This window comes from Phyllostomus discolor, chromosome 8 (genome assembly GCF_004126475.2).
Source record: "Phyllostomus discolor isolate MPI-MPIP mPhyDis1 chromosome 8, mPhyDis1.pri.v3, whole genome shotgun sequence".
Classification (NCBI taxonomy): domain Eukaryota; kingdom Metazoa; phylum Chordata; class Mammalia; order Chiroptera; family Phyllostomidae; genus Phyllostomus; species Phyllostomus discolor.
In genome coordinates, this window is record NC_040910.2 from 2,639 (window position 1) to 74,727 (window position 72,089).

A 72,089-nucleotide genomic window follows, 5' to 3' on the forward strand; every position below is an offset into this window, starting at 1 on the left:
TTCATAACACAAACCTAGAGAATTTTGAGTTTGTATATTACATGTAAGGACAGTGAAACAAAGAAAGGGCTTCAGAGAGAAGAGGCACAGTCATAGCAACAAGAGTGAGCATAGGTGGCACGCATCTGGGGAAACAGAAAAGTTAGATGCAAAGAAAGTCCTTGGAGACAGAATCGGGGTGACCCGGGATGAGCTGCCGCTGCCCACTGCACCCTGGCTGCAAGTCTCACAGGGATGAGGAGATAAGGAGGAACACAGTGAAGACATACAGCAAAGAAGAGCAGGGAAGGCACATGTGTGCTCAACAAACAGTGCATGCTGGGTGCTTTGTCTTTAGGGTTTTACCTGTTTTCTGACGTTGAGGACTTTAGAGGAGGTCTCAGAAGAGTCAGCTCCACAGAATACTCAGCTTTCCAGGGGTTCCCTTCGATGTGTTGTTGCAACAAAGCGAGCACACAGAGTGGTCATGCTCTTCTCCTTCAGAAGAGTCACCAGAGAAGGGCTGGGACTGAGGTGGGTCTTCCCTGCATGGACTGAAACTTGTAAACCGTTTGCTCTCCAATGCCCTTGCTTAGGGAAGTTAGATGCTCAGACTTATTACCGGGCTGTACATCGCTGGCCTTATTTAGCTCTCAAACCCACTTTTCCCATTCCATTTGCCAAGGAATTTTCCTCACTTTTTTACTAATCTGCCTAAACTCCATACACTTGGGGACTCATATTGGCATTGAATTTGACACAATGACCATCTGTGGGCAGACACCAGACACCAGAGCCAAACTCAGGACCTTGGACACAGACCTTTGACTCCAAAACCTGGACCCTGCAGTGGACCCAAACCAAAACCAGAACTCCGGGAGCAAAGCCCTGTGCCCACCTGACCCATACCATGTGGTCCAAGGGCCAAACACCAGATGCCGGGGATTGACATTGGACCCTTATAACGCCAGATTCCATACACCACAACCTAAATCTTCACCTGCACGTGGACCTTGCAGGCAAACCCAGGACACAATGCCACATCCTAAGAGGCGCAAGACTGCAGACATGCAACCGAATACATTTTGACTCTGAGGCACAGACTCTGGACACAGGACGCAGATCTGTAACCAGGATGCCATGGCCAGAATTTGGAGTTGGGGCCAGATGCCGGGCCCCCGTTGCCAGAAGCCAGAGGCAGCAGCTGAACCAGATCTTCACACTGTAAACAACCTGTGATTCAGTATGATAAAACCTTTGTCTCTCCAAATGCAAACTTCAAAATTTTACCAAACCCGGCAACAATAGGCCAAAATACTGAGTGAACAAAAAGGATGCTGACCTTGCATGGCAGATGTCCATGATCTCTCAGCTGCAACAGCTTCAGGAGTTAGCGCTGTCTCACCATTCATTCCACACTGCTGGCTTTTCAAAACTGTGGGGAATTATTCTGGCCAAGATGGAGGCATAGGTAGACACACTGTGCCTCCTCACACAACCAAAATTAAAGACAACAAAAATTTAGAAACAAAAAACAATCTGATCTCACAGAAAATTGAACTGTACGGAAGTCTGACAACCATTCATCCAGACCGGTAAGAGGGGCAGAGTCCAAGGCCTGTGGAGAGGGGTTGCGGCAGGAGAAAGCGGTGCTTGGAGGTCCTGGGTGCACAGGCACAGCCTAGCAGCCCCCGGCTCGGGGTGGCCACGGGCAGACCCAGTGAGGCTCGCAAGGCCACTGGCTGACTTTGGACACACATCCCCGCACAGATAAGCCAGATGAAAACAGGGAGCAAGACAGACCACGCAACCCAGGGCCCCAGGGCCTGGAAATAAAGCCTGAAAGCACCGATTGGAAACACTTGTTGGGGTTGAGGTGCTGGGAGAGACTGCCAGCCTCACAGGAGAGTTTGTTGCAGAGACCTACAGGGTCCTAGAACGTACACAAGCTCACCCACCTGGGAACCAGCACCAGAAGGGCTCAGTTTGCTTGTGGGAAGTGGCAGAAGGGACTGAAGTCGGACAGAGAGCAGAGCAAATGCAATTGTTCCCTCTCGGACCTTGCCCCCACATATAGCATCACAACCCAGCAACTGGGTTTCCCTGCCCAGATAAACACCTAAGGCATTGCCCCTCATACATAACAGGCGCAACAAGACCAAAAACAAACAAACATACAAAAAAGTGGCTCAAACGGAAGAACAGATCAAAGCTCCAGAGCCAATACATCTAAGCAACCAAGTGATAGCCAACCTATCAGATGCACAGTTCAAAGCACTGGTGATCAGGATGCTCACAGAATTGGTTCATTTTGGTCACAAATTAGATGAAAAAATGAAGGCTATGCTAAGTGGGGCATAGGAAAATGCACAGGGAACCAATAGTGATGGGAAGGAAACTGGGTCTCAAATCAATGGAGTGGACCAGAAGGAAGAAAGAAACAACCAAACAAAAAATAACGAATAAACAAGAATCCAAAAATATGAGGAGAGGCTTAGGAACCTCCAGGACATCTTGAAATGTTCCAACATCTGAATTATAGGGGTGCCAAAAGGAGAAAAAGAAGAGCAATAAAGTCCAGGAAGCTCAGAGAGTCCCAAAGAAGTTGGACCCAAGGAGGATCACACCAGGGCACATCATCATTACATTACCCGAGATTAAAATGAAGGAGAGAATCCTAGAAGCAGCAGGAGATAAGGGGACAGGCACCTCCGAAGGAGTTCCCAGCAGACTGCCCCTTCCCAGCAGACTGTCAGCTGATTTCTCAAAAGAGACCTTAGGGCAAGAAGGGGCTGGCAAGAAGTATTCCAGGTCATGAAAAGCAACGACATACATCCAAGATTGCTCTATTCAGCAAAACTTTCATTTAGAATGGAAGGGCAGATAAAGTGTTTCTCAGATAAGGTCAAGTTAAAGGGGTTCATCACCAAGCCCCTATTATATGAAATGTTAAAGGGACTTATCTAAGAAAAAGAAGATAAAAAAATATGAACAGTAAAAAGATAGCAAACTCACAATCATTAACAACCATGCCTAAAACCAAAACTACAGCTAAGCAAACAACTAGAACAGGAACAGAACCACAGAAATGAAGATCACATGGAGGGTTAGCAACAGGGGAATGGAGGAGGGGAGAGGGGAAAAAGGTATGGAGAATAAGTAGCATACATGGTAGGCAGAAAATAGACAGGAGGAGGGCAAGATAGTATGGGAAATGTAGAGACTAAAGAATTTATGACACATGGACATGAACTAAAGGGGAGGAATGTGGGTGGGAGGGGGCATGCAGGATGGAGGGGAGTGAAGGGGGAGAAATGGGACAACTGTAATAGCATAATCAATAAAATGTATTTTTAAAAAAACCTGTGGGGAATTAAAAAGGGATTAGTTTCCACCAACCCTGTTGGCTCTAATACCTGTGGGGTAATAATTAAAATAACATAATCAGATCAATACAAGATATTCAGCATTTAATCCATGCATGAGTACAAATGAATACCAGACAATGAGGTGATATCAGGTATATAGGACCTTGGGGAATAATGGGGAAACAGGGTCTTATGGCAGTAAAGTGGGTGATTGACAGGTAATTAGTGAAAAGTGCAGCATTCATGGAATGTTACTTTTTGTTAGACAATCCCACAAACTATAGGACACAAGCTAAATTAATAAACTCTTCCGAATTTCATCCATGTAATCATTCAGTTGAGAATAGGTTACTTTGCTTAAATTGTTAAATCTTGTGGCAACAGCAGCAGACACAGCCTGAGGGAGCGACCAGCTCATTGCCCACAGGGGGTCAAAGGACTGAGTGTCCCTGTCCAGCTCACTGTGGACCATCCTCTTCTGCCTGCAGCTGGTGGAGTACAGTGGAGCCCACGAGTGCAAGTCAGGTGACCGTGAAGCCACAACCAGGAGGCAACCCATGGCCACACAGGTGGAACAATGATGCAGTCAGGACCTCAACGCTGCCAATACATCAGGTGGCCAGGATATGGTCTCGTTTGAAACATCAATGCAGTTAGGACATCAACAAGCAAGTGAACTGATGCAGGAGGACAAAGTAACAGGCAGGACACCGACATAGACAGGACATTGACAAGGCCAAGACATCTACACAGAAAGGACAGCAGCGCAGCTCACATATTGACTTGGTCAAGGCATTGACTCAGAAAGTACGACAGGACACCAAGGGAACTGGGACATCGACAAAGATAGGAAAGTGGCGCAACCAGGAAATCTATGCAGGTGGGGCAGCGGCACAGCGGGGACATCAATGCAGATGTGGGACATTGAAATGCAGGCCACACAGCAGCACGACCTCTTCATTGACACAGACAGGACAGTGATGTGGAAGGGACACAAACACAGGCAGGACAGCAGCACGGCCAGGACATCAGGCAGAGGGGACCTAGACACAGTCACGATTTTGGCGAGGCTGGGACATTAGGGTGGCGAGGATGTAGACACGGGAGGGACATTGATGCTGATAGGATGTCCACACACACGGGACATTGGACCACACAGACATGGACACAGCTGAAACATGAACACAGGTCTGGCCAACAAGAAGCACCTCGTTACCTGACATAAAGACTCCGCTGTTGTACGTGGGGGAGAGAAGGGAAAATGAACTGCAAAGTCCGTTTATATGAAAGTAATAACATCCATGACTAACTACCATTCCATTCAACAGTCATAGATCATTCACCACAGCTCACAACCTTTCCTGCTGGCCTGCACTAGGGTGTTCTTCCCAAGATGCATTTGAGATGAGTAGAGCGCCACACCTAGGACATTTTGCTAAGTGACCATAATGAGCCATAAAGCAAGATCAAACAAATTACAAAGAACAAAAATTATATAGACTATAACTGTTACTCTCATTGTTGTTAATGTAAAAATCAGGAACAAAGGGTCACTAATATATCCTTACATTTAAAGGTTAGGAAATATGCCTTGTCTGGCATAGCTCAATGGATTGAGCACGGGCTGCGAACCAAAGCATCGCAGGTTCGATTCCCAGTCAGGGCACATGCTTGGGTTGCAGGCCACAGCCCCCAGCAACTGCACATTGATGTTTCTCTCTCTCTCTCTCTCCCCACCCTCTAAAAATGAATAAATAAAATCTTTTAAAAATGTCTTAAAAATAAATAAACATTAGAAAATACACTTCTAAACGACATTGCAATCAACAGTCGTTGATATTCCACTGGAATCAATCACTTTTCCTGCCAACCTGCACGAAGGTGTCATTCGCAAGAATGCCCACGATATGGCAGCAGTATGCACACTCAGAACACTTTGGAAATGACCATATTGTAACTTCCATCAATTTTCAACCAACTTCAAAAGACTGAAATTATAAAAAACACATGTGTCGCCTCATGGCTGCTAATGTACATGTCAGAAAGAGAAGGTAACTAGAAAGTCCTATCATTTAAATAAAATGAAAGACACTTTGTAAATAATATTCCACGAACCCTTGGTAGATAATTCACCATCGCCAATGACTTTTCCTGCTGGCCTGCACGAAGCTGTTATTACCAACTTACACACGAGATGGCAGCAGAGAGCCACACTTGGGACACTTTTCAAAAGGACCATCCTGTGCTAAGGCTAAGTTTTAAGAAATTCCAAAGGACTGAAATTATATAGAGTATGTTTCTTTCTGTCATTGCTGTTAATATAGGAATCAGGAACAAAAGGTAACTACTAAGTCTGATATTTAAAACTTACTAAATGCATGTCTACATAATATTGCAATCAACATTCATTGATATTCTCCTGCAGTTACTTTTCCTGCTGACCAGCTACTAACTTGTCATTCCCAAAAGGCCCACGCGATGGCAGCAGAGATGCACACTGTACTATTTGCTTGGCCAAAAGGTTCATTCGGTTTTTAGGTGAAGACACAATGAGATGTTTTTCATTTTCACCAATAATTTCATTGAACAACGTATTCACCATCTTGTCCCACTATTCTGCCAACTTTTGGGCATCTTCATTATTCCATCTTCCCAAAAGTGTTTATCTTTTAGCCAAGCCAATATAAAGCCAGTTTCAACAAGCATCACAGCATTGAAATCATATACACTATGTTTCCTAAGTGCTCCTACTGCACTTCAGCCAGAACTCACTACAAGTGAGTGCCTGGAAAGTCCTTATACTTGGTAGTTATGTAATATACTTATAAATAACCTCAAAAATAAAACAATTTGAATTACAAAATAAACTGAATGGGATGAAGATACTACGTACTAAAAGTTATGAAAAACATCTTCACCCTTCAAAGAAACATTATCAAAAATAAAAGCTGAAAATATACAAGTTTTGTGCCTACACTTATAAGCTAAAATAGTAAATGAAATCCAGAGAAAGTAGACAGAAATGTGCATGTCGACATATCTGCAATTGTGTACACATGAAATGATAGCAGTTCTTTTTAACTTTTGGGATAGAATTTTGAATAAATGTTTTCTCATTGTTTAAGTAATCAGCAAAAAAGTAAATTAAAAATGCTTTCAAGCACACTTGGAACTTTTTAAAAAATGACTATATTTTCAAAAATGACCATATTTAGCTATAAAGCAGGTTTCAACAAATGTCTTACAAACTATGTTTATTCCTCTCTTTGCCATTAATCTGGAAACCAGTCACAAGGTAACTAGAAAGTCCCTATACTTAGATATTTTAAAAATATACTTTTAAATACCTTCCCAAAATAAATCACAGAGTGGGAAATAATTTACATAGAAAAATAATAAAAATACTGCATACCAGAGCCAGATCTTCCTGGTTTCAAAAATGATCAAAGCTTCAAACTATTTCTCAACCAAAGGTGATTTTTACCCCAAGAGGACTTCAGGCAATGTTCTGAGCCTGTTAGATTGTCCTGAGGAGAAGGGAAGCAAGACTGCTGGCAGTGAATAGAGATATTAAATGCTAATGAGCACTTACAATGCAGAGGACAATCCCCCAGGAGAATGAATTCTCTGACCCAAAAGTCCATAGTGCTGAGAATGAGAAACCCTACTCTGTATCATGAAGACTCCATTAGAACACAAACAGCATGTCCCTTTGCATCCTAGATCTGAAAGGCTGCCTTTCTTGGAACAGGAAGCCTGAAGCTGAAACATAAAGAATAAAAAATGCCAGCCACCTTGCAAATATTGGGGTGAAGTGTCCTAGGCAATAGTCAGGAGGCAAAGGAAGATCTGTCCACTTAGGACACCACATCACCGTGTGATTACACACAGTAGTCCTCTGAGGATCCCTGCTTCTTTCCATTGCTCATACATTACTTTAATAACTTATTCAAAGTGTCACTTAGAACAGAGTCTTGCTCTGTTAGATTCCAGATTTTACCATCTCAAGTTTTTTTTCTTTGAAAATGTGGACATTTTCTACATTCTGTGTTCCTCAGATTACCTTCCCCGGGGGGAACATTTCCTGTAACAACATACTTCTGATTTCTAGAACACCATGCTCCCAGGCCCTAAACTCATTTAAAATGCTAAGAAGGATGTTACTCTTTTATTTAGTCATTAACATATTCATGACTAACACAGAGAACTTTTCTAGCTCCTCACATTACCTCACTTCTTGTTTCCTTCAAGCTTTAGCTATTTCTAGGTCACATACAGTTACTTCCATGTAATGATCATTATTGCATGAGAGCAAGTTTACCTTCGTAACTCATGCAAATCAATGGAAAAGTGTCACAAACAGAATTTAGTACAATGATGGGGAAATAACATGCAGAAATAAATATGTAGAGATACTAAGTTAAACATATAATTTTTAACAAGACTTGCTAGCAACAAAACAGGTTTTAAAAAAACCATGGAAATAATATATAGGATCTGTGTGAAGAAAATTGATCATTGCTACCCAATAGCAGAAACTTTAACAAATAAAAAGTATAATCATGTTCTTGGATTTCAGAAAAAACGCACAATGATACCCATTTACTGAAGTTGTCTGTAAATGTAATATAACCTAGATTAATATAGAAAAGTGGTACCACAGGAAGTGGTCAGTTAAACTGGGACCTGAGATGTGTACCCCAGTCTGGGCCCTTTTTCTGCCCCTCACCTCCCTCACCTCATTGCCCCCACGCAGCTCACCTCCTGCCCCTGGACCGTGTTGCTTGCATCACGTTAGGCTGTGAGCGTCACCTCGTGACCATGGAGACTGGCGGAGGCAGAGCCTATACTCCAGTCCGTGTAGTTGTCTGTCTCTCCACCAGAACTCCCCGCCCCTCGCGCCCGCCAGCCTAACTACTCCTCCCACCCAGCCCCACCCACATCTGTGGCCCCCTCTCACCTCCAGCCCAGTCCTGCCTCTGACCTTAGACAGACCCCACCCCTCATCTGCAGGTTTGATTTTTAATGGTCTATTTAAACAAAAGTAGCCAGGAATCAAGTATACTAGTGGACATGCAGTTTAATGCATACATTAAATACATTAATGTAATGAATACATTATTAATACATATACTTTGTGTACATAACACATTATGTATTTGTAGTAATACATTGTGTGCATTATATATTAATGTACATAACACACTAATGTAATGAAATATATTAAGTAACGAATACATTAATAACATATACTTCATAAAATGAAAGACAACTCTGAAAAAGAACTTCTTTGGACAATACAAATAAAATACACAAACTGGGAGAAAATATGAATTACCTAAAACATTGGGGAACAAATGTTTTGACAGAAGATCAAAAGAGAAAGAATAGGAAAAGATACATAGGATGGTGCAAAAGTAGCTTTAATCAGAAACATAAATCACATGAAAATTATAGAATAATATGCAGTAGACTTCAAGGTAACAAGCATGACTAGAGATGCTGAGTGCTTCAAAAAGCTTAATTGGCGCAGAAGTTCCAAATTCACCATGTACTTAATATCATAAACTTATATGGAACAGAGACACAAAGAAAACTTTATAATCATAATAGATTTAACAAACCTCTCTCGTCCAAGATAGAGCCTACCTCTTTCAGAAACAAGAGACCAGCTCACAAAATTCAGTAAGGGTGTAAGAAGCACCATGAGCAGCAAATTGGATTCAACATTCACAAAGAACCATCCGACTGTACACAACTTTTCCTGCTGACCTGCACTAAAGTGTTATTCCAAAAATGAACACAAGATGGCAGCAAACAACCATGCTATGAGCTTTTTTTTTTCCATTGACCTTATTGTAGTAAGGATCAAGTTTCAAAAAAAGTATATCAAAGGTAGACTGAAATTATATAAAGTATATTTCATGCTATCATTGCACCTAATCTAGCAATCAGTAATAAAAGATAACTAGAAAGTCCTTATATTTAAAAATTATACAGTTCTAAATAACCCGCAAATTAAATTATAATTGCAGTTAAAAAATAATTTGAAATGAATGATAATAAAAATAGTACATAAAAAACACTCTGGGAAAAATGTATTGATAATCCACACATTAGGGACAGAGCCTGGAAATTCACAAATTTTGCATCATCTTACAGACCCGGAATAATAAATTAAATCCAGAGAAAGTGGAAGAATGGAAATATGCAAGTAGTGATGTCTGGAAGGGTATACACTTTGTTTCATTAAATGATTTTTTATTGTTATTCTATTACACTTTCCCAACTCTTCCCTTTTGCCCTCCTCCACCCATCCCAACCCACACCCCCCCCCACCTTCTTTAGAAGCATATATACTTAATATTGTTGCGGAAAATCACACACACTTGGGAAGAAAACAAAGGACAAACTTTATTACCCGGGGGGCTCAAGGGGTTAAATTCCCCAAAGTCTCTGAGCAACGAGGCAAGCTGAAGTTTCCTTTAAATACTTGTTACAAGGCAAAAAGGGGGGGGGGGGGTTCATCCGCTAAAGCAAGCAAGCATACAGAAGCAGAAACGAAATGAAGGTCATTATTTTGGCCTTGAGATAACCGTTACCTTGGTAACAGCTGCCCAGCTACTTATCTAAAAATAACTTTTACTCAGCTTTGTCCCAATAAATCTTGCAGGTGTTACGGACAGCACTGTTTATCAAAGAAGCTACAGAGCAAAGAAACCTTTATGGGGCTTTCTTTTCCTGCCAAAATATAACAGCAGATATTACCTGCTTGGGTAGGATTTTCAATTATTTTTATTTTTATACATAATTTAAGTAAGCAGCAACAACAACAAAAAGGCCGTCTCAGTTTGGGCTTAAAAAGTACTACAGGAAAACACGGCATATTTTAATAATAATAAAAATCTAGTCTGTTGTGGGGACAACACCAGAGGCCTTTTCTTTGCTTCTTTGCTCACCGGGCCTGATCTCCCGGTGATCCCAATTTGGATGCAAATTAGACACTTTGGGTGGTCACGATGCTATTCAAATAAGGAAGGCAGTGTGGGTCACTGGATTTAATGAGGGTGTGCATAAATTTTGCTGAGTCATGTTTAAATGCATACATAAATAACCAACTATTTCTCATCCATTCTTTTATCTACAAAGATATTTATAGATACGTTTATTTTAAGTAAAGGAGAAAACAAATGACACAACATTCCAAATGACATGAAGGAAAAGCAAGTTTTCCCCTCCACGTTGCCCGGGCCCTGGTCCCGGTGACTAGCCCCTGTGTCTCCTCTCAGCACATCTTCTGCCTGGGTTTTTATTATTTTTTTTACATAATTTGTTTTGCAGGATACTTTTCTCTCATAATAACATTATGTACAAATCATTCTGTTAAAATCCATGAGAACCACCCTACTAGGTTTTATTTCTTCAGTGAAATATATATTCTCATCCATTTTTAATGTTCTATAATATTTTACAGTGTGAGCAAACCATAATTTAAACAAATTCTCTTCTACTAAAAACTTAAAAAATATATGTTATTATGTGTTGGATAAAATATATTAAACATACTTCATTTCATATACAGGGAAGCATAACTGGGGGGGAATTTTTCATGCTTTTCATTTATTAATTTGAAACAGAGAGAGTTAGTTGGTCCTCTTATGTATTCATTCATTGGTTGCTTCTTGTATGTGCCCTGACTGGAGAATGAACTGACCACCTTGGCATATACGCAGAACACTCTAACCAACTGAACTACCAGGCCAGGGCTACTAGGAGAAAATTTTTAAAAGTGGAATTTCTGGATCACAGGGTATGAGGGTGTTATTTCTAGATGGCTATTCTCAAAATGATCACTGAGAAGTCTGCACCAAAGGACCCTCCCCGGAGTCTTTCAGAGCAAGGACACTGCACCTGCTTGCTCATCAGCCTCAGACATGTCAGAAGTCCTCTGGATCCCCATACGGGCCATCAAATTATTTTGACTATAAAAATTATAGCAGTCAGTTATTTTACTAGCAGATAAAGGGTTTATTTGGAAACAGTAAAAGATTACAATGTAGGACAAGCAAGGTGTAGCAAAAAATCATAGACAAGCTCCACAAGTAAAGGAGAGGAACATTATTTCACAGGGAGAAAGGAGGACCTTGGGAGTGGTCATTTCAAATGAAAGTGCATTGCAGAAAATCCTCAGTTCAGGGTGAGGATAGTTTCTCTCTGGCTGAGGTGCCGGGGAGTTGGTTTCTCCTGGGAGCACACAGTATCATCTTCATGTTGGAGCCTGTGACAGACAATGTTTCCTGTAATTGACCCTGGGTGGTGCTATGTGACAGCACCCCTACTGACCCCCACTCCACTTCAGTGAGGTTTCCCGTTATGCAATTTCACAGTAATGACTAGTTACTTGGCTCATTTCCAGTCCATGGAAATCAAGTTACATTTACATCCTCAAAACAAGGTAAGGAGCAGAGGCACTTTGCGGACTTAAGAAAGCCAGTAGCAGCTACAATGACCCTGCTCTGTGGACCCCTGTCCTCAAACTTGATATCTTATTTTTATGCAAAATACTTGTAGTTTTTCTAAGCATTTAAAAAATTTATTTAGTTTGGTTTGATTTTATCTTGTCTTCCTATTTCTGAAATCTTTTTAGACATGACTTACTTCAACATACTTATTATTCATAACGCTGCTTCTTGAAGATGTGAAATTCTCCTAGTGTGTTTTCCAGTGCATTTAGTATTCTATTTGTTGTGTTTAAATGTTGGAACCCTATGGGACTTCTTTTGTGTCTGTGAGTTGTGTGGTCAGAATTTACTGACGACAGTTTCCAGGGAATGCAGTGCAGTCTTGATCGCATCATCACTGCTTATGCAGCTCTGGTTGCAAGTGGGTTTGACAAGGGAGGGAATGGAGGGCTCTAGGCGAAGGCTGGGGATCCTGACTACAGTCCGGTGGAACAAAGACACTTTATCAGGGGGCAGGAGGGCCACGTCCACCCTACAGACCGACCTGGGCTCGGAGCTCCCAGATCCTGCGGGTCGAGTCCCTCACCAGACGCTGGAAAACTACCCACAGTAACGTGGTGCTCACTGCAGGCTGCCGACAGGCGCTCGGAGACCCGAGCAGCCAATCCCCGCGGGGCGGGGCGGGGCGGGTCTTCCCCTGGCCGGTCCGGCACCCCGGGGGCTCTGCCCCTCTGCCCCGCCCTTTCAGCTTCTTCTGACCGCCCATTGGCCGGCAGGGCCCAGGGACCCCAGCACTGATTGGCGGATTGTGCCCACGTGGCTGTCCAGGATGGAACCTCCTCCCAAGGGCGGGAAGCCCAGGAGCTCCGAGAGGGTGCTGCACTGGGGTGGGCAGTGCGGCAGGGGCCCCGGGAAACGGACCGGTAAGCGGGGAGCCCTGCCATGTGCAACCCTCAGCCCGAGACCTTCCAAACCCAGCCACAGAGACCCCAGATGCCCTCATCCCGAGGAGCCCAAACCCCTTCAGCACCGAGGGGGCGCGTCCGCTAACCCGGAGGACCCCACGTCTCCTGACCCCCAATGCTCAGACCCCCAAACAGCCTGGAACCCCAGTTCCCCTCAGCTCGGGGCGCCCTTCCTGCAGCCCGCCCGCCCGGAAAGACCAAATCTCCCCAAACTCAGAGACCCCGAATGCCGTCGTCCTGGAAACCGACTCACTGGAGGGGACCCGGAAGCCCCTCGTGAGACGCCCCAACCCCCCTCAGCCGCGGCGGTCTGACCCCCTCCCTCCGGGACGCGGTGTGTCCTCCGCTCGGAAGACGCAGATCGAGTCCTGAGGGACCCCGGGCCTCTCAGCCCGAGAGACGGCGGTCTGCCTGCCGGACACTGCGCCTGCGCCTCGCGCGGGCTTCTCCGGACCCCAGGGGCGCCTCCGAGCCCTTCCCTGTAAGAAGCGCGTTGTCGCCGAGGCCACCGGACCCCTCAAACGCCCCGGGTGGTGGCCTGCGAAACCTCAGCTGAGGGTTAGGGTTAGGGTAAGCGCCGTGGGAAAGCCGGGAACTAGGGCGCCTCCCTCCCCACCCCCGCGGGCGGGTCTGGGGGCGGCCCCGCCCACCCAGCCCCTCCTCCCGCAGGGCCCCGCAAGCCCCCTCTCCGGGCGCCCTGCAAACCCGGAGAAGGGCGTTCGGTGCCCTCAGCGCCTTCTCCTTCCGCAGGCGCTTCGGACTCGGGGCTCGGACACCATGAACCCCGACGGGGATCCACAGGAGCGCCCTGAGGGAGGAGCGGGGTGGACGCCTCAGGTGAGCTGAGGGGTCGGCGGGAGCGTGGGGACAGACCTCCGCAGACACCGGGCCCTCGGGGTGACCCTCACTGTGCGCGTCCGGAGCGCTGGTGGGAGAGGAGGGACTCCGTGGGGCAGGGCCGGTCAGGGAAGTGGGAGAGGCCCAGCGTGCGAGCAGGGCCCCGGGACACACCCCCGAGGAGCAGCGGCTCCGGGACCGGATCTCCACTGAGACAGGGGCTCCGAGGCGCAGCACAAGGACCGTCGAGGCCCTGCTTGCTCCCTGCACCGGGGGGGGGGGGGGGGGGGCGCAGGGAAGGCCCCCGCGTGTTCTCACTCGCATCACCAAGTTACTGGTGTGTCCACTCTCCTCTCTAGGCGGAAGCAACTTTGGAAGGTGCTGCCCTCCACTTCTCCAGGGAGCAGTGGGCAGAGGTGGAAGACGGGGAGAAAGGCCGGTACCGGGACGTGAAGAGGAACTCGGACGCGCTCGCCAGCCCAGGTAGCGCATGCGCAGGCCCTGGGCTGGCCCCGGCTCAGGGGGCTCCATCCGCCCGCAGCTCCCTCCTGCCCGGACAGGGGTCGCGGGGAGTTTGCTCCTTCAGTCAGAGCGGGGCCGGCGCAGACGAGGGTGCGGGGCTCACGGCAACTCACTGCAGACGCTCCCGTCCCATCAGAGCCAGTCTGACGGGCTTCTTGGGGCTTGTTCCTCCTCCATGCTCTCTGCTTCAGGACAGAGGTCTTGTCTCTTCCCAGGTCTCGGGGCCCCACCACCGGCTTTCCTGTGTCACCGTTGCAAGTGGGCCACCGAGCTCCAGGAGGGGGACCGTGAGGACTCTGATGAAGAACGGGCTCCGAGGCAGCAAGGTGAGCGGCAGGAGGAGCCAGCGCTGCTCATCTTCCTGTGGGGGCCTGTGGTTGACACTTTTTCCTGTCATTGACCCAGGGTGGTGCTACGTGAGAGCACTCCCTCTCACCCGCCAACTCCATTTTGGTGAGGTTCCCCTTTATGCAATTTCACAGTAATAATTACAGTCAGTTGGCTTATTTCTGACCCATGGAAATGAAGTTATCTTTCTGTGCCCAAAATGAGCTGAGGGCCCAAAACCCTATTTCCGTTTTTTCCTGTGAAAGCCAGTGGCAGCTACACTGACCCTGGACCCCGTCCTCAGATTAGGTGCCTTATATTTGTGCAAAATACTTGTAGGTTTTCTCAAGGTGTTTTGTTTGTTTTCATTTCTGTTTGCTTATATCTTGTCTTCTTATTTCTGAAGCCTTTGTAGACCTGCTAAAGCTACTTCAACAAACCTATTACTCGTATCACCACTTCTCCCCATGGCTTTTCTGGTATACTTATTACTCCATGTGTTCAGTCTTTGAGCCCTCTGGGACTTCTTTGGTGTCTAGGAATTGCGTGGTCAGGATTTACTGACAACAGTTTCCCGGAATGCAGTGCAGTCTTGACCACGTCCTCACTCATTACACAGCTCTAGCTGAAAGTGGGTTCGATAAGGGGGGGCACAGATGGGCCTAGACGAAAGTTGGAGACCCCGACCACAGTCTGGTGGAACAAGGACACTTTGTCAGGTGGCAGGAGGGCCACATCACCCTGAAGACCTGCCCGGGCTCGAGGTTCGCATGTCCTGCGGGGAGGGTCCCTCATCAGCGGCTGGAAAACTAGCCACGGAAACCACCAAGCCGCGGTCCTCGCTGCAGGCTGTGTGACAGTCACTCGCAGGAACCAGGGCAGCCAATCCCCGCAGGATGGGGCGGGCCTGGGAAACTGAGACTGACAGGCTCCGCCCCCCCATCCTGCCCTTTCAGATTCTTCTGACCGCCAATTGGCGAGCAGACCCAGCGATCTCAGCACTGATTGGCTGCTTGTGCCCGATGCACTGCATTGGCTGGAGCCTCGCCCTCCGTGCGTCGCACCTCCTGAGGGCGGGAAGACAGAAGCTGAGCAGCCAAGGCCAGCGTGGGCAGCGAGGCAGGGGATCCGCGCGACTGACAGGAAAACGGGGACCTTGCCACGTGGAACCCTGGCCCACGGCCTCCAAAGTCCAGCCTATGAGAGCCCAGGTGCCCTCATCCTCAGAAGCTGGGGGCGGGGGGCCCAAGTCCGCTAACCCGCGGGACCCCAGACCTCCTCGCCCGGACAAACTCTAGCTCCCCCGACGCTTAGACCCCCGAACAGCCCGACGGCCCCAGCTCCCCTCAGCCCGGGCACCCGGCCGGCAGCGCGCCCACAGGGACCGAATCCCCCCAAACTCAGAGACGCCGAGTGCCGTCGTCCGGGGACGCGGGGTCGGGAGAGCCCACGGCGAGCGGCCCCCGGTCTCCTCAGCCTCGGAGGCCCGGAGGCCCGGCGGCCTCCCCCGCCGCCAGCACCGCGCGCGCTCCGCCTGGAAGCCCCGGGTCTGGTCCTGAGGGACCCGAAGCCCCGGCGCCCGACTGACGGCGTCTCCTGGGGACCGCGCCTCGGCCGCGCGGACTCCCCAGGGCCCGGGGCGGCCCCGCGCCCCTTCCCCAGAAAGCCGCCTTCCCGGTCGGGCGCCTCGGGCCGCGCGCCTCCTCCTGAGGCGGCCCCGGAGGGAAGGGCCGACCGTGCGCCGCCGCGGGCAGCTCTGCGTGGCCCGTCCACTGCCCTCGTCCCACTCAGCCCCCACGTCCCCGCTCCGGGCGCCCTGCCAGCCGGCGGGGGGGGGGGGGGGGGGGAGGCGTGCGGCCCTCCCAGCGCCCTCTCCCTCCACAGGCGCCACCGACCCGGGGAGGGACGCCATGAGCCTCGACCGCGAGCCGCAGGAGCGCCCCGAGGGGAACGCGGGGCGACCAGGGCGGGCGGCGCAGGTGAGCAGCGGGGCGGCGGCCAGCGCGGACCCGGCTGCCGCGGGGCGGCGTCGGGGGCCGGCGAGAGGCAGAGGGCGCCCCCGGGCGGACGCCGTCTCCCGCCCTTGCAGGCCGACGACGCCTTCAAGGACATCGCGGTCTACTTCTCCCGGGCAGACTGGGCGGCGATGGGCGCCTGGGAGAAGGGCCGGTACCGGAACGTGAAGAGCAACTACGAAGTGCTGCTCGGCCTCGGTAACTGCGCCCCGCCGCGCGTCCCGTCGGGGCCCCGCGGCCCGCCCTCCCCCCCCCCCCCCCCCGCGCTGCGCCCTCGGGACGAAGGCTCCGTTTCTCCGCAGGTCTCCGGGCCCCGCGGCCGGCTTTCAGACGCCGCCGCAGGCGGGCGGCCGCGCCCTGGGCGGCGGCCAGCGACGACTAGGACGAGGAGTGGACGCCCAGGCAGCGAGGTGAGGGCCGCGGCGGGCCGCGGAGGGCTCCGCGGGGAGTCCTCGGACGAGCACGTGGTCGCGTGTGTTCGCGCGCGCACCGGCGAGCGGCCACGGACGCGGGCGAGACCCGACCGACTCGCCCCGAGGAGGGAGGAGGGGCGCGCAGGCCAGCCGCGCGGGAGCGTGGGGGGGGGGCGCCGTTCGTTCCCCGGTGCCCGCGGGCGCTGGGCTCTCCGGCGGGGGCGGCGTCCACCCTGGCGCGGTCCGCGGGGCTGGTCCGCTCTCGCGCGTCTGCGATCGCACCGCCGCCGAGGTCCGGGCGCGGTCGTGGCGGGAAGTCCTCCCGGGACTGCGTGCGCGCGGCCGATCGAGCCGGACGACGCCTACGGCCGTGGGGGTAGACGCCAGCTGGCCAAGGTGCCTCGGGAATGAAGGAGACAGGACGGAGGACGGTCGTGTGACCTCGTACATCCTGCATCGCCCCTGCACGGTCGCAGGACCTTTGTTACATTTTTGTCATGAAAGGCCAATTTACTTTTTTAAGTAAGGAAGGCTTTTTAAATTTTTATTTCTTTTTAGGGAGGGAGGAAGAGAGGGAGAGAAGCATCACTGTGTGGTTGCCTCTCACGCGCCCCCTACTGGGGACCCGGCCCACAACCCAGACACGTGCGCTGACTGGGAATCGAACCAGAGACCCTTTGGTTCACAGCCCGCACCAGCCAGGGCTAATTTATTTTTAAATATATATAATAAATACTTTATGAATGTAGGATTAAGCACATATGATGCTTTGTCTAATTTTTTTTAGAGCATTACTTGATGCCCTGAATAGAAGCTTAAGCCTTAATGATGGCTCAGAAAACATTTCCATCATCCTTGGATTGCCCTTGGCCTACCCTCTGATTCGGAATTCTGGGTACCTAATGAGAATCTCCATATTTTGGAAACATTTACCAACTAAAACACTGATTTCTCCTCATCTTTTAGTCAAACCTTCTTGGGTGGCCTTCAGAGGGGAGCAGAGTAAACACCACAAGGTGAGTATTTCCCAACCCTGTTGACAAGAAGAACTTCCCCATGGATACAGATGCAGGTAAGAGTAGGAGAACGCAGAGTTTCGGAGACATGGAAGTGTTTGATCCTGTGTATTAGAGGCAGTGCAATCTAATCCATAGCTACTTCTCTGAACCGCTTACTCAGTAAAACTGTCATAGTTTTATAGACTTTACACTGTCTCTTCTATGTATCATTACACCATTCACCTGACTCATGATTCCAACCGAAATTCTTTCCCGCTACGCTGAAGTGAGAGATGCAGCCAGACCCCATAGAGGTGTCCAGCCTTTGGGCGTCTCTGGGCCACACTGGAAGAAGGGTTGTCTCGGGCCACACATTAAATACATTGCAACATGTAATCACAAAATAATCACAAATGTTTTAAGTAAATGTACAATGTTGTGCTGGGCCACATTCATAGCCATCCTGGGCTGCATGCAGCCTGTGGACCACAGTCTGGACACCCCTGCAAGGGAAGCGCCTGATGTGCAGGCAGTTTGTACAGTGGAAACTGCCACATAAAGAAGGGTATAGGCTCCCCAGCACCAGAGCCTCCCACTCTAAGAAAGTATCTCCTGCCCCTGAGGAGCTTCAGGTTTGATGATTGAGAAACAAGTGATAAAATGGCTTAAGGACTGCATATAGATTATACACTATTCAACAGAAACTCATCCATCTGCAGCTGATTTCAAATGCCCATCCCTGTAGGAGGAAGTAACAGCTTCTTTCTCTGAGTGCTAATGAGGCCACTCTCACCCTGTTTGGAATCATTTGTTTAGCCGATCGCCTACCTCTGTGTTGTGAGCTCTTTCCGAGGCTGGTCCATACTGCATTTTTCTCAGAAGTCTCATGGCCCTGAGGGGCCCTGAACATTTGCTGAATAAATGATTTCACAATTGCAAATTAAACTAGAATGGGCCAATGAACACTGAAGATAATTTCTGTGAGATATCAAATATGGAGACAGCTGAGGGTAACATTGATGGCAGGACTGTAATCTCACATCCATACTGTATTACTCCGCTCACAGAACACTTTATGTTGTTATACACAGTGAACATCGTTGTATCTCATGGTCACTGTAACAATAAGAATGAGCGTGTTGTAGATCAGGAAACTGAAGAGAACTACTAGCGGTACAACTTCACTCAAACAAAATTGGTGGGAACCAGCTAACCTGATTACAAATATTCTTTCCAAGATACAAGAGTTTGCGAATTTTAGCATCATTTTCTTTATTATCTAGATATGCTTCTGCCAACTATTTCTTTATTCTCTTCCACATATGCCTCACTATCATAAAGTTTAAAACAAAGAACCTAAGGCATGGGTTCTAGTCTTGAATTCAATACCTATATAGGCCCTTTCTTATCATTCTAATATTCATACTCCCCAGATATTTCCAAGGGCTGCTGAAGTATTAATTACACTCATGCATATGAGAATATATCATAAGCCCTTAATAATTAAATAAATGCATGTTACCTTTTAATACATGACCCTCACATTGAAGGCAATGTCCAGACCGTCATTAAGCAATGAATCTAGTTTGAAGGAATTGTCCAGAACAGCGAATTTGCTGACTGCAAGTGACTCAGAGCAGGCCCAGAAACCACTGTCCCCTCCTGCAGAAGCAAGTGCCTCTGGAGAGCACATTAGAGAAAAGTCAGGTAAGAGAAGATAATTCAGAAATGTTAGCTCCTATAAGTTCTACAAAAGGGCTGATAAATATGTCCTAGGTCTGTGGGATGACTTTGGATGGGCCTGGATTTAAGCTGGGCTAAGCTGAGACTGAAGTTAGCATTGGAGCTTTAGGCAAATCCTATAAATTCTCTGAGCTCCTGAATGCTAGTGTATAAAGTGAAGATAAGGAAACATCACTCGTATATTGTTTGAAAACATTAAATTACATTTAAAACAATGGACACATGCAAGTTGTCCAATAAACCCATCTGTGATTATAGCAACCACACTTTATTGGTGTTGTGTGCCCAGGCCTTTCCTCAATGCCCAACACATAATGTGCACTCCTTCAATATTTTAAGAATGAGTGAAGGTTGGGAAGTTAACCCTGATCCTGGGAAGATCTAGAAACTAATATTGAATCAGTCATCTGCGGTCAGTGTGGACTCTTAGTCTCTCTGAACCAATAGTTAGAAAACCTTCTAAATACCAGAGTATGTAGAAGGGACAGGTGATAATTTGATGGGAGGAGATTGACTGTTTTCTGACAAAATGGGAACTAACGCTCCAGACCCCACCAACCTCACACTTCTCCAACTTAGAATCCAGGAGAAAGGAGATAGATGTGAAGATGTATAGCCTATGAGAAAGAAAGGGCCATGTGTACCAAGAGGTCAGCGAGCCCCAGGATGATGACTACCTTTGTAAGTGACCCTCACTTAGTAGCATGTTATGATACAATAATTGCATCTAGCCAGTTAGTCCCTACATCATTCCCTCCCTCCACTAACCAGGAGTGCAGGGTTGGGGCTCAGTGATGTGAGGGCCTGGGCTCTCCCTCTGAAGCTCTTTGTGTCCAGGAACATGCATTGTACCTTCCCTAACCTCTGTTGCTCTCATCTCCAGATTGTGAGAAGTGTCAGAACTTCTTCATCGACAGCTGTGCTGTGCATGGGCCCCCTACATTTGTAATGGACAGTGTAGTGGACAAGGGGCATCCACACCACTCAGTCCTCACCCTGCCCCCTGGGTTGAGAATTGGGCCATCAGGCATCCCTGAGTCTGGGCTTGGAGTGTGGAATGAGGTAGCTGACTTGCCAGTGGGTCTGCATTTTGGCCCTTATGAAGGACACATCACAGAAGATGAAGAGGCAGCCAATGGCGGCTACCCCTGGCTGGTGAGAAGGTTTACCTCTTCCCCTGTCCTCTGGCTTCCCACACCCTCCCTGTGGCCTGGAGGGACCTCACCTCCTACATGCTAGACATGGAGGGGACAATATGGTTAGCTCTGGGTACTGACTGGACTTTATATGAACACAGAACTCCTGTTTAAGGATCAGAAGGTAAGTGGGAGCAAAGTGGTGCAGACACAAAGGAGTGGCCCCTCCCTTGTGGGGCTCCTGCTCTGATTGGACAGGTAGACTCAAATGTGGAGATGATGAGAAAGAAAAATATCATGCGGTCACAACTGACAGTTGAGTCCCCATGCAGACTAGAAGAGCTTTGATGACAGTAGGGTAAAATAATTCTTCTGACTATTACCTCCCCACCAAAAAAATAAAAGGTCTTTAACTTCTTTTCTGAAACTCAGATCACCAAAGGGGGAAACTGCTATGAGTATGTGGATGGAAAGGACAAATCCTGGGCCAACTGGATGAGGTGAGGTCAACCGGTCACTGGGTGCCAGAGGGGACACTCCTCTTCCCTGTCATCATGCCTCCCCAGTGGTCTCCCTTAACCCTTTGTTCCTCTTTTTCTCCACACAGTGTTCTTTCATATCAAGAGACATTTAGAAAAAAAGGAGATAGAAATATAGCATATGTTCTTGAAAACAAAGAGTTTCTATAGAAAAATTCTATAAAATTTTTGATGCTAGACAAAATTTGGGCCCTGGGGAAGAAAAACCTAGAAGAGCCTAGATTCTCCTGGGATCCTTGATTATACTTTTATTTATCTAATCAACATTAACTAAGCATATATTATGTTCCAGTTTAGACAAAGGAATTTATTACTTAAAGAGATCACACAACCCATGCCCTTATGAAAGACTTATTGCAGACACACATGAAACAATTGCTTTCAGAAATATTTAACTGTAATTTTCCTGTTTTTTTGAGATGAGCACAGTGTCAGGAGAGCACAAACCAAGGATGACCTACAGCTGTGAGGGCAGCAAACCATCCCAGCCTCACTTCAAACTACAGCTGGGCTCTGAGGTCTGCAGAGGAATGGTCATGGGCCCCTTTTCTGAGAGAGGCTCTCATCAGGGGAAACAGAACGTGAATCAACTGTTACTGTTCTGTGTTATTTTGCTAAGACAAAGAGACCTCCAACTTTCTATGGGAACCTTGGGAAGACAAGTGTATGGTACCCCAAGTTAAGTGTGGGGAGCCTGGAGAAAGACCTCACAAGAGAAAATGGGCTTAGCCTGACTATCGAATGATGTGAGCTAATCTAGAAACTGAGTCTACATCAAGCACCAGATTCTGGGTTGTCAAACAGAATTTGATTTAGTGTCTAGAGAACCCAGAGTTCACTGAATATTATGGTCAATCAGGGTAGAGGTTAAGTCTAGAACTGGGTTTTTAGAAAATGGTGTTAGGCAGGATTAGCACTGCAAACAGGACTTGGAGACAGGAGTTCACATTACATGCTGACAGACGCTCAGACAGTGAATAAAGGTTCCCCAGGAGCATTAGTGGCAATGGGCAACATCAGAGCCTGAAGGCCTTAAGAATCAGTGAGGAGCTGGACATGGATGTAACAAGTAGTGGGAACTCATCACTGTGGTTTTCTTTCCCTTCTTCTGCCTCAATCCTAGGTATGTGAACTGTGCCCGGGATGATGAAGAGCAGAACCTGGTGGCCTTTCAATACCACAGGCAGATTTTCTATCAAACCTGCCGGGTCATCAGGCCGGGCTGTGAGCTGCTGGTCTGGTATGGGGACGAGTATGGCCAGGAGCTGGGCAGCAAGTGGGGCAGCAAGTGGAAGAGAGAGCTTACGGCTGGGAGAGGTGGGCACCTCTGTTCTTCCTCAAAACAGAAAGAAAAGAATTTTCCCTAGAAATGTTCATGGTGATGGTCCAACTCTGAAGTACAGTAAAATCCCCTCTAAAGTAAAAAATTTTCATATCAGATGTTTTAGAAATTAAGGACTCATTTCATATACCTTTGACTCTTACAAAGAATTTTTATATTTTTAATTTCTGTGCAAATTTTTAAAATTCTTCATGCACTAGCCCTGGCTGGCATAGCTCAGTGGATTGAGCATGGGCTGCAAACCAAAGTGTCGCAGGTTCGACTCCCTGTCAGGGCACATGCCTGTGTTGCATGCCACGGCCCCCAGCAAGCTCACATTGATGTTTCTCTCTCTCTATCTCCCTCCCTTCCCTCTCTAAAAAAAATAAATAAAATTAAAAAAAAAACACTGATTCCAGATGTTGACCAAATTAGAAGAGCTTTGATGTGCTACTACTTTTAATATTTCACAAGATTATAATGAAAAGATGACACCTATTTTGGAGAGATAATCTCATATACACCCAGTAGGAGAGACTAGAAGTAATTTGCACATCTCTTTATTATTTGATGCCCTTGTAACAAAAACATTACTACTCATGGTAAATAATAAATTTATATGGCAGGAATACACATAGCTTAATGGTCCCAAACCACTGCTTGCACTCTGGTGTTATTTACAAGTTGCACACTAGATGGCAGCAGAGAATAACATGATATACATTCCGGTGTTATATCCACGATGCATACGAGATGGTAGCAAAGAATATCATTTGGTGATTACATGCATCCATCTGTTATTTACAAGATACACACTAGATTTCAGCAGATAAATACTTTTTCTAGTGACCTTCAACCAAGTGTTATTCCTAAGATGTCCACGAGGTAGCAGCAGAAAGTTTTTCCTAGTCATGACCACTGTATTATTCCAAAAATGCCCACGAGATGGCAGCAAAGAGGATTTTCCTGCCTGAAAGGCTCCATCCTCTCAGCATTAAAATTGGAATCCAGATCCCTGTAATAAGCTCACTTCCATACAGTTCTACTTTAAACCCCTCATATATCTAATTTTATATCTTCAATCCACATAGATGAGGCAGGGACATTTGTAAATTCCCTATTATGAGTATTTAAACTCAAAACTGATTCTAATATAGTTCAAAGTCCAGAACTGAGACTGAAATTAGCCAAGATGGGCCAGAAGAGCATGCACAGACAGTATTCTGGACAAATAGAGGAATCCCATAGTCCTTACAGGTTTGGATTGGATCTTGGTCATTCTATCTGAAGAAACTGTGCTCATAACCTAAAGGTCCACCTTGCCACACACCCACCCCAGCTGGTGTTTGGGGTGGGACTTGGGCAGGCAACTGGGAAAGGAGCAGGTCTGGAGGGAGGAGGTGGTTTGGCCCTTCACAGGAGAACAACCAGCATGAGATCCCTGTTACAGTGACTTCCCCACTTCTACTTCTTGCCTGTCCTCCAGCAGCCCCACCACCCATTAACTGTGACTTTAGGCAAAGAAAGGGAAACTCAGTCTTGTCCTCTGCCAGATGGGGTAACTGCTCCCTCTCAGGGTGGCTGGAAGGATTCCATGAAGCTCCTGCCCAACACTTGCTCTCCCTCCCTTTTCCCTACTTTGTCCCTTTTCCTTCTATGGTCTGAATACATCAAGAATTTAGCAAATAGTCTCCTTTTAGCAAAATGAGCTTTCCTACCACTATTCAGATAATGGAAGTCCCACTAGGTAGTAACTCCTGCACCAGTCTGGCTTCCTCCTCAGGGCAGCACTGGCCACAGCCTCTGGTCCTTACACCCCTGCTCCTCAACAAACTCAGGGTCCCACCTCAGCTCTGGCCAGCACCTCCTCTCACCAGTCTTCTCACTGTTCTCTCTGTCCCTTTGTCATCCAGTCCAACCTCCACACTGTGACCAGCTCGATCTATCAAAATTAAGGATCTAATCCTGGCACTTCCCATGCATGAGAATTAGCAACAGCTCCCCCCACCCCAGCCTAGAGAATAAAGTGTCTACCACAGGTACAGTGTTGAGACTCTTCATCAGGCCCCACTTTATTTTTCTTTTTTCTTTTTTAGATTTTACTTACTTTCAGAGAGAGGGGAGAGCATAGAGAAAGAGAGGGAGAAAAGCATCAATGTGCAAGAGCCACATTGATCAGTTGCCTCTCCCATGCCCCCAAATGGGGACCTGGCCCTCAACCCAGGCATGAGCCATGACTGGGAATCAAACAACATTTCAATTCTCAGTCCACAACAGCCACACCAGCCCCACTTTCTTCTCCTGGTTTTAGTTCAGACCACACCACTCCATCACTCACAAGGAATTCCATATGTTAACATCAACCTCTCTGGTTGGAAGATCAGTGAGTACTTGACCAGATGGAGGCCAGGACTGAGAATGAGCCTTGAATGTAGGAAAACTGAATAAATTATAGACTTCAGTTAAGAAGAATGTATTAATATTTGTTTATTAATTTTAACAATTCTGTACAAAAATAGAAAAATTAGGACTCAAATAAGAAAAGTCTGTTGCGTCAAACTGGAAACCTTGAGAAAATGGGTGATTTCTTAGTAAAAATACACTTTAATAAGATAAACCACATTCTCTTCATTGTCTACGTCCTCCCCATTTTCATTTGCTTCATTATTGGCTCTCTGTCTCCATCCTCTCCTCCTTCTCTCTGCTTTCTCCTCATTCTCTGTTTTCTGCATTCTCTCCATTTCTGTTCTCTGCAGTTTCTGCATCCACACCATCCTCTCCGCGTTCTCTCCATTCTTTTCTCATTTCATCCATTCCCTGCATTCTGTCCATGCTCTCTTCATTCTTTTCATTTTCCCTGTTCTGTTTTCTTCTTCTCTGTTATCTGCGTTTTCTCCACTTTCTGCACCTTCCAAGTTCTCTCCTCATTTTCTCTGTTTTCTGCATTCTCTCCATTCTCTTCTAGTTCTCTCCATTTTCTGTGTTCTTTCTGTTTTCTCCTTGTTCTATTTTCTGCATCCTCTGCATTTCTCCTTTCATTTTTTGTTGTTGTTTTCTACATTCTCTCCATTTTTCCTTATTCTTTGTTTTCTGTTTTCTTCATTCTCTCCTCCTTTTCTTTGCTTTCTGCATTCTATGTGCCATCATATATAATTCTAAAGTATTTTATATATATATATATATATATATATATATATAGCCACTTTTATAACAAAAACTACTAAGGGCCAAAGCAAAACTTCAAGGATGAGAAAGCTGACATTAGAGGAAAGCAATGAGGCAAACGAGGGAATGTTTTCGGATTACCATTGTAACATTCGTTTCTGAAGTGTTTATATATGTAATAACTTTCCTCTGGGTGCAAAATGGCTTATAAGAAAGGAAATAAACCAGACTCTTTTTCTTTCTAATTTGTAATAGCAAAAGGCATATTTTCTAGTTTCTATTTCCCTGACTAAGAAAAACAGGAAACAGTTGTTTAAAATAAGCCTTAAAGTTCCCCCATTCTAATTCCCTGTCTGTTCCTGGAGATATTTTAATAGAATGTCCAAAATAACTTTTGGGGGTACATGATAATGTAGAGCTCTTGAGGCCTCTCCCCTTTCTGAGGGGGTCTGCAAGGAAACTGGTGATCTGGAGAGTCTCAAGATCGATTTGGGGCAAGGACTCCCCAGTACCTTAGGGCCTCTCTTCCTCTTGCCAGAATTTCCCAGGTGTTGGTGGTACTCCCAGGGGACTCTTACTCCTGGAGGCCATGTGGACCATAAGGCCCACCACCTTGCTGCTGTAGCCAAATTCATTGTCATGCCAGGAAACGAGCCTGACAGAGTGGTCATTGAGGGCAGCGCTAGCCCAGCATCAAAGTCAGAGGAGACCACCTGGCCATCAGTATGACCCAGCTTGCCCTGGAGGGGGGCCTTCAACACCTGCTTCACCTCCTGCTTGATGTCATTGTATTTGGTAGCTTGCTGCAGGTGGCAGGTCAGATCCACAACTGACACATTGGAGGTGGGGACACAGAAGGCCATGCCAGTGAGCTTCTCATGCGACTCAGGGATGAAAATTGCTCAGAGCCTTGGCAGCTCCAGTACAGGTGGAATGATGTTCTGGGTAGTGCCTGGGCCACCACAGCTTCTCACACGTGGGCCCATGGTCATCTGGGTGGCAGTGGTCACTCCTTGCTACCAAAGTTGTCACGGTGACGATGGGCAGGTGGTGCAGGAGGCATTGCCAACAGTCTTGTTGCCATATTTGCCATGGTTCATACCCACCACACATGGGAACATACACAGAAGGGGAGGAGGGCATGACCCTCTTGGCTCCACCCCTAAGTGAGCCCCAGCCCTCCCCCAGGTAGTGAAGACACCAGTGTGTTCCACAGCATGTTCAGCATCAGCATCGCCTTGTTTATGTTGGTGGGGTCTGGCTCCTGGAAAATGGGGATGGGCTTTCCACTGACAACAACCTTCCACCTTCCTGTTCTCAGCCTGGACTGAGCCTTCGAACGTGCCATGAGTGGACTCAGGGTGTCTGGAACACGCAGACCCTATAGCTGAGGTCAATGAAGGGGTCATTGATGTTGACAGTACCCACTTTGCCAGAGTTAAAGCAGCCCTGGTGACCAGACACCCAAAAAAGCCAAATCTGCTCCCTCCACTTGCAGCATCTCGTCTCCGGTGTGAGGCTGGCATGGTGCTGGGAGGTGCGGTGGTCTGTCACACTCGAGGGGCCGGGAGCCAAGATCCCAGAGAAGTGCTCTTCTTCTCCATAGCCAGGCACACAGTTACTTTCCATTGACAAAGAGCCGGACACTTTATCTACATAATACTCCATCATTTCATTTTCTCAAAGTACAGATAAGAGATACAGAAAACTTAATATTTTATTTAAGCACCCCTCAACTTCCCTCTAGGGCAGGGTAGTTCGATGTGAGTTTTTGAACACTGCCAAGAAGTTAACTCAGTTCTGATACTATCTACCCGGGGACAGAGCACAGACGTCACAGGTTAAGGGCTCCAGGGGGTCCACAAGACTTCTGCCTGCCCCCAACATTTTCAACGCTGGTCACTAGGCTAGGTTGTTACCTGTGTTTCTGACTGACTGGCTATAAATTGGAGGTTCCACAACCTGCCCCACCCCCAGGTTCCATTGCAATTTTCCATAACTGTTCGCAGAACTCAGAGAAACATTTACTTATGTTTACCAGTCGTTTATGAAGGACACAGGTGGAGGGCAGATTGGACCAGGTGTGTGGATAGACATACAGAGCTCCCAGGGCCTCTCTCCCCACACTTGGGTGCTTCACCGCCACAGAAGCTCTGAATCCTTGGGGTTTTGTGAAGGTTTCCTTACCTAAGCGTGACTGATTCACACACTCACCACTAGTGATGGGTTCAACTTCCAGAACCCCCCCCCCCCCCCACCCCGGGCCCTCCAGACAGCAGGGAGGTGGGAGGTTGGGACTGCAAGTTCAAACCCTCTGATCCCTGGGCTGGCTCCATCCTATCAGCCCCATTCTCAGATGGGTCCAAACGTCCTTCTCAGAGAGACCTTGGTCACTTTTAACACTTGGAAAATTCCAAGAGTTTCAGCAGCTCTGAGCCAGGAATATAGGATGAAGACCAGCTACATATACATATTTTTATTATGAAATCACAATATGACAGGTAGTAAGAAAATGAATTATAAATCACATGTGTCCTCCTTGACAGTCACTGACAGAAACATATCCTCATCCATTTATAGAAATTGTCAGAAAGGCAGCTACACTCCCACGCCGGACAACCAACGTACAGGCGGGAGGCACCGGGCAGGGCGGCAGAGCACCTCGCCGAGACACTGGAGCGCAGACAAAGGAACAAAAGAGGCGGGAGCTGGCCGCGGACGGGCAGCCAGCAGCACCCCCGCACGCCCCAGCGCCAGGCAACCTCCGAGGGGCCACACCGGACAGCGCCTCTGTGTGCAGGTGTCGGCCACTCGCACCGGGTCGCACACACAGACCCGCCGCCGCGCCCGCCCCGCGGCCCCGCCCCAGGTGCGCCCTCCCGGAGGCCGCGGGGCGGGCGCTGTGGAGCTCTGGGCGGCCCTCGGCGGCGGCGCGATGTGCTCGGCCTGGGAGCCGAGAGGCGGCGGGGCGCTCGGCGACCACTGGGACGCGCTGGCGGAGCGGGCAGCGGCGCGGGCCGAGCGGGGCCCGGGGGCGAGCCCGAGGCGGCGGCCACCGGAGCAGCGCGAGCAGGTGCGCGGGGCCAGGGGCGGCGGGGCGGGGGCGCGCTGGGCCGCCCGGGGGCTTCCGCGCACGTGGCTGCGCGCACAGCCCTCCCGCGCGGCAGCGGACAGGTGCGCGGGGGCCGCAGGTGGGCGGCGGGCCAGAGGCCTGCGTCCCGGCGGGCGTCTAACAGGGATTCCCCGCGGCGAGTTCCGCGCAGAGACGCGCAGGACACCTCGGTTTCCTTTTAAAGTGAAAAAGCAAAGCAGTTGCTTTCAGTTCCCGGGCTGGAGGAGAAACGTGCGAGGCCCGCGCGGGCACGGGAAAGCGGGGTCGGGAGTTTTTGAAACGACGAGTTTGCTCTCCCCAAATGCAATGCGGTATCTCCGGGATTGGGCAGGACTTTAATAAGAGAAATGGGAAGGTTGCTGGGGTGCCTTTCCCGCAGCGGGGCAACGGCGAGGCCCCACAGACCCCTCCCGCCCCGCCCCCAGCTCAGCCCCCGCAGCCAGGTCCCCTGGCTCGCTCCGCAGCGCCCAAGGGCGTACAGTCCACCGACGTGCGCCTCCTCCCAGTGCCTCCTCGTCACATTTCACAGAGTCATGTGTCATCATGAAAGGCATCGACAGCTGAAGTGTGACTTTTACTTTCAACATTTGATTTAGGAAACAGAGCCGTGTGCGGCCCACAGGAATTATGCCTTTGTGTCGGGTCACTCACCATATGGGCTGTAGTTTTCCACCCTGTGACATCGAAGGGACTTGCTGGCAAGTGGCAGATCCCCGATTCTCTTCTTGTTGTTTTTCTCCAGTTACCTGCACCGTGAGTCGGTAGCTAAAGGGCTTAGTTTCCTCTCACTTTAGTTGTTCAGCTGGAAAAGTGAAGGGAAAAGGCAAGAGGAACTCACATGGCGACGGGGCGTGCGGGCCAGTCGAGGTTCCCAAGGTATGCGTCGCCTCGCAATGATTTTAGAGACAAGTACAGATATAAAGATATTTGAGGTAGAAGTAAATGGAGTTACAGTGATAAAACATATCCTAAGGGGTTGCTTTATTGAGTTTTTCTTAAGGGGATGTGTGTTTGTTTTGTTGTTTTAAGGACACCCAGACTCCAAATTACAAATGGAATAGTTTTGAAAACTTGGTTTGTAAACTAGATAATTAAAACTGAAACTGAATTTTTCTTTTTAAAGATTTTTATTTATTTTAATTGTTGTTCAAGTACAGGTTTCTGCCTTTTACTTCCATCCCAGCCCACCTCCCCAGCCCTCCCATTTCCACCACCCCCCTTGTTTTTGTCCGTGCATCCTTTATACTTGTTCCTCCAAGCCCTTCCTCTTTTCCCCTGAAATTCCCTCCCCTCTCCCCTCTGGTCACTGTCAGCCTGTCCTCTATTTCAGTGTCTTTGGTTATATTTTGCTTGTTCATTTGTTTTGTTGATTAGGTTCCTGTTAAAGGTGAGATCATGTGGTATTTGTCTCTCACTGCCTGGCTTATCTAACGTAGCATAATGCTCTCCAGTTCCATCCAAGCTGTTGCAAAGGGTAGGAGCTCCTTCTTTCTTTCTGCTGCATAGAATTCCATCGTGTAAATGTACCGTAGTTTTTTGATCCATTCATTTACTGATGGGCACCTGGGTTGCTTCCAGCACTTGGCTATTGTAAATTGTGCTGCTATGAACATTGGGGTGAATAGTGAAATTGAATTTTTCAATAGAAAGCATGATATAAATGGAAAAAGAACAAACACGAACCAGCTGGAGATGAGGCAGAGGCCACTCTTGGCTCTCAGTTCCAGACCCGGAGGGAGAACTGGAGGCTCCTTCAAATGCAGCAGCTCCAGCCTGTGCTGCTGTTCAGTATTCATCCTTTTGCAGGTATTTCCTTCGAAGAGCTTTGCCTTACCTGATAATTTTATGGGGCAGGTTTCCTCCCTAGACTACAGGCTCCTCCACACACATCCTCTCCTTCACCGACTTTTCTTTCCACTCCTGTCTGAAAGGTTCATGCTGGTCCCGCAATCTAAAGGCTCTTGGCTCATTTTGACTATACACACTTATTTTTGGCTCATTGCTATTATGATACCAGATCAAAATGCACCTAAATTTCGGAATTTAAGTAATATGAAATACTGGTACTAATACAGTTGTTTCTTTAATAACTGGGATACTGTCAGTGTTAGGTTTACTGGCCACACGGAAGCATCTAAGTTTGCAATTTGTCTTTAGAGGCGCCTCTGTCCTTTGGCCTGATTCTTCCCACATGGGATGATTGACAGAGGAGTCCTAGCTAAAACCATGTATCCTGGGAAGGGACCTGGAAGAATGACTCAAGTCCTCTGGGCAGAGCAATTGTGTGAAGTTGACAGAGGCAGTCCAGCCTCTAGGAGAGATAAGCCAGGGGAGAGACAAGATGTCCAAGGAGCTGCAGTGACAAGCACAGTCCCCTCGTGCCTATGGTGCATGAGTGATGATCCATCCTGTCCATGACTGTGGATGCCAGGTGGCTTCATGCAGGAGTGTCTGCCCGGCTCACAGCTGGGGCTAACCATCTGTGGCCCCCTCTCTCACGTGTCTCCCACATGTGAGTGGCATGCACTCTGGTACAGGAGTCCTCAGGCTGGAGAGCCTGAGATGGACCTGCTTACCTGGAGCTGGGAGAGGCCCCGTCTACCTTAGGTTGACTTTAGAATCATCATCTTCAGCTTTAAGCCCTTACTTTTAGTAAGGTGTGTTTTGAATAATGTAAAATATAGACAGATCCAATATGAAAAACAAAAGCATTTGGAATCTTACTTCAAGTCAATTTTTTAATAAAATATCGAACATTTAGTAATAGTACATTCATATACCTCTCTGTAGGCATGTATATGCACATAATATATTTTTAACATATTTTAATGTAATGTTTGAATTCGGTTTCTTGTTTTATCTACTTTTCACATGGTATCATTCTTCCAAGGTATCAAAATTCAGTTTAAAATTATTTTTAGGGCTGCCTAATTGCCCATTCCCCCAACGTGACACATTTAAGTTGCCTTAAGTTTCTTTTATAAATAATGCTCTAAGAAAAATCTTTGCTTGTAAATCCTCAAGCTCCACCTTGGAATTGATTCCTAGAAGTGGAACTAGGTCAGTGAGTCACACTCTGAAATCTGAAACATCTTAAAGACTTGCATCCAAGAAAGGGTGCACTGTTGTGCATTCTGCTGTGGGAGCCAAGGGGAACCATCCAGGCCAGCTGTGGGCAGTGCGGCTATAGATTAATCTTTGCCAATTTAGTAGGCACAACTGCCTCACTATGATAAGATATTGCTGAAGAGGTTTACTAAATCATTCGTACACATGTTGTACTTTTGTATTTCTTTTCAAATCATGTTCTTGGACCATTTTTTCTGACATCACTATATTTATCCATTATTTCACATATTTGCCTGCTTGCTATTCACTTTATACTTTTGCTTCTGATTTTTTTGATTTAGAAATGCTTTACATTTTATCATCCAGAGGATATTTGGTAATTCCATGCTCATGCACACACACACATACTTGTTTAAAACAGTCTTTCTAATTCTATAATCAGTCAAATACCTACCAATAGTTTCTTGTGTGTGTGTGTGTTTATGGTTTTCTTTTTTCACTCTCTTTCGAATATTAATCTCTTTTGAATAACTCCATGTGTAATGTGAGGTATGGGGCTAATCTTTTTTTCCCCTAGTCACTGAATAATCCAGTTGCTGCCCAGCTTTAAGACTGTTATTAAACTTTTATATTGTTGTTGGTATCGTGAACAGGTTTTCTTTCTATATTGTGTTTTTGCCGCTGGTTTCTAGCTATTGGTTCTTATGTATTTAGTTTTTAACCAGCTACTTTTCTGAACTCTTTTATTAATTCTAATACTAATAAATACCAATATCTCTTAGATTTGTTTATTTTGCAACTTCCAGGTATGTGAGCATCCACGCTATGTAGAGGTTGGTTTTTCTTCCTTTCAAATGATAATACTGCTTTTCTGTTTCTTGCATCTGCAGTACCTGGAACTTTCAGACCAATCATGGAGGAACTTCTGTAAACAGTGCTTGCTAAAATATGTTCCACAAGATCATCTTTTAAAAAACAAAAACAGTGGCAGTGCAGGAAGATCTTACGCTTTTTGTTTCACCATGCAGCAGGCATGTAATTAACAGTATAGATTCTAGGCTCAGAATACCTAGATTTGACTCCTAACTCTGCCACATAGTAGCTGTACCTTCAACCTCCCAGGCTTCAGTTTCTCCATCTGCATAAAGGGAAAGTAGCTGTAGTGACCCTACACGGCTTGGGGGAGGGTTATGAGTTCTTGCCATGTGTACAGTGCTTGCAGCAGACCTGGGTGCGCGGTTGGTGTGTGTTTTCTTTTGCACCTGATTTCCAAGCAGGGCCCTAACTGAAAAGAAATGTGAAGCAATGTTGTTTCTGGGATTCCCAGACTCTGCAGTTAAAAAGTCACCTGTGGGGGAAAGTGAACTTGAACAGTGCCCCTCAGCACTAATGTGCATATGCGTCGTCTCTTGTTAAGTGGTCTGGCTTAGGCCTAAGGCTTTGTGTCTCTGAGAACTGATGCTGACGTTGCCCACGGGCCTCACTTGGAGTGGGCTGGGCACAGAGAATAAATAAGTCACCCCACAGCACTCACCACACTTACCCTTCCATGTAGGATCAGTGATGATACATATGTATAAGACAGTGATTTACCTGTTTTCCATAGATGTTATACTTCAACTCTTGGTAAGGTGTGAGAAGCCAGCACTTGTCCCAGGCAAAGCGGCTTGCTCGAGGTCCTACACGCAGCTCCTTCGGGAGCAGACCCGAGCCCAGGTGTGCTTGTGTACACAGAGAGCCCTCCCGCAGGGCCTCCCTCGGGTCGAGCAGTTCTCACCCACTTCCTGTCATGTCCTCTCAAAGCGGTTACAAGCCTCCCTCCAGCAAGTGCTGTGAGTCTAGATGAATTCAGGCCTAAACTTCATCTCATCCTATTCACCCGCCAGTTGCTAGGGTCACCCAGGGAAGGATGTTTGCACATCACAAAGGCATCGTTGGGTCTCCTTCAAGTATTATTCACAGCGGAGTCTCTGAATCATTCCTCTCAACTAACCACATACTAGAAACGTATTTCAGTATATGTAATTTTCAGATCTCCACACAATAAATATTATTGACTTACTGAATAAATGATTACAACTTCCTGATCATTTCTCTAAAAAGACAATCACCCCAAACCGAAGTTAGGTTGCTTTCTGTACCTCTTCATTTCTTCTGCGGTTGCTGTGGGTCATGGATCCTCCTCAGGAGAAGGAAGGCCCACCCTCCTCTGTGCCACCTACTCCCGATTTCCTGTTCAGGAGAAGTGGTCAAGCAACTGCCCAGGGAGTAAGAGGCACCAGCCGTGCCCTTCGAGGCCCGTGGAGAAACTGTATCTCCAGTCACAGCTCCGCCAGGCCCTGGCCTTGCCTCCTTCGGTTTCCGTCTTCTCGGCTGCAGGCACCCTCTTCGCACACCTCGAGTCCCCCCGAGTCACGTTTCAGCTCGTGAAGAGGGTTGTATATTCCTGTGTGTGTACTTCAGGGAACTGATAAGACAAGCAAACAGTAGTTTTATTAGAGCAAAGAAATTGAATTTCTAATTAACTTAATTGAAAAGGTGCTTTCTATCTCCCAATCTAATTTTTCCAATACCTAGTGTTTTTTTCCATGCCACCGCGTTACCAGCTGTGCCTTATCCTGGCAAAAGGAGGGGAGACCACAGCACTGGCTGTGTTGTCGTTACTGTTTTCTTTCAGCCACGACTCTGTCGGAGCTCGATCTGAGACTTTGCACCAATGGTTGAAGTTTATGGAGAAGGAAGGATAAAGTTGTTATTAATGTTTACCATATGAGCACAGTGGTAAGAAACTTCTATTTGCAGTTTTTCTGTATTCCCTTTGATACTATTTTTTCTAACATCTGTTTGAGTTTTTTTATCCCCTCTTCCCAGTAATTTTTAAAAACTGGTTTTATTTTCATCCTCTTGATCAGAATTTTCCTTGGACTTATGCAGGCCATCTTCAGAGACAAGGAATGAATTTTTGGTTTCCAGTCACCAGCAAAGGTCATGGGTCTGATTGAATTCGGAACTCTGTACTCTCTGGTTTCCAAAAGTCATCACAGGGAGCAGAAGCTCTTGTTGCTGCCACAGCCCAGAATTGAGAAGGAAAATCATTTTTAAGGACAGATGTTTGCTTGTGGCTATTTACAATGATGGTTAGAACTAAAATGAATACAAATTTTAGTATTTTTCAGTTTACAGTAATTTCAAAGTCTAATTCAAGAATTAGCCTTATATTCTCATTGATTTTTATCTATCTCTTTGAAAACAGTTTTTACGTGTTTGAAGTAGTTTAGAGGGAGTTCACTGTAAAAGGTAAACATTTAATTGTAAATGACACATTATATATATAGCAAATACATTATAAATTATATCACCTATAATGCTGCAGTTAGGTGAAGCTGTTCCAAGTTATTACATTTTTATATTTTAGTAAGTTTTTACATTTACATGTATTTTACATATATGTGCAACATATTTATTTAACATAATTTAGTAAATTTTTGCATTGAACATGTACGGCACATTTTGTAGTGAATGAAGCTGCAGTTCCGTGGAGTACCCAGTGAGCAGGGAACACACTCAGCCACACCCAGCATGAAAGCAACCCATTTTAAACTGTTAGGGATTTTTTTTTAAAGATTTTATTTATTTATTTTTAGAGAGGGAAGGGAGGGAGAAAGAGAGAGAGAGACAGAAACATTAATGTGAAGTTGCTGGTGGCTGTGGCCTGTAACCCAGGCATGTGCCCTGACTGGGAATCGAACCTGTGATGCTTTGGTTCGCAGCCCGCGCTCAATCCACTGAGCTACGCCAGCCAGGGTTTACGGATGATTTTTAACCCATCTATTCATTAAAGATTAAAAAGACGAACAGTGTGGGTTTTGAGAAACAGTACGTGAAATAAGAATACCTTAAAGTTAGAGGATAAATCAGCTTAGTTTTCCTGGAGGGAAATCTGGTACCAAACGTCATGAGTAGATAGTCGTACTGGCCCCAGTTTGAAGCTGCAGCATGAAACTGCAGCACAGGGAGGTTTAGCAACACATTAAAAGCATCACAGTTAGTAAATTGCAGAACTGAGATTCAAACTCACACCGAAAGTCTGAGCTCTCAACCACCTAGCTAGCGTTGGCCGTGAGGGGGCCTCCCACGTGCTGTGAGTGTCATGTCGTGGAACTGCAGCTTCTGGGTTCTGGGTTCTGGGTCATGAGAGGAGCTGGATTTCTCACTGTGCATCACAGTCATAATCACTGCACTGGCCCAATCAGCTCAATCCTGTCTGCAGCCCCCGCCTGGACCCCCACCCCCAGACCTTGCCTTTGCAGAGCTTCCTGTCCTCACCTTGCCTGTTACCTCTGCAAGATCCCAGCTGTGCCTCCTCTGCAGAAAGACCTCCAGGCTCCCCATCTGTCTCTAAGCCGTTTTATTTTTCTCCTAGCTCTCAGAGTAGTTGAAATTACCTTGTCTGTTAACGTGTTTATTCTTCACCACTCCCCACTCATCCTTCCCAGGCTGGCTCTACAATGTAATCTCCATGGGTGCAGAGAGCACATTACATGGCAGATGCTTCAGACAATTGTTTTGGCATCTTTGAGGTCCTAGAGAGTCTGTAAAAATGTCTATCCAAAATGACACCGCTGGTAAAAACTCAACGGATATTTTTGCTGAAGCAGTGTGTCTTCCCAGGGAAAATACTGTCACAAAAAGTTTTGTTTTGAAGAGAGAGAACTTTGCTTTTAGCAGAAACATACCCTGTTTTCAGAATCCACAGCAAAGAAAATAGTGGTGTTAACAGTGGCGAGCTGAGGAGCCCCGCAATACTTTCAGTCAAGGGTCGTGTTCCTCTATACACTGCATCTAAAAAACACCACAGTATCAATACAGATAGAGACTAACAAACATAGGATTTGGGAATATTGAGTGTTATTAATTTATGTAATTGGTCTAAATTTGTAATTTTGTTTTTAATTTTTCTTGAGCTGAACATAGGAAAGATAGTAAATGAAACCGAAAACTAATACAAGTTAAAATTCAGATCAGCCATTTCAATAATGGCAAAGGTAGAGGATAATTTTCAAAAAGAGGTAAAACTATAGCACTCATTTCATATAAAACAAATGTTAGGGATTTTATTTAACTCCTTATTAATGAGGGGACTAGGCAAATGTTACAGCCAATTCAAAGGAGAAACTAAAGAAACAAAAATGCCTATGGAGAAAGGATATATTGATGCTAACTTGAGAAGAGGCATGAAACTAACTGGGTTTTTCCATCGTCAAAGTGTGAAAAGATGGTTGAACCTCCACTAGAATGAATTTGTTTGCATATCTGCAGTTAAAAGACATTTGCATTGCTATCAGCCGTCTATAACTTACCGACCTGTAAAAGGGCAGAACAGTGTTCTAAACAATGCTTAGTTTGCCAAACAGACACCCCGGGGTTTTGTTTTTTGTTTTTTGCTTATTCTTAATTTCCTTAGAGTAATACAGAAAAAGTTTCTAAATTTTGCTACACAGAGTAGATAATTTGGGAATGATCTCTCACTTTACAGTAACTCATGGTACTAGAAACTATTAATTCTATTCCAATATTCTTCTTTGGTAACACTGTACACGTACATTCAATGTAAATGTGAAAACGAATGATTTATATGCCTGTGGAAAGCAAGGATCAACTGATACTTGAAGTTCTTTCTGCTGAGTTATATAATTAAAATTCACCTGGTCCTAAGATAGCTACTGAAAAACAAGTTTGAGGAGAACGAGATCGGTGCCCGAAGGATTCCACAACTATGTATAATCTTCATTTCACACACAGTCCCCGATTGCTTGTTCAGGCCATCCCGGCATAATTTCTCCACATGTCGAATGGTTGTTGGTTTCAGAGACGAGTTTAAGAGTTTCACAGGAATATAGAATGACCTTCAATTTAAGCTTTTAAATTTAAAGAAAGGCAAGAATGAAGTGATTTCTTCACAGACAAGTAAACAGTTAGCATAACCAACCTTAGTATCAATAAAAATAACCAGTATAAAAACCTTAAGAATAAATATATTAAGAAAAAAAATAAAACACCAAACTTCTTCCTACCTTATTCTGAATGTATGCACAGTTTATTTAACAGTAATATAATGAAAAGGGTATGATGATTCTGTCATTTCCAGATGACAGTATTTTGCCTTTGCAGTTTAAATGATTAACTATTTGGAACTCTGTGTTTGGGCACTCAGTATTTAGCCATATTTTAAGACTTCAGTTACTCTGACTTCCTGGCCACATATTAAAGATATTTGTTTTCTCCTTTGTATCATTGAACCTCAATTGCTTTATCAACTAATTACAGCCATTGTATGAGAGGCAGTTTTTTGTACCTATTATTCATTCTTTATTTGTTTGGCTAGCATGCACTTTCTTGATAGCTTTTCATTCATTCATTCAAAAAATATATCGCGCTCCTACCACTTTGCAGGTGCTGCTCTGGGGGCACTTGGAGTACAAAGACACACACGGAAACAGGCCCACATTTCTTCCCTTGTTAACCTTGCACTGTAGTGGGGAGACAGACAGTGAAGAAATGAGCAATACTTTAGCAGGTTCGCAGGGCTATGGAAAAAAATAAAAGCCAGAAGAGTGGATTGGGAGTGTAGGTGGAAGACAGGGCTGCTCTTTCAGTCAGTGGTCGCAAAGTGAGTCCGAGCAGAGGCCTGCGGGGGGAACCCTGAGCTGTGGGCCCCTGGACTCTGACTGCAGGTGGGAAGGGGAGGGGGCAACCTGGAGGCTCAGTCTCAGTAACTGGGGTCACGTGTCCACTGAGTTGTAGAGTCTCAGTTCTTCTTCACCCATCCCCTGGCAGTTCTCTGTGTTTTATTATTATACGTCCCATTTGTTGCTACTATAAGCAAATTCAAATTCTTTGTGGAAAAATGAGAGGAAAATGTTAAGTTAGTTATAGACTTCAGTGAGCAATTTTTATCTTTTAAAGGTACATATCTTAAGGAGTATCATCATTTAATCACGCCTTATAATGAATTTGTTTCAATATTTGCTTTTTAAAAAATACCTGCTTCCATTTCTCTACAATAAGGGGTTCAAAGGTGAGCAGCACAGCTTCTCAGGAAGGGCTCCGATTTCATGGCGAAAGACCCTGCGTTCAGACCCTGGCGGCTGTCCGACTCTGGGCACAGCAGTTGACCCCTAATGTCTAACTACACCCGCCTCATGGCATTTCTGTGAGGAGCCAGTGCTTGGAATACGGGTGTTTAAAAGGACTGTTAAACAAATAGCTAATAAGCAAATAATATGGGGGCACTACATTTTAAAATGGGGAAAATCAAGTGAAAACTGCAGAGAATTTTTTCTTTCTGAAGAGATTAAAATATGTCACTAAAAATTTTCTCTAGGCCAGGGTGATTCAAAGGGTGAGCACCGTCAGGATACAAAGCATGTAAGCGTTAACAACGTGATTTGAGTGCATGAAAGCTCCCTTGGGAGAGACTATAGGGTCAGGAGAGACATCCCGTGGGCTCTCCCACGAGCTCAGAGGGAGGTGAGCCACTGAGGTTGACAACGAGGGCAGGGCAGGTGGCGTGTCTGGAGTGACGAGCAGATGTCATCCACACTCAGGAAGCAGAACCGTTTTTAGGATAGGTGATAAATAGTTGGGTACACGGCATGTTGACTTAGAGGTTCCTAGAAGACACCCATGTGGAAATTTTGAATGTGCAACATCCAAGTCCAGAAATCTGAGGAGGTGTCTGAACTGAGAAGTGAGGCTGAGAAGGATGAGAAGAAAACTACGAATCTTATATAAAGGTCCGGGTCATGTTCACCAGGAAGGGTGCCTTAATATGCTGTTTCTTAATATGCTGATTTGAGAACATATGTTTCTTTATATATTAAGCAACAGAATGTCGGGCAGTTTAGGTTATTTCATGTCCCCCACAGCAGTCACCTTGCTCACGGTAGGCATTCAATTATTATTTATTGAGTTGAGGTGAATTAACTGAAGGGTTTGTTTTGTAGGCCAGACTGTTCTGTGATTCAAGGACTGTGAGTTCCTGGAGTTCAGTGATCACAGAAGAGTATTCTCGGGCAGGACGTGACAGATACCAGACTGTGGTTTCCTGAGAGCGTGAGCTGCTGCGCTGGCAAATCAGTCACCTGCATAGGCTTGCCTCAGCCTGCAGAGCGCATCTCGCATAAAAGGCAGCTGCAAACCAGCTGAGCGGAGAGGCTGATGACTTTGCAACGTAACTACAGACGCAGGACAAAAGCAGACACTTGTGGTCATTTTCAGTGGGTCGCCTAAAATCACAACTCACGTGCTGTGTGACAAAACAAGGCAGCTTACGTAGATGCACTGGTTTCAGAGATTTCTCCCACAAGAAATGACATGAACCCACATCCTTGATCGACAAGACTAGGTTCCTACAGCCTCCTCAGTGTCATGAATAATAAAAGCCCATTGAACTTTTTTCCCTCATTTAGTCAAGATGGTTGATAGCTAACTTATTAGACATACCATTGAATAAGAATTCCACTACAGTGGTTATTTCAGAAATGCAAAGAAAAAATTAGCCAGCTTACTGGATTTGACAAAAGGTGAAATGCAAAAAACAAGAAACTGTTGGAGTGTAGAACACAGTGAGTACACAACCGCCAAACGTTGTCATGTGAGTAGTATTTTGACGGCTTTTCGAGAAATGAGTACTGTTGACCTTGAACTGAGACCAAATCCCATTATATAGATTCTAGTTAGAAATTAATCATAAAAAGTTAATTCAAAGGCAACTACACTGTAGCAAGGATGATTCATATACTGCATAGTTCTATTAGACATATCATCTGTGTTACTCTTTAATTATTCAAATGTAATTCTGAATAATTGAAAATTACACTTGTAATTTTCAAATGTAAATATTCAGAATGTAACTTTTCTATGGGAAAGATTGAAATAGCATAAGCAAATAGAATTTTCACTTTCACAGAGCCATACTGTACAGTTAGACAAAGGTAAACACCACAAAACTATTTATAAATGATTTTTGCTGAATATCAATGTAAGACAAGTGTAACTATTTGAACTGCTCCTAACAACTGATACAGTAAAGCAAATAGTATGTGACTGGCTACGGGAGGGCTTTGATGTTGTGAGGAAAGCATGCCTACAGAGCTTTGGAGCGTGGGCTGTAGGCACCTGGACCTGTGCATCTTCCACTGGCTCGGCGGGGGCGGGGGGGGGGGCTTGCCTAAATTACACTCTCACTTCCTCAGTGTCCTGCATGTTCTCAGATCAAAGTACTTAAAACACTGCCCAGCACACCATAGACATTCAGCAGCTGTCAGGGCTTGTTACATTAACAGATGTTTGCGATGCAGTCCCTTCCCTCTGACCCAGGCATCTGGGTGTCCTGCAGCATCCATGAAGCTGTGACCAGCCACCTTGCTACCTTGAAAGTGGGACACAATGCCAGTCTCTTCACAGTCCTTGACAAAGATGAAGAAACGGAATTGTTTCCAACAGCTTGGTTATGAAGGGAAGGGACAGGCTCAGAGCTGGTGGGGGGTGTGGCATCGAGTGTTTTATTAGGGAAGGATGTAAGCATTTATAAGTATTGATGACAAGGAGCCAATTGAGAGGGAAAGATTAAATATGTATGAGACACAGGGAAAGTGGGAAAGGGGTCGTGTAAGGTAGAGCAGGATGTGAGCCCAAGCTCAGGAAGGAGGAATTAGACAAAGGAGGACTACTTCCGTATTTCCTTATTTGTAACAAAAGAATGCCGGGAGATGGGCCCGAACAGGTAGCTGACTTATTTTGTGTTCTAAAGTTAAGGAAGCTCTTTTCTGACTACTTCCCTTATCTCTGGGAAGTGGCAGGTTAGGAAATTAGCTGCAGGAGAGGGATAGAGAAAGAGAAGAGTAGGAGGAAGATTTAGGTCTCATCATTTTAGGAAGTTTAGGATTCATTCACTCATTCATTCATTCATTCAGTAAACCTCAATTCATAGACTACTGTGTGTTATCTAAAACTTTTTCACATTTGGTTGGTGTGCATTTCAAGATGCACACCCAACATAATGACCTTCCTAGTTCTGATGTCCACGGGCTGCTGTTTTTGAGGGTGGCTCTACATGACAGCTAAGGAAGACCAACCAAAGGTGTAAGGAGAAACTGGCACCTTAGTTTTACTCTGTATTCTTTTGTGTTGTGTGAATATTTAAGCATTCTTATTCTTATGTAGTTTTTAAAAACCTTTATAAAGTTATAGCTAAAAATTTTCAGAGGACCCCTATTAACTGTGCTTTTTAAAATTTTATTAATACAGTCTTCATGTTAATTATCGCTAGTAATGATAAAACCAGCTGAATGAGGAAGTACTTGAGTGCCACAGTTAAGAGCACAGGCTTTGAAATTAACTAAAAATACTTATTGTAATGAGTGAAGATCAAAAAGCATGATGAATGGAAAGTGCTTAACCCAATATCTGCCATATAGTTGTGACTTCATTAATAATAGCTATTATTTTTATCATCATCATCCTTTATAGTCAGAACTCTGGGTTCCAAGTGACAGAAACTCAACTCCTACTAGACTTTGCAAAATAGGAATTTATTGGCTCAGGTCATTAAAAAGACCTGAGGCAGCTACACTTGCTGAATTCAAATATTCAAACTACAGCAACATGTTTTTTCTGGGCTTTAGTTTACATTGGCTTCATTCACAGCAAGCTCTCCCCCATCTGCCCAGCAGACCAGTAGGGAGAAATGCATTTCCTCTCCAACAGTTGCAGCAAAAGTCTTAGGTAGAGCTCTCATTGGTGTTTCTCGAATTACAGCTCACTCCTTAATTAAACATAAGTCCAAGGAGATGCAATGTTCTCATTGTCCAGGCCTGGAGCTGGGCAAAGGGGACATCTTCCACCAAAACACATGGAGTAAGCATGGGTAGGGGCCAGTTTTCCCAAAATTAGATCAAGATGCAGCTAGCAGAAGAAGGTAGAATAAATATCAGACAAGCAAAACCAGTATATCTCCACGCTGCATGCAAGATACAACAAAAAGGTCATGCTGTACCCGGGAAAATGGGTGAAAGTGAACCTTAAACTGTGACCCACTCAGCAGAAGGCTGTGTGTGGGGCAGCGTAGCTTGTTCTCTTCTCACAGTGAATAAACAGGCACAGCCATACTGACGTGCACAGGTTTCTCCGCAGGTAAGAAAACATCCCACCTCCACTTCTATATAGTAAGTTGTCATAGTACTTGAAGAAAAATACAACTGAATTTAATTATTATGAGACATGATTAATAAGGTATTGATAAATGCAGACAGCATGATACAATAAAAATCACAAGACATAAATCATACCATGAATATAGTAAAATAATAGCTACTATACTTTAAGTGATTGCTGTGTATGTTCTAAAGCCTTTTCGTCTGTTTCCTCATTATATCACCCTAACTCCATGAGGCAGGTATTACTGTGCCCCTCACGGGACCACCGAGGGGCAGTGGTGAGTTGTATTCTCTGCATACCTGATGGAGTCCGATCAGAATACACCCCATTTACTTCCAAAGCTTATGGGTTTTTTTTTTTAAAGATTTTATTTATTCATTTTTAGAGAGGGGAAGGGACAGAGAAGAGAGGAAGAGAAACACCAGTGTGTGGTTGCCCCCTGTTAGGGACCTGGCCCATAACCTCAGCATGTGCCCTGACTAGGAACTGAACTGGCAACCCTTTGGTTCACAGGCCGGCACTCAATCCATTGAGCCACATCAGCCAGAGCAAAAGCTTGGGTTTTTTTAGTAGACAATGTGACTTAACCTTTTATTCCTTGTTTCTACAGTAAGAGACTTTGACTTAATTACCTTCAAGGGTCTTTCTCTCTTAAAAATCCTATGATTATTTAAGGGTTCACTTTTAATTTCTTGTTATTAATTTTGTATGTCTGTAAAGGATTCGGAATCATTTACAACACTCCTTTATTTTTATTTATGCCTTTTATCATGGGCCAAAGAAAATCACAATTTTGGTGAGACTGTTTTTCAAAGTGCATGTCATAGTCAGTAGTGTCATGTGATCACAAAGGAAACTGGATTTGAGAGACGTCTTTCCACGGGGACCCCACATGCAAACAATGAAACTGGGCAAAGGCACAAAGTGATTACTGTTAGGGTGGGAAAGACACCAGCATTTCTGTACTGGTTACTATTTTATGTGTCATGTGGGTTTTTAGTTTGTTTTGTTTAGTTTTTGCCTTATGTTGTTATTGTAGAATACTTCTACTATATTTTAAAAATATTTACTATGAGGCCACAATGGCCCAGCACAGCACAATATACTGAAGCCTAGTGTTCAAATTTGTAAGACTTGATTCTTGCCTGTAACAACCTTGCCCTTCCTAGCAAAACCAATGACAGGAAATAAAGAATTAATTTTAATATAAAATATTGTTGGAGGTAGGACAATGGTCCTCTTCCCACAGAGATGACCACCTAACCCTCAGAGCCTGTGCATGTGGCACCTGGCATGGCAAAGGGGATGCCGCAGATGCGATGAAATTTAAGGGTCTTCAGTTGGGGAGATCATCCTGGATCATCCAGGTGGGTTAGACCTAATCGTACAGGTCCTTAAAAGCAGAGGTCAGAGGGGAAAGTTGCAGAGGAAGGCTCAGAGAGGACAGGGCCAGGGGCCAAGGAGCGTGGGTGACCCTGGCAGCAGGAAAGGCCGGGGAAATGGGTCCCCGCGGAGCTTCCAGAAGGAGATGTGGTCCTGCCAACGTGTCTTGTCACTGACAGGACCGCAAGGTGGTGAGTTTGTGTTGGTTTCCACGAAAGGAATCTAGGCTCAAGTCAGACGTTTGAAGAGCCCCTCAAAACTTCCTCCTGTTTCTTGGTGCTTCTGGGCAGGTGATTTTTGTATTGTTAAGCTAATTAACTTAACTTTGGCATGGACTGCATACTTAATGTATTTAATACTTTTCATTATGTGAAAACCTATTTCTAAAGCTTTTAAAATAAATATGAGTAATTTTCCATCTTGCACCTACTATGAGCAAGTGGGTATCAATAAGTAATTGCTGATTTGAATCATGACTCATAAAAGATATTAGGTTTAATAAATTCTAATTACAACTATGTCACCTGCATGACATAGTTCTTCTTTTGTAAAAATATTAGGATCTAGTAAGGAGAGAGAAACTAAACCACTTGTTTTAACAAAGATAATGTAATATAAAGAATTGTCTTTGAAAGATAAAGAACTATGAGATAGACACTATCGTTAAAGATATTTCCTTATTTCTCATTTAATGTTTATGTTTTCCTTCCTTCCTTCCTTCCTTCCTTCCTTCCTCCCTCCCTTCTTTCCACCCGTCCTTCCTTCCTGTTTCAGGATGTTGAAGAATCACGTAACCACGCTGGCAATCACGTTGCAGACGACTACAAGAAGATGGGAACCCTTTTCGGGGAACTGAACAAGAGCCTCCTCAACATGGGCTTCACAAGGATGTACTTTGGAGAACACGCTGTGGAACCAGTGATAGTCATTTTCTTCTGGGTTCTGCTGTGGTTCCTTGGCCTCCAAGCCCTTGGACTAGTTGCTGTTCTGTGCCTTGTCATTGTTTATATGCAGCAGTAAAATACGGCCAGTTGGGCTGGTATTCAACATTTGGCAGCCATGTATGTAATTGGTGAAGTTACGTATTTTACTACATGAAAGCCAAAAAGGTTGCCTTGTTTCAAATCGTGTGCTATTTTGTAATTAAACTTAGAAGTGGATGTTGTTTAAAATTAAACTCAACTCTTGGTTATAACATGGTTGAATATACATTTTGCAGCTTATTCAAAACTCTTAATTTGCTAATGTGATGTGCGCCCACTTTTAAACACCCCTATTCCTGGGTCAAATCTTAACTAACAACACCACAGAGTGAGCAGGGAAAATAACAGGGTGTGGTATTCAAATCAGGTAACAGTATACGTCTTGTAAAGAGTCCCAAAAACACATTAGAAGAAAAAGGATGACACAAGAAGCCAAACATAAGTTTTAATTGGAGAAACGCTCCCCACCCACCGTCACCAAATGATCCCATGTTGTTTGGGAAATAGTTCAGATCTGTGTTGTCCCTGCTGATGCCTAGCCACGGTCTGGGTGATGATGACTACACACGACGTACAGATTCTCATGAAAAGCAGGAGAGCTAGCACATCTAAAGATTGAAAGGAATAGATTTGTTTTTGCGGGGGAAACTTTCCAAGTTAAATATAACTTTTTGTGGGACTTGAATGACTTCAGTATATCATTTGAAGTTTTAGAAAACTTTGGTGCTTTTTACTTTTTGTGAATTGTTAAAGTCTCAGAAGCCAGGACCATAGCTGACTGAAACATTTTCAGTGTCTGTTTTTGTTTTTTTGTTTTTCAGAAATTTACAGATTATAGTTTTTTTGTAGCAATGATTCTATTTTTTATCTTGGCATAATCCCCCCAACTGATTTGTATTGTAGCTGAAATACTTTACTACTCTTTTCAGAAAAAAGTGAGCTTTCCCCCTAATATCTGTATGGGGAAGGACAGTAGTGCTGCATAAACCCAGATGCTCAAATCTGGAACCTAACAGCCAGTGATAAAAAGGCTAAGTCAGTAACCAGCCAGCCACACAATTACTGTGTCTTAATTCAGCACTGTGGAGTTTTATGTGGAAATAAGCATTTCTTTAAATATACTGACTGATATTTTGGATTTGTTAGAGAATTTAGAATCTTTACATTTTGTCTCAGAGACTTTCTATATAAACAAAAGAAGTGTAGTTAAGATAATTATCTAGAAATTAAAATTAAATCAGGAAAGTGGCACAATGGGGCATTTTTATCTTTCGAAGGGTAATAACTAAAGCATGTAAAGTTTTTGCTACTGTACTTTGTAAAGTTTTTGCCCCAACCCTGTTATAAAAAAATTCACTCTGTATGTCCTCAGTGTCTTCCATTTTGAAGCAGAAAATTAATTTAAAATAATCAACTTTAAGTTCTAAAATCAGCTATTTCTGAACAAAAATGCCAGTAAGAGAGCACTAAAAAGTATTACATGTTTGTATAAATGCAGACCTCTCAAAGTTTTACTTTAAAAAGACTTTGTACTGTACCATTGTGATTTTATTGGGTTTGCACTATTTTTATAGTAATCTTTACGAACCTGGCACAAGTGCAACTTGAATTTAAAAAGGTGTCTTTGTGCACATTAGGTGAGGTTTTTAATAGAATCCATAAGATCTTGTATATCTAATGCATGAAATATTTAAAAGTACATTCCTTTCTAATGCCCCTGGGATTTTTAATTTTCCTTTAGAATGTTAAAAAAAAGAACAACAACAAAAAACTGTGTGCGCAATATCAGCTCTGGTTGCACCAGTGCCCAGTGGAAATATTTTGAAAGCAAGTTTCCATAGCAGTTACTCAGCATACCGTTTGTGCTTGTGCATCCGCACACCACTCAGAGGGACACATTAAACTGCATGAAGAAATGAGATGTTTGCTGTTTCTCTTTATATATTGTTGTTTAGAGCAGCATACTATCAGTTTTTCTTGCTTTGGTGAGAAAAAACTGCTTATTTGGTGGAAATAAAATATTTTCCTTTATGAAATATATTAAAATGTGAATTATACCAATATCCTAAAATACAAAGAAACTGGCAATTCCTTTAGTTTACAATATAAGGAGTAAGACTGAAAATGATTCTCAGTTATTTTTAATCAGTTATTTCTTTTTTTAATTTCAATTTTAATCTCAATTTCTCAGTTATTTTTTTTAATCTCAGATAAAAGCCATGTTTAGAAACTGCTATTGCTTATGAATAAAGACATAAAAGTTATAATGTTATGTTATCAGATGATTGGTGTATTCATCACTCATACCACTGGCCCTCAATACAAAGAAAGACCTACAAATAAACTGACTGTAGATGAATACAAATTTTATAAAGATTTTTCTCATTTTACAAATAAAGAAACTGAGACACAGAGGAGTCATTTTGCCCATGGTCACATGGCTTATTAACAGGGGAGCCAAGATTTGAACACATAGATCTACTTTATTCTTTCTAATGACTACACAGTGTGACATAATATATATGCACCATAATTTATTTAATCTGAGCCCTATTCATAGGTATGTAGGTTTTTCCAAGATTATTTTCTGAAATGCAAATTTATGCTTTCATGAATATCTTCAGGCTGCAAATGTGTAAACACTTCTTTAAGACAGATTTTAGAAAGTGGAATTCCTGGATCTGAAAATACATGCATTTTCAGGTTTGTGAAAAACTGCTAAATCATTCATCAACTATTTTACCAATTTACATTTCCACCAATAGTATAAGAGAGAACAGAAACTTTAAGAACCTTTCCCACAAGATAATCCGGGGGGGGGGCAACAAAGATGCACCTGTGGCCTTGGTGATAACCCTGGAGAAGTTCTCAGTCCAACAGAGAGATGGGGGAGGGGCAAGAGCAAGAGAAGGAGTACAGCGCACCCGTGACCCACCTGAGCATGCTGCGGGGGCACAGAACTGGGGCGCGGCTGGAAGAGAGCTGAGAAGACACCGAAGACTGAGGGAAGAAAGAGGAACCGAGTGAGAAAGTATTACCCAGCAGCTGAATTTGGGGATGATAAAGGTTAAGGAAGGAGAAAATGTAGCAGGAGAAACCTGGAGGATTACAGCAAAGTGAAAACTAACCTTGCTGCTGGGACCGCTCCTGTTTACGAAAATGCAGTCAGATGAGGAGAAGAGGAAAACACTCACTAGTTAAGTAAGTTTACAGAAAAGGTGATCTTCCATCCTCAGCACACATCTGCTTCCCTGCCAAGATCCAGCTGCTGAGTGTGATCGGCAGGTGACGGCTTCCTTGCGCTCCCTGATGAACACGGCAGCTGTTTCCTTGGGCAGCCGGGCCGGTCTCGCGGCTGCTCTTCTTCACACTTCAGTCCCCATGTGGTCGGCCCAGCTCCCTGAGCCCAAGAACTGCGTCCCGCTTGCAGTCTTCTCCCACTCACCTCACTGGGGCAGAGCATCGGGTACATGTCACAGGGGTGGGTGGGTGGGTGCAGGGGTGAGAAGAGATGAATAAATCACTTTTCCTTAAGTAAAAACTCATTGTTTTGTCCAATTCCTTCCTCTTGCGTCTTCAGCTGCCACGCACAAGGCATCTCCATTGCTGGCCGCCAGTCCGCTGGTTCTGGGCCCGGCGGGCACCCGGGCCAACCCGGCCTGTGTGCATGCTTTCCTGGGCTTCGCCTTCAGGGATGTCAAGCTTGAACTTGTCTGGGGCGGGAGTATGTACATGGCAACAGCTGGCGAGCACAACAGATCAGGGCTCTTTCCCCCGTCCTGCCAGTTGTTAAACCTGTATCAGCACCCCACGATCAGCCACCCTACCGGCCACATCTCCACGGCTGCGCCTCCAGAAAAAAAGGAAGCTATTGAGGCAAGACCCCATCGACCTACTCAACCCTGTCCTGGGATCTTTTCCACGTGGAAGTCCTGACCAGGTTGTCTTCTGACCAGCATCTCTCGACAGAACCGCATGCTTGCAACCGAGAAGCCTCTCGGGGCCGCCGGGAGCTGGGTCCTCAGGGAAGGAGGGCCAGGCGCAGTCCGGCTGTGGGCTGGGAGGCTGCATGCAGTCCACGCCAGGGCTGAGCCACCAAGGCTGTGCGCTTGGCTTGTACATTACATTTTACATTATCTTGCAAATGTTTATTGACTACAGGCTACTTAAAGTGTTTTCATTGACAATTCATGGCTTTACAAGCTGAAAGGTAGAAGAAAATGACACTTTCATACCTGCCAGCACTTCTAGTAATAGACTTGGCCAAGGAGAATATAAACTAATGTACAAATTATGACTTCAGGGTTATTACTGGACTTGGGGTATTTGGTAACTCTTGCTTTTCCGTCAAACCCTTAATTTTTGGTGTTCCTTGGGTTCCTTCCAACAGCCTACTCTCTCATCACTCTCCGCATCACCTTGGACAACGTCTCACCTCCCATGGCTCCAGTCACTTGTCATACTCACCACGCCCCTGTCTGCATCTCCAGTTCAGGGCACAATGCAGAACGGGAGGCCCACACGTCCAATTGCTTGCCCAAGGTTTGTGCCTTCAACCCTGTATGTCTAAAACCTTCTCTTCTTGCTGCATTTCCAATCTCGGCAAATGACACCATCCTCTCCTACACTGCCTACAGGTAACTAACAACCTAGTCTGTTTTTCTTCCTAAATATGTCTTTAGTCTTCCTGCTCTCTCCATTCCCAGGGTCACTGCCTTAATCCGTACCACCACCATCTCACCTAGACGGCTATCCCAGGATGCTAGCTGATTTCTCTGCCTTCAGTTTTCCACTTTATAGTTAGAAAAATGTTTCTAAAATTTAAGTCAGATCTTCTTGGCCTGAATTTTTTCAGTGGCTTCTTGATGCCCTTACTGCTCTTAATACGCTTTGCAAGGCCCTTTATGAACTAGTAAGTCCCTCAGATAGGGCCTCACAAGACATCAGGACAAACCGTCGCCAGGGCGTGTCTGGGGAGCTGGGCACGTTTCAGTCCAGACGTAGGTAAGTCTGTGCTTTCTGCCGGCTTTCCCAGGTTCCAAAGCATTTTGAATTTTCAGACTTCTAGAGCAAGCTTAAAATAGGAATTGCAATGGCTGAGCAGAAGTCACTTGTACAGAAACCTTATCCCCTCCGCCATCCAGTGAACACACTATTGTGATTGACTTATGACTCGGAGATTTGGCCCTGATCATTACTTTTCTATATATTTTTAGCACAAAAAATCTCAGTGGCCATATTTGGTAATTCAGTAAGCACTTGAAAAGAGCTTTCTTGAGGCTTGGCTGAGAATATTTTGGGGGCCCTTAAGAGTAATTTTAGCTGCTATTTTTATCCCTGGAATCTGAGGAGTAAGCAAGATCAAGCAAAACAATGGCCCTGAGCCAATCAGCAAAACTGGGGCAGCGCTGAGCCTGACTTCTCCCTTTGGTTACAGGAAAGCCTCCGGACAACACACAAACCAATGTTCAGATAAGAATGTCTCTTTATGTCAGACTTGGATATAAGACTCCAGTTAATAAATGTACAATTTATATGAGTCATATGCACATTTCTTTAAACTCCAAGACTCTCACCTATAAAAATAGGGTAATTGTTATAACTGAGTATATCATTGCATATCTTAGCTAGCACCTTACAATCATAGCAAACTTTCAATGAACACAACTCATTATTATTAAATGTAAACATTCACATATAAGAGAGGATGTTTCTTCACTATCCACAGAAAGCTCAAACATTAACAGCCATAAAAGATCTGATTATTTTGGACTTCTGGCCAAGATGGAGGCGTAGGTAGTACACTTTGCCTCCTTACACAACCAAAAGAGGACAACAACAAATTTAAAAACAAAAAATAACAAGAACTGCCAGAAAATCAACTGTATCGGAAATTGGACAACCAAGAAATTAGAGAAAAATAATTCATCCAGACCAGAGGGGCAGAGACAGGCAGCCGAGGTGAGGAGGACTCACAGCAAGGCAGCAGCTGGAGGACTGGGACAGGCAATGCAGCAGCTCATGGACCAGCAGAGGTGGTGGCTGGCGGAGTGGGGAGTCCCATAGCTACACACAGATAAACCAGGAGGAACAACAGGGGAGCGAGACAGACCGTGCAACCCAGAATTCCAGCACAGGTAAATAAAGCCTCTTGACCTCTGACTAAAAAAACCTGTGGGGGGTTGCAGAGGCAGGAGAAACTCCCAGCCTCAAGGAGAGTTCATTGCAGAGGCCCACAGGGTCCTAGAATGTACACAAACCCACTCACCTGGGAATCAGCACCAGAAGGGCCCAGTTTGCTTGTGGGTAGTGGAGGAAGTGGCTGAAAGCCAGAGAGCTGAGCAAGTAGCACTCTTCCCTCTGATCCCTCCCCTACACATAGCGCCACAGCACCGAGATGGGAGTCTCCTAAGAGAACACCTAAGGCTCTGGCCCTTACTAGGTAACAGGTGCGCCTAGATGAAAAAATATGGCCCAAATGAAAGAACGATAGCCAGCCTAGCAGATGCAGAGTTCAAAACACTAGTAATCAGGATGCCCACAGGAATGACTGAGCATGGTCACAAAATAAAGGAAGAAGTGAAGGCTATAAAAAGTGAAAGAAAGGAAAATGTACAGGGAACCAACAATGACAGGAAGGAAACCAGGATTCAGATAAATGGTTTGGAGCAGAAGGAAGAAATAAACATTCAACCGGAACAGAATGAAGAAACAAGAATTCAAGAAAATGGGGAGAGGCTTAGGAATCTCCGGGACAACTTTAAACATTCCAACATCTGAATCATAGGGGTGCCAGAAGGAGAAGAGGAAGATCAAGGAATTGAAAACTTATTTGAAAAATAATGAAGGAGAACTTCCCTAAACTGACAAAGGAAATAGACTTCCAGGAAGTCCAGGAAGCTCAGAGTCCCAAAGAAGTTTAACTCAAGGAAGTACACACCAAGGCACATCATAATTACATTAGCTAAGACGAAAGAGGAGAGAACCTTAAAAGCAGCAAGAGAAAAGGAGACAGTTACCTACAAAGGAGTTCCCATAAGACTATCAGCTCATTTCTCAAAAAAAAATCTTGCAGGCCAGAAAGGGCTGGAAAGAAGTATTCAAAGTCATGAAAGGCAAAGACCTACATCCAAGATTACTCTATCCAGCATGGCTATCATTTAGAATGGGAGATAAAGTGCTTTCCAGATAAGGTCAAGTTAAAGAAGTTCATTATCACCAAGCCCTTACTATATGGAATGTAAAGGGACTTACCTAAGAAAAATAGTAGGTGGGAGGTGGGTTACAGGGCAGAGGGGAATACAGAGGAGGAAAAAATGGGGTAACTGTAACAGCATAATTAATAAAATATATATTTTAAAACATCTGATTATTTTATTGTTGCCAATTCCCAATTCCTCATGATTAAATCTTAGTGAGGTCACTTACAAATCTGAACTATTGGTGCTTCACGAATCAAAATGACCATAAAAACAGGGAATGAAGGCCCTAAGCAGTTGAAGAGAGGCCTCTGCTGTCTCTAGGCAGCAGTCACCACACTCTCATGATTTGCTGCTGCCCCTTTGCCATAGTAAAGTTAGGAGTGGAATCACCCTCCCCAACACAATTCTGCCCTGCTTTGAAAATTCACAAAACAAAGTCAATTTTGAAAATACTTTTCTAAGTTATACTCCATTGTATAGACCAAGATATTATGCTATGTTTATAGAATCACAAACAGTATCTTGATTCCAAAGTGAAGTTCCAGACTAATCTGTTGGTTTATGTTATGTAATGTTGTTTTCAATATGCACTGAAAATGTCTTACAGAGAGAAATATGATTGCGCACTAGTACTCTCACATAAAATACCCAGTACGTGCCAGGACACATGGGTACATTCTATGTTCAGGTAGGTCATATAAGCCAGTGAAGACTATTCATATGTAGTGCTTAAAAGAATATTATTCATGCCTTCATAAGTCTTATCTTTTCATCTGTGACAACATGCTAAAACCTGTTACAAATTTGAGTCATGCTTATTTTTCAAGTCTTCAGTTACATGGTTCTGTCGTGCTTCCTTCTCCTACTTCCTTTTCTCTCAAGCAGTTTTCTCCATCAGCCAAGTGAAACGTTCTCAGATCAGGTGTTTACAGATATGAATGTGGTGTAACGAGCTCTGGAGTCTTTACTTCTGGCTTCTGGTGCATTTCCAAACTGGTTCTCCCACATTTTCCTTCATGGTCAGTTTGGCTGTCAATGTTTTCATCAGATACAAGATACAGCAGGTGCTGGCCGCACACAGGCCTCCCCAGGCACTTCTCCTGTCTTCCAGTGCAGGAACCACTTCTCCAGAGCACCATGGCTCTGGCTGTGATGGAGACACTGACCCAGGTGCGCGACAGGCTTCCTCACGAACCTGGCCTGCAAAAGCCTCAGGCTAACAAAGCAGACATCATTCCTGCAATGCAGAAAGACTTAGACACAAAAAGACCTGAACGTTAATATCTGTTTTAAATTGCAGGTTCTCCCCTGATGCCATTTCCAGGGGCTGGGGGTTCTGCTTCATCTCTGCCAGACCAGTAAGACACACTGCTGCCGACTTAGCTGTTCGCCAGATAAGCCCCTTCGCTGGGTGTCGGAAATGTTCACGCCAGCAGCAGTGGCTCTCGCAGACCCCAACACTGTACCCACGACTCCCTTGCCATCCATCCTGTTGGCCTGAAGGGTCACGGCTCCTTCAGTTCTGGGCAGGGATTCGCTCCCACGGAACCATGTTCATCAGTGCGGCCCCACCCTCAGAGGAGGCCTAGAGATTGGATAACAATTTTCCGTAGTAGATTTGGCGTGTACGATCTTAGCAAGACTGAAATGAAACTTGCTGTGAGGCACCATCTGCTGCCAACTTTTAAATTTAAATACAGGACAAAGAACATCACATTTACCTTAATACAGCCACAGATGAATAAATACAGAAAGAAGTATAGATGTGTGCATATACGAGAGGCTCGTATTGAAGTAGTTTAGGACGTGTCACCCCCAAATATGCCATTTGATACACTTGTCGTTTCCTTTATTTTGAGCTGAGTCACTTGCAAAACAACAAATGCAGGAGGGACTTTCTCTAAACTCCCAGATCTGCCGGACAGCCTCCGAGAGGAGGAGTTCCATGGTCGCAAAGCCCCTCCCGGGGGTTCCATCAACCAGGCAACACCAACGACGCCTGTCGCAGCAGGGAGACTAGAAGTCAGCATCACGCCAGACACACTTTGTTAGAAACCACCACTCACTCCCCACCGGCTCTCCTATGGCCCCACTCACCTCTCCTGAAAGTGCCCACTGTCCACTCGCCTCCCCGCCCCTCGCCCCCTGCCTGCTGTCTACCTGCGTCCCCGCCCCCTTGGATGGTATTGAAGTACTGAAATCTCATTGATGGGAGGGGCTATTTTTTCCTGAAATGCTGCTATGCAGGTAACAGTAAAATGTAGTGAATGCTCATGTACCTGTGTTCCTCTGTAATCTGTCTGTTACTAGTTTACTGTGAGATCCAGCTCCTGAGCCTGGGGGACCAGTGGGAAATATTCCTTCCCTTACCGCTAACACTCACTTATCTCTAAGCCGGGAGAGCCTAGAAGTAACAATGCCCGCTAATGACAGGAGCTTTGCTTCTTCTAAGGGAGGAAGCTGGGCTCCCTGGCGAAACAGCCAGTCCCAGGGCTGTGCAGGGAATATTCAAGATAACGGGGCGGGGGTGGGGGTGGATCTTACAGTTCCAGAGAGTCTGAAAGTGCCAAAGTCTCACACTCATGCACACACACACACACACACACACACACAAGGTATCAAGGCCCCTGAGAGAGCTCCCAATAACCAAAATGGGAACACTTAGAGCAATGCATTATATAAAACAGTAGAGGATTATAACTCAAAGTAAAAACAAATATCCATGATTTCATCCTGATAGTATAAATAAAGGATTCCATGAATAAATTAATGGGGAGAATAGACAAATCCCCTGTAGAGAAGAATTCCAAATCATTTATATGGACATGGTCCCCTCCAGAAGGTAGAGCACAGCCCCCCGCCCAGTAGGTGTGGCGGGGAGCAGGCGTGATCGCTCCTGTTCATCCACGCACCCTCCACAGGACAGGGTGAGAATGTTGCTTCACATCTAGGGTCTTCCTCTCAAGAAACCCTAACTCCAGACTCACTGTAGGAAAAAATCTCTGTAAAAAGTGTAGACGCTCTCTACACAGTGTCTGACGGGTATCCCTGAAAACCGTCTAGGTCAGCAAACACCAGGGGAGTCTGAGTGGCGGGTCCCCACCAGTGGAGGCTGTGCAGGCGTGGCTGTCGGATGTCAGGTGTGATAGCATAGAAAGGGCTCTGGGACAGAAAAGGGACATTAGAGAAAGCAAAGGAATTCTGAATAAAATATGGACTTAATAAAAAATCTATCAATATGTGTTCATTATTTGTGACAAAGGGACTACACCATAAGGATAAATGTAAGTGCAAAATGTTAACAATAGGAGATAAGGTATGCTGGGCACACAGAAAACCTACGTACAATCTTTGCAACCTTTCCATAAATCTAAAACTATTCTAAAGTTAAAAGTATATTTTTAAAACTAATCTAACAATTTCTGCCTGAATCCTTAATCATGTCAGTAACTATGTATTATCTCCTTTACTGTACATGTAGTGATTTGTGTTATTGTACAACTTGAGTTTCTAATGGCTTCTCCTTTTTTAAACTCTTCTCTCTTTTTAAAAGATTTTGCTTTTATTTAGTTTTAGAGAGAGGAGAAGGGAGGGAGAAGGAGAGGGTGAGAAACATCAGTGTGTGGTTGCCTCTCATGCGCCCCCTTCTTGGGAACTGGCCCGCAACCCAGGAATGTGCCCTGACTGGGAAATGAATATTTATTTGGAATACTTCTTATATTTATTTATTTGTACATACATGTTCCAGGAGATATAGTAAGCCGTTAACAGTGGTGATCCTGAGTGGTGGGCATGTTTTCATTTACCGTATTTTTTGGACCATAAGATGCAACTAGGTTTTAGAGGAGGAAAATAGAAAAAATGTTTTTGAGGCAAAAAATGTGGTAAAATGTTTAATAACATAAATAACATAATATTTCACCAATGTATATGTAAACAGAACTCAACAGCAGCATTAACAACCATTATTCCTCCCAAATGGGGGGGGGGGTTGCATCTTATAGTTCAAAAATGCAGTAATCGTTTTTGCTTAATTTATTTCCTACGATACAGTACATGTACATGAATAGGAAAAGGTTATTGTTTTCAGTCTATGTGAATGTATGCATCCTTCCACCTGATCTCTGCCTTGCAGAAAAGTTATTTTTAAAGGGTAATCTATTTAATTTAAAAAAAAAGAAAGCACAGGCGCAGACGACAGGACGGTGATTACCACAGGGACAGTGGGGGGATCCGTGGGGTTGGAAGGAGACTTGACTTGGGGGGTGAGCACACCATACAAAATATAGATGACATGTTGTAGAACTGTACACCTGAAGCCTATATAAGATTAACCAATGTCACCCCCAAAAGAAAGGGCCCTGGCTGGTATGGCTCAGTGGATTGAGCACAGGCTGCACAGCAAAGTGTTGCTGGTTCGATTCCCAGTCAGGGCCCATGCCTGGGTTGCGGGTCAGGTCCTCAGTACCGGACATGTGAGAGGCAACCACATATTGAAGTTTCTCTCCCTCTCTTTCTCTTTGCCTTCTCCTCTCTCTAAAAAATAAATTTTAAAAACTAAAAAATAAAGAAAAAAAGAGAAAAGTCGCTGCAAAAATGCAAACTAAGGATGTTAACAAACTGAGTTTCTATTAAGAAATAAAATGCTTCTCAAAGTTTTCCATGAGGTGTTGGCCTTCAGGATGGAAATTTCCAAACAGCTTTCCCTGGCTGGCATAAAAACTGCATGAGTGGTCGGCCCGAGCATGCAGCGGGGCTCGGTCACGGGTGGGTGGCAGAAAGGACAGCCTTCTGCAGCCCTGGGGCCGCAGTGCGCGGGCCTGGCCCTAAGCAGCCCCTGGGAAAGGAGCGTCAGGTCAGGACAGGTCAGCGCTCGGTGGACACTATTCGAACTGAGGCCGTTTTATCACTGGCTACTACTCTGAACCTAACTTTTACAGTTGTGTGTCGAACTGTTTGCCTACCTGGGATCCCTTAATAAAAGTTTAAATTCTGGAATCCCTGAAAACACGCTTCAGGAAGTCAGAAAGTTCCCTTCCTTGCTGCTGCCCCTCCTCCTCCACAACAAGAGCCCGGGAGGGGCGCCGTCCCCCAACCCCAGGCTCGGCCACGAACCTCCCGCAGCGGTGTCAGGCCGGCGTTTCCCTCAGGTCGCGATGATTCCTGTTTTACCCTAATCACATTAACAGCAGACCCACAATCCTCACTCCTTAAACATGAAGCCGCCCTCCGTGATAACTCCAAGTGCTTGGCAGACCTGCGCAACCGGGCCAGCCTGGGACTCCGCGTCACCGCGCGAAGAAGGACCGAAGTCCCTGGCCCGGCTGCCCCGAGCCCGACGCTGTCTCCTTGCTTCCCTCCAGGGACACTTGTGCAGAAGCTCGAACACGACGAAGTAGAAAAGCACATCTAAATACAGATTTTTGGAAGTTTTTATTATTTGTTTTCAATATTTTCTCAAAACAATGATCAAAGTAAAAATTCCTCACTTGTGTGTTACGCATGTGCATGGGGAGCAGTTTGTGACTTCATGTGCCCTGTGCTTTTTGGGCTGAGATGTTTTGTTTTGTTTTGTTTTATTTTGTTTTGTTTTGGAGGTCGGCCTTTTCTGGTCAGGGTTTAGGGTGAGAAGCGTTGCTCAGATTACTAACAGAACCTGCCCAGCTGACCCTGGCCTCTTCTTCCAGACCTGGGGTTAAGGCTCCTGGCCACCTGGTCGTTGCGGGCCCCCTCGTGCCTTCACATCGCAGCTGAAGTAAAGGAAACGGCTGACTAGCATCTAACCGTAGACCAAAAGAAAAACAGCCACCAGTACGAAGGATCTCTGAGGACGAGTTAATGATGGCGATCCAGTCTCAGAAAAACCCAGAGACTGAAAGAAATAATAAAAGAAGACCATGACCTTGTGTATACATTCACTATAAACTGATACTTCCCAGAGATGAATCTAAAATTTAAAAAATAATTCATGGAAGAAAAGAAAAAAACATTTAAATAAGCATATTTCTAATTTGTGAAGACTGAAATCTAACATAATGTTTTTACATGTGACAAAACCTAGGACTTTTTACACACTAAGTAATCTAAAATTAAATTCCTAATCTCAGTCATTGCCTTTTAGAAATCTTGTCACCTGCACTTTCTGCTGCAGCAGAGGACCGTCTTAACGAGGGAGACGAAGGGGATGCTGCTGGTGGCAAGGACTGGGCATGAAGGAAACTCGGCGGAGGAAAAGCGCGGAAACGCTAGGAAGTCGGCGGCAGAAAGAGGGCGCCAGAAAACTTGAAATGATGACCAACCGGCACTGATAACGCATTCAATCCCATTCAAAAGAAAAAACGGCCCATGAAATCTACTCCATGTTTCTGCCTGAAGGTGGCAGCTTCCTAAGTGTTTCCGGCTAGCCTCTTGTAGGTAACCCTGAGGACTAGCCGGGCCTCGCTTTCAAGTAGATAGATGGTTAGATAGATAGACAGATAGATAGATAGATAGACAGACAGACAGACAGACAGACAGACAGACAGACAGATGTAAGTAGATACAATAAAAAGAGCCACAATGGGCAGCTGGCTCCTGGCGGGAAGGAAGGGGTCCGCAGACCTGGGTGCAGGCTTCCCCGGACTCGGCCCTGCGCCAGCAGCGCGGGGCGCCTCTGGACCCTCCGGGCAGGGGGCTTCAGTCCTCGGTGTCACTCGGTCCTGCGGCTGCGGCTTCGGCTTCTGCCCCGCCCTCAGCTCCGGGGACTGGGGCTGGCGGCCGGAGGGTTTCCTCCATCCCCCTGCAGTGGCCCGGGCCTCTGCGGGTCGTCCCCCGCAGAGGCAACAGGTCCAGGCCTGGGCCGTGCCATCGGAGTGTACCTGTCCCTCCCCCCGCAGCGGCTGGTGGCTTTGCTTTGCGCGTGAGAAGAGTGTAGTAGGTGCCAGATTTTCACGTCTGTGTACCACGGGGGGGGGGGGGGGGGGGGCGGGGCGGCGTGCTCTCGGACCTGCCCACCGCACCCGGTCTTTCTGGGGAGCCTCGGGGAGAGGGCAGTGGAGAAGAATGATGCGTGAATGAGGCTCTGCAGTTCCCCAAGATTCCGTCAGCCTTTCCAGTTGAATCTTTAGCTGTCTTTTGTTTTTTGTTTTTTTTTTAATCCTGCTTTTATGGCGGCCACCTCTTCCTTCGGTGCTCTGCGGAAGGTTAGAACATAGGTGCCATTTCTCCTTTGGAGGACTTGTCTCCCTGCAGAGTTTATCTGTCCACCTCGCCACCTCACTTCTGTGCCCGGTTCAGCAAGAGCTGGGATTCGGCAGATGGCCCTGCTCTTTCTCACCGTCCCGGTGGGAGAACGTGTGTGGTGAGGGACTTGCAGGAGATACAGGAAACGAGACTGGCAAAGGGTGATAATTGTTAAATAGTGATGAGCAATGGAGCGTCAATATTTTTCTTTTTCTAATCCTGTATGTTTTAAATTTTCGGTAATAAAAAATGTTTCAACAGTTCCCTGAAGGTTGAAACGCTGTAGAGATTCGGCTTTGTATTCTAGAAAGTGCTTTGTAATTAATTTTTATTTTAAAATAGAATAGTGTCTGACAAACTGTATTTATCAAGTAAAGGTTTCCACCTCTAAAAGCAGGAGAATGTAAGAAGCGGTGATGAGGAACTCAGCCTAATAATTAACCTATAAGCCCTGACTATTACATTTCCATCCCATGACCTCTGCATTTAGCAATCTTCTCATTTGCCGAGGCTGTTGGCTTTATTTGTTGCACAGAAGGTAATTTTCTTGTAGAATGAGCTTTGAGTGTTTTATTGTCAGCTACTGAAGACACTTGTGTAGGTATCAGTCCTGGAAGAAAGGACCCTGGGGAAGAAGAAGTTTTATGAAATACCCCAGCCCTTGATAAAAAAAAAAAAAAGAAAAAGAAAAAAAGATTCTCCTACTTCTTCAATCTCTCTCACTGGCTTATTTTTCTTTGAGTAACTACAGTGTTCCTCAATTGCTGGTCAGTTCTCAGCAGTGTGGTCCCCTGCGAAGTGCACAGTGTGTGCCCAGCACAATGGCTGGCCCTTTCCCCTTCACCCCACACAGCATCTCTCATTTGCACACGTCCTCTTGTTGGCCTCATCTGCTGCTTGCCCTACCTCTCAGTTCCACGGTCTCTAGGTCTGACCCTTGTCCAGGTCTAGGGCCAATTACCAATAAATTTCTGGACTTCTTCATACTATCCTCACTCGCACCTCAAAGGACATTTCTGACACTGAAAACATACTATTTATGCCATTCTAATTGCCTCTTTATATCATGCCAGAAATTACAAGCTAAAATATTACCACAGAAAATAATACAGCGTATTTCAAGTCACTCTAAATATTGAAAAAATTCTAAATACCTCAAAATCTATAAAGTTGCATTTTTAATGATGTGACATTCTCTTATTTATGTCATTAACCATGTTTAGAGAAAAAACAAAACCTATCACTTTCTGGCAAAACAGCTGAAAAAAATCATCACAAAATATAAGAAATACCCACTAAACATGTTAATAAGCTGCCATAAGCTGAATGTATGAAAGTGTAATTCCTGAAAAGGATAAATTCCCCAGAATTTGGCAGAGGAGATTAAAACCGCTCTCTGAGTTCATTTTTACAGTGTTAGAGTGTTAGCCCAAATTCCATCAGAAAGACTGCTCCATAATTTTATCAAAAGACTAAAAAGATAACTTTTGCTCTTTCTTATTACTGTCAACAATGGTGTCATGCTGTGTAACCAAAGACTACAGACCAGATATATGACAGTGATCCCTTTAGGTTATGACAAAGCCGAACAACTCCTACACAGCAGCTGCCTTACACTGTAAGGTGCATTAGTCACCTTTGTGGTGAAGCTGGTGTAAACAAACCTGCCTCGCTGCCTGTCCCATAAAAGCACAGCACATACACTTGTGTGCAGTACACAATGCTTGATGATGACGATCAAGCGTGTTACTCATTGATGCATTTACTACCTGGACAACAATAAAGGGGTTCTATAGACAGTAACCTCCCACAGTGGTCTGATCATAAATCCCTAACTGGGCGGGTCAGGATGGGCAGTCCCGCCCTCGGCCTAGACTTCCTTTAGTGAAAGCTTTTAAGCCAACGCTGTCCATTGTTCCTGTGAGTGGCGGTCACACTCCTGCGAAATGCCAGGAGTGGGCCCCCCACATGGCACAGGAACCCTCAATAAGGCACATGATCTTCTTAACTGTCCTGTGATCCATTCCTGCTTTGCTTTCTCCCCACTATATGTAATTTTCCTACTTCCCTCAATTTCAAATGCATAAAAGGAAATGCACATTTGTTATTCTCAGGAGCATTTGAGCTCTTGCTCCCCAGCTCATGTCATCAGTTTGCCTTAAACTCTTATGAAACTTCTCCATGGGTTTGTACACTTCTTATGTGGTCACTATGCTACAGGGTGGGGCAAAAGTAGGTTTATAGTCATTTGTATGGAAAATAATACAATAATAAATAACAATGCAAGAATAAACTCTGTGTTTCACATGCCCACAACTGCAAACCTACTTTGCCCCACCCTGTATACTTTTTATCATTATTTTAGAATGCACTATTTCTATTTCTAAAAAGTTTGGTGTAAAACAGTATGCCATGTTATGCTGGCAGCAGCCTCATGTATCTTATATAACTACATCTCTTGGTGCAGTATTTTCTCTACTGCTTGACTTTTGTGTTGTTTTGTAAACTTGGTGTAGCCTAAGTGTACAGTCTGTATAAACTCCACAGTAGTGGGCAGTCATGTCCTGGCCTTCACACTCCCTCACCACTCACTCCCTGACTCACCCAGACCAATGTTCAGTCCTGCAAGCTCTACTCACGGTAAGCACCTGTACAGGTGCACCATTTTTATCTTTTGTACCATATTTTTGCTTTATTCTTTCTATGTTTAGGTACACAAGTACCTACTATTGTGTTATAGTTGCCTACAGTATTCAGTGCAGAAACATACTGCACAGGTTTGTAGCCCAGGAGCAGTAGGCTACACCTTACAGCCCAGGTGTGCAGCGGGCTGGACCATCTGGGCTGTATGATCACATTCCATGACATTCACCCAATGACGAAATCGCCTAGATCCCTTAATGTCACATTTCCCTTAACACACTTTTGTCATTAAATGATGCATGACTGTACTCCCTCCAGGAGTCCTCTTCCTCATCTGTAAAACTGAGTTAAAACATCCCTCCCAGTTATGGAGTTTCTCTCTGCTAATTCTGCTTAACTAAGAGCAGAGCATAGTGCAACTAATTCTTTAAAATTTAGCCCTGGCCAGATGGCTCAGCTGGTTGGAGCATCGTCCCTCCATACACAAGGTTGCCTGCAGGTGCGATCCCTGGTCATGGCACATACCTAGGTTACCAGTTCAACCTACTGATCAATGTTTCTCTCTCACATCCATGTTTCTCTCTCTCTCTTCCATCCTCTCTTTCCAAAATTAACAAACATATCCTCAGGTCAGAATTTTAAAAAATAAATAAACACATAAACTACATTAAAAATTTTAACATATATTACAATAAAGATAAGATTCAAATTTGGTTTGAAAAATTGCATGGTTAATTCCAATAACCTCTTATATCAGGTTGGTGATTAACACATTTCTAGAAAAAAATAAGTAGCTGAACTCAGTTTATTATAATCTATCCACATTCAAGTTCTCATCACTTTCTAAATATCTGCATTTGTTACCAGACTTCATTGAATTTGGTGTCAGTTCTTTCTGCCAATAGGTTAGCTTTAAAAAAAAAAGTGTACTTTTTAATTACAGAAGTATTAAATGACCACTGTAGAAAAATTGAGGGGTATAAAAAAATCTCAAATTAACAATCTTGAAGTAATTATTGCTAATATTTTTATATTTACCATAGCATTTTTATTTTCCCCTAGGAATATATGAATGTAAGAATGTATGTATATGTGTATGTAAGATGTATATGCTCTATCTTAAACACGATTTGGAACCCATTATATATTATTTTCTACCTTGATTTTTTTATGCAACATTATTCTGCAGCATTTTGTGATGTTATTCAAGTTTTTTCAAAACCATTTCTGAAGCCCTGGCTGGCATAGCTCAGTGGATTGAGCGTGGGCTGGGAATCAAAGTGTCCCAGGTTGGATTCCCAGCCAGGGTACATTCCTGGGTTGCAAGCCATAACCCCCAGCAACCGCACATTGATGTTTCTCTCTCTCTCTATCTCCCTCCCTTCCCTCTCTAAAAAATAAATAAATAAAATATTTTAAAAAATAAAGAAAGAAAAGGAGTCCTCTACCAACTTAAAAAACAAAAACCATTTCTGATGGTAACATAATATTGTAAGAATACACCAATGAATTAACTATTCTTTCAATTGTTGAGCATTTACTTGGTTTCTTTCTCTTGGTAAATATTTCCAAAGGATTTTTCAGAGTTTTACTATCCTCAGCAATTCAGAATACTACTTCACCGTACTCTTGCAAGGACTGAACATTTGAATTGTAAATTTTTGTCAACCTGACAAGTGAATAATGAGTTTTAATTTACATTGTTTTGATTAGTGAAGTAAATTTTTTGAAAAAGGTTTATTTTATTCTCATTTGAGAGAGAGGGGAAGAGAGAAAGAGAGAAACAGCAACGTGAGAGACAATCACGGATGGGCGGCCTCCTGTACGTGCCCCAGCCGGGAATCCAGCCCACCACCTGGGAATGTGCCCTGACCGGGAATCCAACCGGCAGCCTTTCATTTACTGGACGATGGCTCCAACCAACTGAGCCATGCCAGCCAGGGCAATGAAGCCAATTTGTTAATGTTTTAATCATTTGCATTGATTCCAAGGATCATTCATGACTTTAACTGAGACCAGACTTACTTTTAAAGGTTTGTAAGAATGCCTATTGGAAAACGAGTTCATCTAGTGCATATAGTTGCCTTTTTAAAAATTAGGCTTTTCATTTTGAAATAATTGTGGTATCACAGTCAGTTGTAAAATAATAGGGAGAAGTCTCCTGTACTCTTTACCGTTTTCCCCAACGTGACAGCCTGGAAAACTATAGCGCAGTATCACAAATAGGATATTGACATTGAGTCAACCAAGATACAGGTTTCCCACCACCGCAAAGGTCCAGCCCCATTCCTGGATCCTTTCTCTACAACGTCGTCATTTCTGGGATTTCCCGGTCAGGTCAAGGTCCAACCAAACAAACAGCCATTCCCCGGAATCCAGCGGGTCCCAGGGTGGTGGCTGCCTAACCAGAAGCTGTCGGAAATGACGTCAGACAAATTGCCGGAGGAGGCGGGGCCTCCGTGGGAGATCGCCCTATCCGAACCCGGTGAGGCTGGAGGCGTGGCTGAAGCGGCTGCGTGACGCCGAGCCGGGCCCTCGGGGCGGGGCCTGGGCGTTCGGGGCGGGGCCTGGCAACCTTTGGCAGCGAGGGCGGCCCCTAGCGCTGGGCTGAGAGCTGAAGCGCGCGCGGCGCCATGCGGACCGACGGCGGGGCGAGAGGCCGCACCCCGGCCCTCCGTCCTCGAGCAGCCGCCACCGGGAGACCACGGGCATAGTCATCGCCTTTGTTCCAGCCGCGCCCCCCACGCCGCCCGGCCTTGCCGGCCCGCCGTGGGTCCCGGCGCACGTCGGCTCGCGCGGGGCGCGGATGCGGCTGTGGGCTGGGCCTGGAGCGGGCGGAGGAGGCGCTGGCGGCCGAGATGGGCAACTGCTGCTGGACCCAGTGCTTCGGCTGGCTCCGCAGGGACACGGGGCGGCTGCCGCGCGGCGGAGGGTAAGCCGGGCCCTTGCCGCAGCCGCGGGATCGGGGATCGGCCGCTGCCGTGTGGCCTCGCGGGCGTCAGAGCCGGGGCCCGAGGAGCACCTGGGCGAGGCACCCCCGCGCCCTTCTAGCCTCTCGCCCGGTGGGCGCGTCCTCGGTGGTGAGGCCTCCAGGGTGGGCGCGGGACAGCCCCGCAGCCCAGGACACGCCCTGCGGGAGCGTCCCTGCGTTCTCCGCCCGGGCACAGCAATGACACTGGCCGCCCGGGTGGGCGCTGCGTGGGCGCTGCGGAGGGCCCTCGGGTGCAGCCACCTGGTTGAGGGCGGAGCAGCGCAGCGACCGAGGACTTGGCCTCGCGAGGTCTCCGCGGTCGTTCAGCTTCTCGGTTCCTGTAGCGGAGGCCGTGCGCAGCCTTTTCACGTGAATTTTTTGGAACTTGGAGAGGCCCGGAGCTCTGTAACCCCAGGGAAGCCTGTCCGTACAGTTACCGAATGTCGTGATTAGTCAATGGTGTGCTTTTTATTTTACAGGGTATGGAAAAGGTTAGAACAAAGTCCATGGGAATTAGCTTTGCTATTAATAAATATATCCCAGGAATTCACACTTAGAATTGAAAATATGCCAAGCCACTTTGAGAAATAAGGCCTTTTCAGTTTCTAGAACAGATCACGAAGTTATCAGGATCTGGCCCATTTAACCAACATTATTAGGTCATAAGGTTGTTCAGCATCAGCAAATGGAAGCCAAATGGTTTATAATTTGGATCCTGGGCCTCTGGAGTCATCAGGCACATTTCGGGGGCTTCTCTGTGCCCCTCAAATGGGAGGGCACATCACTGGATCTGTCTGTAACCGCAGGTAGGAACTGTAATGTTGCATCTGTGCCCTTCTGCTTGTGCGCAGAACTCCTTGAACAAACAAGCCTTGTTGAGGCAACGAGAGCTTGTGGGCTGTGGACATGGTCATCTAGAATCATATGATGCGCTCAGGCTGGGTAGCTCGTCCTGATACACCAAGATGCCATTGGATCCCTGGCCAAAGTATACACGAGAACTGACCAATGAATGCATCAATAAGTGGAACAACAAATCGATGTTTCTCTCTCACCCTTCTGCGCTCCCTCCAAACTCAATCAATAAAAAAGAAATAAAATATGATGTTGTATTGATCTGTTTCTTTTAATCCGTAAACATAGGTTTGTACAAGTTCGCTTACTTGAATGTCTGGAAAAACTTACTGTTTTACATTCATTTTAATATTATTTTAGGAGTTTCTAGTAAACATGTAGGCACAGGTGAATGTGTAATTGTTATTTACAGAATAAGGTTAAGTTTTACCTGTTTTTTGTTCCCACCTGATAGGGTCTTTTTTTCCAACTATAGATAGCTAACTAATAGTTCATCTAAGGGCAAAAAAATTAGGGGTAATCATAAAAACTTGATGTAATTTATATTTGTCTCATAGCTCATGGCTCTTTATTCTGTAGATAGATATTTGGTTGCCATTATTTCTCAGTGCATTATCTTGTACTTTGTCACTGGAGTATCTTGTATATAGATCAACAACTTGGTTCTTGATTCTGTGTGATGAACCATTCTTTCCTTGAAACTATGCACTTAACCTCTGCCACACCACTTTTATCTTCTTCAGAATTTTTTAAAATGGTATTTACAGAGAGAGAAACATCAATTTATTGTTCCATTTATTTATGCATTCACCGAATGATTCTTGTATTTGCCCTGACCGGAGGTCGAGCCAGCAACCTTGGTGCATGGCGATGACTCTAACCAACTGAGCTGCCTGGCCAGGGCCACTTTTATCTTCCTCGATATTCTTATCCTATCTGTCTGTTAAATTTGGCATTTTCCTCTGTCTTTCCTTTGTTTAGTTCCCTCCACGTATGCCTCTACTCCTGAAGAAATTTTATCCATTACTATGATTTCAGTCACCACCACTTCCAAATCTTATGTCTTCTGAGCAGATCTGTTTTACAGAGGCTCAGCACTATGTATGCCTGCTGAAGAGATAAACTTGGACGTGCCAGGTTCCTCAAGTCAGCCTATCTGAACTATCTAATGTCTGTGTATCAATAAGTATCCGAAATAGTGCATTTTTCTTCCCCCCCGGAGGAAAAAGATTTCTTCTTCCTCTGCTCAGTGTATTCTCTAATTCCCTCAACAGCTTCACTCAGTCTTCTAAGACACCAACTTCATCATCCTTTCCCTCTCCCTTATGAGCTGTTTAATTTCTCCCTAAGACATGCTGAACCTGGTTCCTTCTGCTGTACTTCCCCCTCAGGGATCATCCTTCCCATGGCTGGCCACTGGCTTCGGGGCTACAGCTCGTACTCTAGCGCCTATCCCTGATGTCACTGGAGCTTGGGTCCTGGACCCCACTTGGGATCACGCCACCCTGGCTTTACAGCTTCCTGTGCATCCAGCTCCTAAGGCTGAATTGCCCACCTTCCTTCCCCAGGACAGGGTGAACTGTGGTAGTCAGGTGTGCAGCATGAGGTCTACATAGTCAGGATTATATGCAGTTCGCTTTGGGTAAAGAGTGTAATCTCACTTTTTGTTCTTTCATTCAGAAAGGCATGTCCATACACATCAGTGAGAACAACATTAAAAGAAAAACACTGAATCTATTCTAATTTTACACTCATTCTGAAACCGTATTTCAACTTTCTTGATAAATGATAACTTTCCAACTGAGAGTAGTATCCAGTTTAAATTAGTAACAGGATAATCTAACCTTGTTCTGTTGTACCAGCCTGGTCATGTTTTCCTCAGACTACAGCACTGACATTGAGGACTTTGCTCCCTGAGCACGAGTTAGGCCGCACGGGGCGGGGAGGGCCGGTCTGTGAATCGGTGGTCTCCGTCGCTCTCCCCCTGCACACCCTCAGTATCCCGTCTCCTCGCAGCCTGGGCTCCTTCCAGCGCCTTTATGTGTGGTAGTTCTTTTCCTGTCTCGGAACTCTTATCTGTAAAGATTACCTTCCCTATGAAGCCTGTTACAACACCCTGAGACAATCATATCTCCCTGAGGAAACAATATTTTACACAGGTTTAAATCTACTCTGTATCAGGGATTGACAAACAGTTTTTATAAAGAGTCAGATAATTAGGTTTTGCAGGTCAGAAAGTCTCTGTTGCAGCTACTCAAGGTTGCATGCTTTAGCACCAGAGCAGCTGAGACAATACTCAAGTAAATGAATGTGACTGTTCCGATAAGATTTGATTTACAGAAATGGGCATTGGGCCAGGTTTGGGCCATGGACCATGGTTCATTGCCTCCTGATCTACACCATGATTCGGGGCTATGTTTTATCTCTTTCTTCATGTAAAGTCCAGGGTGGCTTTAGAAAACTTTAGACTAGTAGAAAGAGGGAAAATCCACTGTTGTTTTCTTAAAATCATTGTTCTTGCAGTGTTTTTGGTTCAGCAGTTCAGCTATCGTCATAACTAATGTACCTGAATATTCATGCAAGGGGAGCTTACTGTCCAGGAATCCTGACACATTAGGAGCCCTTAGGTGGAAGAAATACCAGTCACTCCAGCTCTGCCGGTGACCCCACCCCGCTGGCAGAAAGGAGCCAGGGTTGAAACGACTTCTGACGAGAGCGCGAGAAGGAAGTGGCAACGCAGGACTGCGTCCGACCCTCTGGAAGACAGAAATCATGGCTGCGGAAGAAACGTACAGCTTCAACACAGGCGACGAGGATGCCCAGACTGTTAAAGCCTGGGCTGTCCTTTGTTCGAGGGAACCAGGAGAGGTCACCCGCAGCCCAGACCTGTGCTTAGAGACCAAGGCTGGGACCGCCCACCCCTCCTCTCCCCAGTTACGACGTGCGGGTGTGAGAGTCGGACAGTGAGGAAGGCTGATGGGAAACACAGGTCCATTTGCAGTAGGGTGTTGGAGACGCGGAACCCCCAGAAAAATGAACCAGTGGGTCCCAGACAAATAAGCCTGAAATGTCACTGTGGCAGATGACAGACTGCAGCTGTCCTGCTGGGCACCTCGTGAGCAGGCGGGGCTCTTTGGGGAAGACAGTGATGCCGGGGATAGGGCGGCCACAGGGAGAGAGGAGACCCAGCGGATTCAGTCCGTGAAAGAAGCCACCGGCGGAGTCTCCTGGGCTGCTCGGGGCCGTGAGGCCAGGACCCCGGGCATGACACTCGTTCACAGGGTCACCTGGAGTCAGGACCAGCTGAGTGGCACAGGGCACACGGGGTGTGGGGAGGGGAGGGAGGAGTTCTTTCCATCAGTTTTGGCAGCTGTAGGGAGAGCCACATGATGAGTGAAAGTCAGTCTCCTGGCCCTTCCCACAATAAAGGGGTCCAAGTGGCTTGTCTGGACTGACACGCACACTGAGTGCAGTGTGGACGTGTCTGCGGAGCAGACAGAACAAAGATGCTTGCTTGACTACACGCAAGTTGTACTACTAGGAGCAGAATAGGATGATTTTTTTAAATGTCCGCTTCACTGAGGTATAATTGAGAAAACTGTATACATCCTGCAGGGAAAGATTAAAATTAAAGGCATTACTTGGCCCCCACGGGAAACATTACTGTAACAGACTACGTGGTTGATGTGTATACGTGTTACCATTTCTCTTCCCAAGCGTGGGCTTTGGAAGAGAAGCAGCAGCGCCTGGCTTTGGGTAAACATGGTCCCACCGTCCAGGGACCACCACTGTCAGCATATTGGCATTAATCCTTTTAGATTTCTGTCATTTTTCATATGTTTAACAAAAGTCAGAAGATACGCTTATCATAAGCATTTAGTACATCAGTATTTTAACAAGGTAGTTTTCTTGATACAGTAAAAATAATGGATGTATTTTTAAATTTACCTGTATTCTGTTTTATGTAGTAAATGTAGTAAATTAATTTATTACAGGTTTAGTAAATATTGGTACCAACATAAAAAATTGTTTGACTAAACACTTAAACTCATAACTAGGTTTAAAAGTCTGAACTATTTATATTCCTAGGTAAATTTGCTGGTTTATTTTTATAAATATAAGGTACTAATATGTTAAAGAATTTAAGGTACTGTTGAGGAAATGTTTTTATTCCATTATATTAATTCATTTTAGGATTAAATTTGATTTTAAAGTTGTTTTTCTGCTTTTCTTCCCAGATCCAAATATTTTAGAACATGCTCAAGAGGCGAGCATTTGACTATCGAGGTGAGTGGAGTCGCTGGTTTGACTGGACGCAAATGCCTCTGGGGGGGCGTTTTTCAACAGGGGGAGAAGGGTCGGGACCTGGATGCCGAGTGGACCATGTTATTTCTGTGTTGCTGGTGCTAACAAAAGGGAAAGACTTGAAGTGCTGGTGGAAAGGGGAGTAGGGAGAAGTTGGCAGAATATCCAGGTCCTGAAAATAAAAACCAGAAGTTAGTTTTTTTAAAAAATCACAAACCAACATAAAAAATAAGTTGCAGATCATAATTTTAAACAGTTTTAAGTAATCCCTGTAGGTTCCTATATTTTCTGAACCTTTCATTGTTTTCCTGATCTTGAGACAACAAACCAATGTTAACAAGAAAACCCTTTTTTCTTTCAAGTGATTATTTATCAAATTAAAATTCAAATATTTTAATAGTAATGACTTTCATTAGGTAATTTTACGTACTGTTCATCACATTATGATCAAATTGTTTGCATTCCTATCTCTAGGAAGACACTATATTGGGAGCAGTGCTGCCATTTAGTAGATTTTCCATAAATAGCTACATGAATGACTAGATAAATAGAAATGTTACAAGAGAAATTCTTGTTCAGGTATCTTTTTCAGTCCCTGTTTTTTTTTTTAGTAATTTTCCTTCTTACAACATTAAATTATTCTGAATTCAGGTGGAAAATTCTGGCAGCGTGGATTTAAACATCTGTATGAAATACCTGATTCAGGGGAAAGTTTTGTTTATCAGTTTCTGATTTATGTGGGAACTTGCTGTAATTCTCCCTTTTGTTTTTCATGTAAAGTCACAAATCAAAGATAGCAGCTTGTCTTGGCTCTCTTCTAGGGCTGTTAAATATACATCAAACGAACTGATGTATAAAAAGAGACTTTAAAGTATCCTACAAATACGAAGATACATTATTTTTAGGTGAAAATGTGACATTATTATTTGTCACCTTTAGACAGATCTTTCTCCTAACACTTGCTTTCTTGTTCTTTCAGTTTGAGAATCTAGTAGAAAGTGATGAAGTAAGTATTTCCACAGTAGTGTACAATTCACATTGTTTTCTTTACTCATCTAATTAGTTTTAACAATTAATTAATTTTTAAATAACATTTACTTAATTTTCTTTTATTTTAGAATTTTATCTTTTGAGTTTATTTTTACTGTTTAGTTATTTCCTTATTTCACTAATTAGTTTTAGCAAGTAATTCAGAATTACTTATAATTATAGTTCTATCTACTGTAAAACATATATTTGCAATTTTATATGTAGTTCTGTATGTCAGTTATGTATATTATACATATCCGCTATATAAAACAGGTTTTAAAAGCATTCTTTAGAACTCAAGGAACT

The 72,089-nt window shown here is 45.0% G+C and overlaps 2 protein-coding genes and 1 pseudogene across 5 annotated transcripts in view; all 3 read left to right on the forward strand.

The window, feature by feature from the left end:
- The first annotated feature begins 19,851 nt into the window (after positions 1-19,851).
- On the forward strand, positions 19,852-26,519 carry LOC114502526 (annotated as a pseudogene).
- A 1,981-nt stretch (positions 26,520-28,500) lies between these two features.
- Positions 28,501-47,074, forward strand: FAM241A (family with sequence similarity 241 member A). The gene is made up of 2 exons (XM_028521751.2): positions 28,501-28,863; positions 45,349-47,074. Exons 1-2 carry the CDS (start codon positions 28,726-28,728, stop codon positions 45,592-45,594), a joined length of 384 nt encoding a protein of 127 aa, XP_028377552.1. The 5' UTR covers positions 28,501-28,725; the 3' UTR covers positions 45,595-47,074.
- Positions 47,075-65,197: 18,123 nt separating this feature from the next.
- The window catches only part of AP1AR (adaptor related protein complex 1 associated regulatory protein), a 19,268-nt gene continuing 12,376 nt past the window's right edge, over positions 65,198-72,089 (forward strand). For 2 of the 4 annotated variants that reach the window (XM_036031701.1, XM_036031702.1), the window contains exons 1-3: positions 65,198-65,555; positions 70,688-70,736; positions 71,734-71,760. In XM_036031701.1, coding sequence (XP_035887594.1) covers positions 65,482-65,555; positions 70,688-70,736; positions 71,734-71,760 — 150 coding nt within the window. In that variant the 5' untranslated portion in view covers positions 65,198-65,481. The remainder of the gene's footprint in view (positions 65,556-70,687; positions 70,737-71,733; positions 71,761-72,089) is intronic. The other 2 variants (XM_028519516.2, XM_036031700.1) reach the window with 1 other exon arrangement.

What these genes read in the sequence shown, in the direction of transcription:
- FAM241A (XM_028521751.2), top strand. Translation starts at nt 28,726, where the DNA reads ATGTGCTCGGCCTGGGAGCCGAGAGGCGGCGGGGCGCTCGGCGACCAC. An exon ending in CACCGGAGCAGCGCGAGCAG is followed by an intron (nt 28,864 to 45,348) that starts GTGCGCGGGGCC and finishes TTCCTGTTTCAG; the next exon opens with GATGTTGAAGAATCACGTAA.